The 72,089-nt window shown below is 46.2% G+C and overlaps 1 protein-coding gene across 1 annotated transcript; it reads right to left on the bottom strand.

Moving 5' to 3' along the window:
* Positions 1–13,628: 13,628 nt before the first annotated feature.
* Positions 13,629–71,009, bottom strand: cnga3a (cyclic nucleotide gated channel subunit alpha 3a). Its single transcript, XM_070891611.1, has 6 exons — positions 70,909–71,009; positions 68,088–68,204; positions 67,056–67,235; positions 25,186–25,290; positions 19,918–20,024; positions 13,629–15,034 (listed from the first exon to the last, which is right to left on the bottom strand). The coding sequence occupies exons 1-6, from the start codon at positions 71,007–71,009 to the stop codon at positions 13,629–13,631; spliced, it is 2,016 nt and encodes a 671-aa protein (XP_070747712.1).
* Between the last annotated feature and the right edge of the window lie 1,080 nt (positions 71,010–72,089).

Below are 72,089 nucleotides of genomic sequence, written 5' to 3'. Positions count from 1 at the left end.
TTTCCAGTCCAGTTTTTTAAAGGTAATGCTTCGATAGTTCAGTTCCTTGCCGGCAAAATCCCACCCGGCTGTATCCTGGTCCAGTTCCCACACCAGCTCCAGGTTCCTGCTTGGGTGTGTGGCCATGGCGCGGAATCTCTCCGAGTAGTAATCGCACTGGTTCGTCCCGCGTTGGCCGGCTGCCTGGACCGCTGCCACAAAGCTCCTCACCTTCTCTTCCAGGCGCGTCGCTCTGGTGAGAGCGGCGTGGATCGCCAGCAGAGACGGCCTTTCCTCGCGATCTCTGATGTTCAGGAAAATGTGGAGCGGCGATTGCCGCCTTGACACACTCCGCTTCGGGTCGGTGCTGGTGCCCGTGGGTGGCGGCGATGGTGCTCTGTTTGCGTCGGTCCCGAATTGCTCCGCCTCGCTAAAAATAGCCGACTTCGCTCCAGCAGTTCTGCGTCCCTCCTCACTCGGCTCCAGGTTGGCCCCCGCCACTGTGTGTGGGCGGTGCGGCAACAACGCTGGCGCTGCGGGTGAAATTAACAACGTGGTCGTGTGTGGTCTTCCCGCAGGAAACTGAACCGGCCCATTCTTACCCGGTCCCCCCTCGGTTGCCTTGGGCACAGCTGTCCCCGCCCTGCTGCTGCGCCTGGAGCTGGCGCTGGCGTTCCTTTGCGTTGCGTTGCCTGTCCGAGCGGCTGAGTGAGCCGGGGCAATTTCGCATCTCCCGCGCCGCGCCCTGGCCGAGGGGTTGCTCGAAGTCCCCCGCAGGATGTCGCTCACCGCCGCCTTGCTGCCGTCCGTCACCGTGGTGTTGAAGCTGGAGAAGGCGCTGCACTTGAGCTGTTGGAGCAGATCCCGTCTCCCCAGCAGGCGAGCGTGGGCCAGCTCAGAGCGCCTGAGTTTGGTTCGGAACCGATTGTACAACGCCCTCTGGTCGAGTGTGTAAGCATCCGCCACCTGCCTCTTCAGAGACTCCAAGACGCCGAGTCTCTTCTGCAGCAGCACTTTCTCCTTCCAGTTGATGGATAGAATGGACTTTGACTGCTCCACTTCCCTCACTCCACTCCTCTGTGCCATTCTTTACCAAACGTGTCCCAGTTTAATCCGGTTTCTGTAAAACTCACACCGATTTTCTTCCCAGTGTTCCAATATTCTAAATTCGAGTTCGTCACTGAAACTGTTCCCTGGTATTCTGTACTTCCAGCAAGTGGTCGCATCCCGACAGGAAGATGGTAATTCAATCCCTTTAATGTTATTGCAAGTTCACAACAGCGCACAAGGCTAATCCAATCGCGTTTTGTCGGTTGTTAGGGAGGCAGAATCTCACGTCTCCGCCTGCGAGTATAAACACTTTTTGATATTCTTCAAACCACGAAAGGCGGCGGTGCTCGCTTGAACCCAATATTCTGATGGTCGTTGACACTGAACAAAGTCCCATGCAAATTTGCGAGTTAACAAGTTGGGGAATCATTCCAAGTTAGAGGCACACTCAAAAATTATAAAGTGCAACCAACAAATACTGTCACCAGGCAGCTCTGTGAAATACGATCCCGTTCATGATGTGGTTACGTGGCTGCAGTGTGTACTATCTATAAGATACACTGCGGCAACTTGCCAAGGCTTCTTGGAAAGCACCTGCCAAACCCGCGACCTTTATCACCTAGACTGACAAGGGCAGCAGGGGCATGGGAACACCTCCACCTCCAAGTTCCAAGTTACACACCATCCTGACTTGGAAATATATCGCTATTATTTCATCGTGGCTGGGTCAAAATCCTAGAACTCCCTCCCTAACAAAACTATGGGAGTATCTTCACCACATGGACTGCAGCGGTTCAAGAAGGTGGTTCACCACCCCTTGTCAAGGACAATTAGGGATGGGCAATAAATGCTGCTCTTACCAGCGATACCCACATCCCCAACGAATAATAATTTAAAAGGTCAGCAATGGACAATATCCTGGTTTAGGCGAGTAGCATAGATGCATTTAAGACAAAGCTAAAGTAATGAGGGAGACAGGGTTAGATGAAATGGGATGGGAGGAGGGTCCTATGGATCCACTGGGCCGAATGGCCTGTTTCTGGCTGTAAATTCAATGCAATTCTATGTTTTAAAAAATTCCCTTTTACCACATATGAAAACTTTTAAACAAGTTGCAAGGCAATGTTCTCTTTGTAAAATCCCTTACGCCATTACATTAACTTACAGGGTTAGCAGCTTGTCCAAAGAACTAAAGAATGCAAATTATTTTAGAAATACATTTATTTTCTGTCTAATTCTGGAAATCCATGTTTATAGATCTACGTAGTAAATGTAAAAAAAATGTAACTGACTTGCTAAACCATCGAACCTATCTCTTCATTCTTTCAGTGATCACTGTCTGCCCACTACTTACTGACTCTGCCTGGATAGCCATAGGGTCAGAAAATTGAACATTAGATATATATCTATATGCTGCCTTCTGCCACCAAAGAAAATCTTTAAAAACCTGCAGTGGTGGAAACTTAGTGAGAGTGTATTAAATAATGTAGGGACAGTTCGAAAGACAACGCGCCAGTATGTCTTTCATTTATAAATACGTTTCACAAACAGCATTTGCTCAACATAAACGGCGGATTAACCGCGTATTCAGACAGTCGGTCACAATTTGTGGACGATGGAGCTAATTTTCCGACGTTTTATGACGAGATCCCATTTTTGACTCAAGCTGTTGCAAACCAGTTTTGCTTTCGCTCCACATCTCAAAGGGAGAACGCGAGAGTCTGCAAGGAGCTGGTGGCATCTGATGGTTGGGTTGAGATACGAGAAATCTCATTTCAATATCTTTTGCAAAACCTTCAATAAAGGACTGTTACAAGAAGCCTCTTGGACATTGCGGTTCACCCCGAGTCTCCCCAAATGTTATCAGGAAGCGTCCCTGACTGGCCTTTCTGGTGGATCTCATGGAGGGTTTAGTATCTACTTGCAGCTTCTTCACCGTGCAAGCGTCTCTTCAAAGCCCCCCGTGCATCTTATCATGACCTGGTTCCTCTCTTCTGCGGGAGTTTTATGTTACGAACACATCTTGTCTCCCTTCATCCTCTGATTCAGCCTATCACACACCAGTGCTCCTTTTGACGTCACCTGGCCTCTGTCACTCAGCCTGGCTTTCTCCTCCACCGGTGCAAACTCAACTGCTGCAATAAAAATATATAACCTTATTGGAAATGCACATCAGGTTAGCCAGCATCAGTAATGAGAACAGACAATTTAACGGTTCATCAGTACAGTTCAGCTCTTTTATTTCCGATTTCTAGTCATTTGCAGCACTTTTTATTTGTAAAGCTCCATCTGTTGTTTGCCTTTCTGATCAATACATTACCGTACCAGCAGCATCAACCCCACGTGTCTGTGCAGATCCAAACCCAGTCACAGAAGTAGCACTCATTATCATAGGCAGTCCCTCGGAATCGAGGAAGACTTGCTTCCACTCTTAAAATGAATCCTTGGGTGGCTAAACAATCCAATACGAGAACCACAGTCCCTGTCACAGGTGGGACAGATAGTCATTGAGGGAAAGGGTGGGTGGGACAGATTTGCCACTCGCTCTTTGGGCTGCCTGCGCTTGATTTCTGCATGCTCTCAGCAATGAGACTCGAGGTGCTCAGCGCCTTCCCAGATGCACGTCCTCCACTTAGGGCAATCTTTGGCCAGGGACTCCCAGGTGTCAGTGGGGATGTTGCACTTTTTCAGGGAGGCTTTGAGGGTGTCCCTGTAATGCTTCCTCTGCCCACCTTTGGTTAATTTGCTGTGAAGGAGTTCAGAGTAGAGTGCTTGCTTTGGGAGTCTCGTGTCTGGCATGCGGACGATGTGGCCTGCCCATCGGAGCTGATCAAGTGTGGTCAGTGCTTCAATACTGGGGATGTTGGCCTGGTCGAGGATGCTAATGTTGGTGCGTCTGTCCTCCCAGGGGATTTGTAGGATCTTGCGGGGGCATCGTAGGTGGTATTTCTCCAGCGACTTGAGGTGTCTACTGTACATGGTCCATGTCTCTGAGCCATACAGGAGGGCGGGTATTACTACGGCCCTGTAGACCATGAGCTTGGTGGCAGTTTAAAGGGCCTGATCTTCAAACACTTTTTTCCTCAGGCGGCCGAAGGCTGCACTGGCGCACTGGAGGCAGTGTTGAATCTCATTGTCAATGTAGCACTGAAGTTCCAATGTATAGTATAGTAGTATAGTATTAGGCAGTCCCTCATGTTGAGGATGACCCGCTTCCACATCAATAAGGGATGAGTTCTCAGATGTTTCCTGAACTACATCCTGAAGGGTGGAAGATGCATGTAAAGTAGTGAGCCAACACATAACAAAATAAAGCATCACAGTGAGCCCTGGAACTCACCACAAACTAACTGCTACAGAACATAAGAACATAAGAACATATAAGAACATAAGAATTAGGAACAGGAGTAGGCCATCTAGCCCCTCGAGCCTGCTCCGCCATTCAAAAAGATCATGGCTGATCTGGCCGTGGACTCAGCTCCACTTACCCGCCCGCTCCCCATAACCCTTAATTCACTTATTGGTTAAAAATCTATCTATCTGTGATTTGAATACATTCAATGAGCTAGCCTCAACTGCTTCCTTGGGCAGAGAATTCCACAGATTCACAACCCTCTGGGAGAAGAAATTCCTTCTCAACTCGGTTTTAAATTGGCTCCCCCGTATTTTGAGGCTGTGCCCCCTAGTTCTAGTCTCCCCGACTAGTGGAAACAACCTCTCTGCTCCTATCTTGTCTATCTCTTTCATTATTTTAAATGTTTCTATAAGATCACCCCTCATCCTTCTGTACTCCAACGAGTAAAGACCCAGTCTACTCAATCTATCATCATAAGGTAACCCCCTCATCTCCGGAATCAGCCTAGTGAATCGTCTCTGTACCCCTTCGAAAGCTAGTATATCCTTCCTTAAGTAAGGTGACCAAAACTGCATGCAGTACTCCAGGTGCGGCCTCACCAATACCCTGTACAGTTGCAGCAGGACCTCCCTGCTTTTGTACTCCATCCCTCTTGCAATGAAGGCCAACATTCCATTCGCCTTCCTGATTACCTGCTGTACCTGCAAACTAACTTTTTGGGATTCATGCACAAGGACCCCCAGGTCCCTCTGCACCGCAGCATGTTGTAATTTCTCCCCATTCAAATAATATTCCCTTTTACTGTTTTTTTTTCCAAGGTGGATGACCTCACATTTTCCTACATTTTATTCATCTGCCAAACCTTAGCCCATTCGCTTAACCTATCCAAATCTCTGTGTCCTCTACACAACCCGCTTCCCCACTAATCTTTTTGTCATCTGCAAATGTTGTTACACTACACTCTGTCCCCTCCTCCAGGTCATCTATGTATAATGTAAATAGTTGTGGTCCCAGCACCGATCCCTGTGGCACACCACTAACCACCGATTTCCAACCTGAAAAGGACCCATTTATCCCAACTCTCTGCTTTCTATTAGTCAGCCAATTCTCTATCCATGCTAATACATTTCCTCTGACTCCGCGTACCTTTATCTTCTGCAGTAACCTTTTGTGTGGCACCTTATTGAATGCCTTTTGGAAATCTAAATACACCACATCCATCGGTACACCTCCATCCACCATGCTCGTTTTATCCTCAAAGAATTCCAGTAAATTAGTTAAACATGATTTCCCCTTTATGAATCCATGTTGCGTCTGCTTGATTGCACTATTCCTATCTAGATGTCCCGCTATTTCTTCCTTAATGATAGCTTCAAGCATTTTCCCCACTACAGATGTTAAACTAACCGGCCTATAGTTACCTGCCTTTTGTCTGCCCCCTTTTTTAAACAGAGGCGTTACATTAGCTGCTTTCCAATCCACTGGTACCTCCCCAGAATCCAGAGAATTTTGGTAGATTATAACCAATGCATCTGCTATAACTTCTGCCATCTCTTTTAATATCCTGGGATGCATTTCATCAGGACCAGGGGACTTGTCTACCTTGAGTCCCATTAGCCTGTCCAGCACTACCTCCTTAGTGATAGTGATTGTCTCAAGGTCCTCCCTTCCCACATTCCCACATGCAATTTTTGGCATGGTTTTTGTGTCTTCCACTGTGAAGACCGAAGCAAAATAATTGTTTAAGTTGTCAGCCATTTCCACATTTCCCATTACTAAATCCCCCTTCTCATCTTCTAAAGGACCAACATTTACTTTAGTCACTCTTTTCCTTTTTATATATCGGTAAAAGCTTTTACTATCTGTTTTGCGCAAGTTTACTTTCGTAATCTATCTTTCCTTTCTTTATTGCTTTCTTAGTCATACTTTGCTGTCGTTTAAAATTTTCCCAATCTTCTAGTTTCCCACTAACCTTGGCCACCTTATACACATTGGTTTTTAATTTGATACTCTCCTTTATTTCCTTGGTTATCCACGGCTGGTTATCCCTTCTCTTACCGCCCTTCTTTTTCACTGGAATATATTTTTGTTGCGCACTATGAAAGAGCTCCTTAAAAGTCCTCCACTGTTCCTCCATTGTGCCACCGTTTAGTCTGTGTTCCCAGTCTACTTTAGCTAACTCTCCCCCTCATCCCACTGTAGTCCCCTTTGTTTAAGCATAGTACGCTCATTTGAGACACTACTTCCTCACCCTCAATCTGCATTCCAAATTCAACCATACTGTGATCACTCATTCCGAGAGGATCTTTTACTAGGAGATCGGTTAGTATTCCTGTCTCATTACACAGGACCAGATCTAAGATAGCTTGCTCCCTTGTAGGTTCTGTAACATACCGTTCTAAGAAACAATCCCGTATGCATTCTATGAATTCCTCCTCCAGGCTACCCCGTGCGATTTGATTTGACCAATCGATATGTAGGTTAAAATCCCCCATGATTACTGCCGTTCCTTTTTCACATGCCTCTATTATTCCCTTGATTATTGTCCGCTCCACCATGAAGTTATTATTTGGGGGCCTATAAACTACGCCCACCAGTGACTTTTTCCCCTTACTATCTCTAATCTCCACCCACAATGATTCAACATTTTGTTCATTGGAGCCAACATCACTTTAACCCATGATCTGGTCATTATCCCATTGCAGTTTGTGGGACCTTGTTGTGCACAAATTGGCTGCCACATTTCCGACATCAGAGCAGTAGCTTCACTTCACAAGTACTTAATTGGCGGTAAAGTGCCTCCTGTGGTCATGAATAGCACTATATAAATGCAGGTTCTTATCTTTCCTTCTTTAATAGGAGAAGTAAGAAAGATGGGACTGAAATAATGCAAACCAGTCTGTACCCCATTCCATTGTAATGGGCAAATTCAGCTTGTAGCACCAAATTTCTTCACTACTTGCTGGGCCATTGATCCTCCATTGATTCTATTAATTATATTACAAACAAGGTACACCTAACAGTGACATGTTCACAACACTTGCCAAATTATTTTGTTAACACATTAAATACATAACTAATGATTACTTTTTAATGGGGTAGCCTTGAAATTTAAATAAACAGCATGCTTTTTAATCTATTTTTAAATTAATTGCTCTTTGTTGTGTCAATTATGCAAGCATAAATCATTTTTGTAGATGCTGTGCTGTTGAACTAGAACAATCAAGCGCTAATAAGAAGGTACGTGCTGTGATTTAGAGGGGCTTTCACATTCATACACTTCAGCAATTTATCCAAGTATGATATTTAGTATTTAGGTGAGTCGACGTATTATTCAAACACTTATGGTTGAAGCGAATAATATATATGCATTTAAGGGGAGGCTAGATAAGCATACGAGGTAGAAGAGAATAGAGGGTTATAGACATACAAGCATAGAAACATAGAAAATAGGTGCAGGAGTAGGCCAGTTGGCCCTTCGAGCCTGCATCGCCATTCAATGAGTTCATGGCTGAACATGCAACTTCAGTACCCCATTCCTGCTTTCTCGCCATACCCCTTGATCCCCCTAGTAGTAAGGACTACATCTAACTCCTTTTTGAATATATTTAGTGAATTGGCCTCAACAACTTTCTGTGGTCGAGAATTCCACAGGTTCACCACTCTCTAGGTGAAGAAGTTTCTCCTCATCTTGGTCCTAAATGGCTTACCCCTTATCCTTAGACTGTGACCCCTGGTTCTGGACTTCCCCAACATTGGGAACATTCTTCCTGTATCTAATCTGTCTAAACCCATCAGCATTTTAAACGTTTCTATATGAGATCCCCTCTCATTCTTCTGGACTCCAGTGAATACAAGCCCAGTTGATCCAGTCAATCTTGATATGTCAGTCCCGCCATCCCGGGAATCAGTCTGGTGAACCTTCGCTGCACTCCCTCAATAGCAAGAATGTCCTTCCTCAAGTTAGGAGACCAAAACTGTACACAATACTCCAGGTGTGGCCTCACCAAGGCCCTGTACAACTGTAGTAATACCTCCCTGCCCCTGTACTCAAATCCCCTCGCTATGAAGGCCAACATGCTATTTGCTTTCTTAACCGCCTGCTGTACCTGCATGCCAACCTTCAATGACTGATGTACCATGACACCCAGGTCTCGTTGCACCTCCCCTTTTCCTAATCTGTCACCATTCAGATAATAGTCTGTCTCTCTGTTTTTGCCACCAAAGTGGATAACCTCACTTTTATCCACATTATACTTCATCTGCCATGCATTTGCCCACTCACCTAACCTATCCAAGTCACTCTGCAGCCTCATAGCATCCTCCTCGCAGCTCACACTGCCACCCAACTTAGTGTCATCCGCAAATTTGGAGATACTATATTTAATCCCCTCGTCTAAATCATTAATGTACATTGTAAACAGCTGGGTCCCCAGCACAGAACCTTGCGGTACCGCACTAGTCACTGCCTGCCATTCTGAACAGTACCCATTTACTCCTACTCTTTGCTTCCTGTCTGCCAACCAGTTCTCAACCCACGTCAGCACACTACCCCCAATCCCATGTGCTTTAGCTTTGCACATTAATCTCTTGTGTGGGACCTTGTCGAAAGCCTTCTGAAATTCCAAATACATCACATCAGCTGGTTCTCCCTTGTCCACTCTACTGGAAACATCCTCAAAAAATTCCAGAAGATTTGTCAAGCATGATTTCCCTTTCACAAATCCATGCTGACTTGGACCTATCATGTCACCTCTTTCCAAATGCACCGCTATGACATCCTTAATAATTGATTCCATCATTTTACCCACTACCGATGTCAGGCTGACCGGTCTATAATTCCCTGTTTTCTCTCTCCCTCCTTTTTTAAAAAGTGGGGTTACATTGGCTACCCTCCACTCCATAGGAACTAATCCAGAGTCTATGGAATGTTGGAAAATGACTGTCAATGCATCCACTATTTCCAAGGCACTCCTTAAGAACTCTGGGATGCAGACCATCAGGCCCTGGGGATTTATCATCCTTCAATCCCATCAATTTTCCCCACACAATTTCCCGACTAATAAGGATTCCCCTCAGTTCCTCCTTCTTACTAGACCCTCTGACCCCTTTTATATCCGGAAGGTTGTTTGTGTCCTCCTTAGTGAATACTGAACCAAAGTACTTGTTCAATTGGTCTGCCATTTCTTTGTTCCCCGTTATGACTTCCCCTGATTCTGACTACAGGGAACCTACGTTTGTCTTTACTAACCTTTTTCTCTTTACATATCTATAGAAGCTTTTGCAGTCCATTTTAATGTCCCCTGCAAGCTTCCTCTCGTACTCTATTTTCCCTGCCCTAATCAAACCCTTTGTCCTCCTCTGCTGAGTTCTAAATTTCTCCCTGTCCCCGGGTTCATTGCTATTTCTGGCCAATTTGTATGCCACTTCCTTGGCTTTAATACTATCCCTGATTTCCCTTGATAGCCACGGTTGAGCCACCTTCCCTTTTTTATTTTTACGCCAGACAGGGATGTACAATTGTTGTAATTCATCCATGCGGTCTCTAAATGTCTGCCATTGCCCATCCACTGTCAACTCATTAAGTATCATGCGCCAATCTATCCAAGCCAATTCACGCCTCATACCTTCAAAGTTACCCTTCTTTAAGTTCTGGACCATGGTCTCTGAATTAACTGTTTCATTCTCCATCCTAATGTAGAATTCCACCATATTATGGTCACTCTTCCCCAAGGGGTCTCGCACAACGAGATTGCTAATTAGTCCTCTCTCATTACACAACAACCAGTCTAAGATGGCCTCCCCCCTAGTTGGTTCCTCGACATATTGGTCTAGAAAACCATCCCTTTTGCACTCCAGGAAATCCTCCTCCACCGTATTGCTTCCAGTTTGGTTAGCCCAATCTATATGCATATTAAAGTCACCCATGATAACTGCTGCACCTTTATTGCATGCACCCCTAATTTCCAGTTTGATGCCCTCCACAACATCACTACTACTGTTTGGAGGTCTGTACACAATGCCCACTAATGCTTTTTGTCCTTTGGTGTTCTGCAGCTCTACCCATATAGATTTCACATCATCCAAGCTAATGTCCTTCCTAACTATTGCATTAATCTCCTCTTTAAGCAGCAATGCTACCCCACCTCCTTCTCCTTCCTGAATGTTGAATACCCTTGGATGTTGAGTTCCCAGCCCTGATCATCCTGGAGCCACGTCTCTGTAATCCCAATCATATCATATCTGTTAACATCTATTTGCACAGTTATTTCATCCCCCTTATTACGGATAATCCTTGCATTAAGATACAAAGCCTTCAGGCTTGTTTTTTTAACACCCTTTGTCCTTTTAGAATTATGATGTAGTGTGTCCCTTTTTGTTTCTTGCCTTTGTTTACTCGGCCTTCCACTATTGCTTTTTACCTTTCTACCATCTGCTTCTGACTCCATATTACTTTGCCCTGTCTCGCTGCATAGGTTCCCATCCCCCTGCCATATTAGGTTAAACACTCCCGAACTGCATTAGCAAACGTTACCCCCAGGACATCAGTTATGCTGATAGATTTAGATGAGGAAAGGCGGGATGACGTTCAAGTGGGATGCTGGCATGGACTGGTGGCACCGAATGGCCTGTTTCTGTGCTGTATATCCTATGTAATCCTATGTGAACTATAAACACACAGAAATATAGGTTGTAACAATGGTCTCACCAGAAACTTTAACCTATCTTTCTCTTTCAGATGCTGACTGATATTCTGTTTGTAGGTTCTGTTTGTATTTCAAATTTTCCAGCATTTGCAGTGTTTCTTTTGATCTCAGAAACCTTGTTTTTGAACCACAGTTTGTTTCTGGCAATTGTGCTAGAGAATTGGATAATAGTCACTTGTCAGAGGGAAACAGCAGGAAAGATGGTAAAATGATAAATTAATCTGTGACACATTTTGATATGAACTGTATTTTACTCCAGTATTAAACAGTAACAGAAAAGAATGCCTGACAACATATCTCAATTCAAAACAAAAATTGACAACAGGTTGTAAGACTTCATTTAAGATTACATTTACAACAGTCACAAACAAGATGTGCATTTTATTTAAAAAAATTGAAAGTCATCTTTTAGAAACAAAAAGGAGAAAAACTAACAGCCTCTGGGTAATAAATAAGTTAGATTAGCTCATGTTTACCAATATATAAAAAGGGTGAGATAAAACCATCAGGCCCACCGATGCTCAGCCTATTGGTTAGATGACAGTTTGGTAAACCATCATGATTTAAGCTGGTGAGGTACATAATTGTTAAAATAAAAACATCATAAACCCCAAAGTACAGAGGAGAGAAGCTCATTGGCCCATCCAACTACCTTCTGAATGTTTCCAATGCATTCATCCTCATTGTCCTATCTGGAAGACCATTCCCACTGATGGGTCTGTAGTTACCAGACTTTGTTTAGTCATACATATTGAACCTCCCTTATCCGGAACCCTCGGGACCAGGCCTGTTTTGGATAAGGGATTTTTCCAAATGAGGGGTGGTCACGTTAAATTGGATGGTACAAATATTGAGCAAGGGAATGTCGGGGCTGGCTGGCTTGGGGTTGGGAGTGCGGCAGAGAGATCATGGGGGGGGTGGGTGGGTGGTGGGTGGATCGTGGGGTCAGGCCAGCAATTGCAGGAGTCGGCAGCAAGGAAGGACTTCAAATTGTTCATGTCGGAGTTCTGCACATGCGCCACCTGGTGGCTGGGAATTGTTCTGGATGAGGGGTGGTTCCGGATATGGGCGTTCTGGATAAGGGAGGTACAACCTGTATTTGGAACATTAGCTGGAACAAAACTTGATATTACCAAGAGGCAAACACAGTAGTGCTAGTAATAACTTGATACCAACTTCAACCGCAGCTTGTTGCCATGCTCTCAATGGTGATCCCACAGGAGTTTCCTGACATGGTGGTCAGGGGAACTAAATTGTATTAGTAGGTAAGCATAGATTGGGTGACAGCTTTGCGGAGCTCCTCCGTTCAATCCGCAAATGTGTCCCTGAGCTTCCAGTCACCTGTCACTTTAATTCTCTACTCTATTCCCACTCTGACATTTCCGTTCTCGGTCTCCTACACTGTTCCAACGAAGCTCAATGCAAACTCGAGGAACAGCACCTTATGTTTCGTTTAGGCACTTTTCTGGACTCAACATTGAATTAATCAATTTCAGAGCATAACTGCTACCAATCTTTGGCTCTCTTTCTCCTTCCCCGCTCCCCCCTGCCCCTCCTCCTCCCTCCCCCCCCCCCACCCCCCACCCCAACCCCAAGAGCCTGTTTCTTTCTTTTTTTCTCCTTGCATCTAATGGTAGCTGGTCATTATCCCACCATTCACACCCTATCTTGACTAATGTTTTTCTAACTTCTGACATTACCATTTGAATTTGGCCCATCATCCCTTTTTGTCTCTCCAATCTCTCCTGTCTTCCAACCTATCACAGACCCTCCCTTTGGTTCTTTCTTCCCCTCCGCCTTTCAGTTCTTGTTAAGAATCCGTTCTTTCCTAACATTCTCCAGTTCTGACGAAGGGTCATCCACCCGAAACGTTAACTCGGCTTCCTCTCCACAGATGCTGCCTGACCCGGAGATTTCCAGCATTTTCTGTTTTTATTCCAGATTCCAGCATCTGCAGTATTTTGCTTTTGTATTAGTTGGTAAGCAGCCGTTTCTATGTTTAATGCTTAACACTCACGTGTTACCACACATTCCATCAGCCATATCTACTTGAACTTTAAAGGGAGGTTTTCAAATCCCCTTTAAGGGTAGTTAATGCATGAATTCATTCAAGCTTCAGGCATGGGCTTCAGTGCATATTTATATTATATAATATTTATACAATATATATAATATAATAAGTAAAACTCCAATATATTTAACCTTCAGGAGCACAGATGTTAAAACTTGAACTGTGTATATCCTAGTTCTGTTTCCAGTTTCTTAGTGTTAATTGGTTATAGTATACATATCAGACTTCCGCTCCCTGACATAACCACCCAACAAATACACTTGCAGCTACCTCAAATCATTCGGCACTAAAATGGGTCACAGTTTGTTTTTGAAGGTTAATGACAGATCTACCTCAAACGCTAACTGGTCTTATAATGAGTTATAGCATATAAACTATCCCTATACAGTCCCATACAAAAATAATTTATTTTCTCATCAGTACATCTTAGTATCAAAATAGTAAGAAAAACACATGAAGGCCACCGTCACTGTCTCGCTATTTCTATGTCGGTCGCACTGTCGAGGTCATCCGATAGGTACCCGCTGCCAAAGCGTTTGACTCTGTTTTCCACCTTGGTGAGCCTCTGTTTCAGCTTGAGTTGGGTGGAATTGTAGTCGGCCATGAGCCTGGCGAAGCGAGTCTGCAGACTGTCCAAGGAGGACTCCATTCTCTCCACTTTCTCCTCCAGATCTTTTGGGTCCGCTCCGGCTTTCGCCACCTCCTCGTCTATCAGATTGTCCTTCATCAGAATCTGACGCCCCTTCTCTTCCAAGATTTTTTTTGCATCTGGGTATTCAGTCAGGGCCTCCATCAGGTCCACCTTGGACAAGCAGAAGAGGTCGGAGTAGCCTATGCTCCTGATGTTGGCTGTCCGCCTGTTGCCCGCCTTGCTGCCCTTGATATTCAAGATGCTGATTTCCCCAAAGTAGCTGCCGTCGCTCAGGACCACAAACTGGGTCACCCCATCATCGGCGACCACCGCCAGCTTGCCTTCCTTGATGATGTACATCTCTCGCCCAATGTCCCCCTTCCGGCAAATGTAATCTCCGGGACTGTAGACCTGAGGTTGCAGTTTGAGCACCAACTCGATCAAGAGGCCGGCTTCACAATCTGAGAAGATCCGCACTTTCTTCAGCGTGTCCAGGTGGACGTTGATGGCGATTTCTGCCTTGAGTTTGTCAGGGAGGTTCTTGAGGACCTCCTTCTCGTCCATGCTCTTCTTGTTGATCCACAGGTAGTCGAACCACTTGATGATCCTGGTCTCCAGATCTTTGCTGACTTTACGGAACTGCATGTACTGCTTGATGGAGTCAATCTTGGACTGGAACTCGGCCCGAGAGGCATTCATGTTCGTGATCATGGAGCCTACATTGCCAACGATGGTGGCAAAGATTAGGACTCCCACCAGGAAGTCAATGACCACAAACAGGTACTCCTCGTCCTTGACTGGAGGAGGGGTTTCTCCAATGGTGGTCAGGGTCAAGGTGGACCAGTAAAGGCAGTAGATGTATTTCCTGCTGAGCCGCCCATATTCCGGGTGGGATATATTGGGATAGACCCAGGTGTCAATGCCGAACCCAATCGATTTTGAAATTGCATAATAAATGCAGCCATTCCAGTGGATGATGATGAGGATGTACAAGACAAGATTTCCAATTCGAAATATGTTGGGGTAGTTGGTTCTGGTTTCTGTGCGGTCAAAATATTCAAACATTCGGCTAAAGCGGAAGAGACGGTTAAATCGCACCTCGGGGTAGTTAAATCCCAGCCTAAAGTACGCTAAATCTGTTGGTAAAAGGGAGAGTGTGTCCAATTTAAACTGAGGCATCCTCATGTAGTTCTCTCGCAGTTTCTTTGCATCCTTAACCAGCAACCCTTGTTCAAGAAAACCTAGAGAAAGAAATGTATTGTCAATGAGCCGCACAATGCCCAAAGCTTTAAAGCATAGGTTCTCAAACTAGCAGGTCTGCAAGGTCAACAGCTTTCTGATGTGTTCAATCATTTCTGACTTACTAACAGTTTGGGCTAGAAATTCATTCGCTTAGTGCCACCCACCAGGCCGCTAAGCATTTACCGCCCAAGCGCCGCGCCGTCAGTGCCTCCCGCAAACATCAGTGGAGGTTTAGCGGCGGCGCTAACAGGGAGCGCTGCACCCTCTAGCGCCACCCACTTGGTGACATCACCGAGTGTGCAACGCTCCATCAGCGCCGCGATCACTAACTTCAATGTTTCCGCCTGCCACAGCGCCTGCCACTAATCCCGACAGGGAAAGCAGGCATCCCGCAGAAGCTCCCGGAGTGATATTTCAACGGATGAGCAGGTGGGTCTTCAGAATGGATTTTATTTATATTGCTAATGTAAACAATAGCTCCCTTCCATTTTCTTTCAAAACTTTCGGGTGGTCCAGCTGACCTCTCCTTTAGGCGCTGTGATGCCGGTTCCCTAGCACCAGATCTTCATCTGCGCTGCCGCGATAGCACCCCAGGAATCAGGGTTAGCGCCCTAAGAGGAATGTGGAACGCTTCCCTTAGTGCTCCACTCCCATCTTGAGGCACTAAAAATAGATATCCCGGTTGGAGGTGGTAAACATCGGCCAGTGTTAAAGTTAGCGACCAGGCATTGTCACCGCCTCAAACCGGGCTATACTGCATTTTTAGCCTTTTATTTTTGTTACTATATTCCAATAAAAGAAAGTGTCTTGCAATAAGTTTTGCTAGTGCTGTTGGGGAGAGTTTAAATTAGCTTGGCAGGGGGATGGGAACCTGAGAACAAATTCAATAGGGAAGGAAGTAAGCTAAAATTGGACAGCAACAATTTAGAAAGTGAATCTATAAGACAGAAGAAATAAGTAATAGTCAAGGAGGTCTTCCTGTGTTAAATGGTATATACTTTAATGCAAGGAGTATAGCAAATAAGGTAGATGAGCTAAGAGCACAGGTAGACACTTGGGAGGATGACATTATAGCTATTACAGAGACATGGCTGAAAGAGGGGCAGGTTTGGCAGCTCAATATTCCTGGTTTTAGGATTTTTAGACAAGAGACAGAGGGGGGGTAAAAAGGGGGGGGGGTCATGGTATTGATTAAATAAACTACTACAGTAGTGAGGAGGGATGATATGTTAGAGGGATCATCAAATGAGGCCATATGGGTTGAATTTGAAAATAAAAAAGGGGCGATCACACTGCTGGGCATGTATTATAGACCCCCAAAGAATGGGAGGAAGATAGGGGAGCAAATATGTAGACATATTTCTGTGAAGTCTAAAAACCATAGGGCAGTAATAGTAGGGGATTTTAACTATCCTAATGTTGATTGGGGCAAATACAGTGTGAAAGGTATCGAGGGTGCAGAATTCTTAAAATGCATTCAAAAGAACTTTTTTAGTCAGTACGTAACAAGCCCAACATGGGAGGGGGTGGTTCTGGATTTAGTTTCGGGGAATGAAGCTGGACAGGTGGGGAGGGTATCAGTGGGAGGGCACTTGAGTGCCAGTGACCATAATTCAGTCAGTTTCAAGGTAGTTATGGATAAGGACAAGGATAGACCAGGAAGAAAAGTCCCAAATTGGAAAAAAAATAACTTTGCTAAGTTGAGAAGTGATTTGGCCACATTGGACTGGAAACAGCTACTTGTAGATAAATCAGTGTCGGAACAGTGGGAGGCATTCAAGGAGGATATCTGGAGGGCTCAGGAAAAACATGTGCCCTTAAAGAAAAAGGGAGGGGAATAACAATTCTAGAGCCCCCCTGGATGGCCAGGGACTCAAAGGGGGCGGATAAAGAAAAAAAAGGAAACTTATGTCACAAACCAATGGCTAAATACTGAAGAATCTCTGGCGAAATATAGGAAGTTCAGAGGTGAAATTAAAAAGGATATTAGGAATGCTAAGAGAGAGCATGAAAAATTCTTAGCAAGTAAATTCAAAGAAAACCCAAAGATGTTCCATAAATATATTAAGAGCAAGAGGATAACTAAAAAAAGGGTAGGGCCTATTAGAGACCATGAGTGCAGTCTGTGTGTGGAGGCAGAAGATGTGGGTATGCTTCTTGATGAATACTTTGCGCCTGTTTTCACAAAGGAAAGGGGCAATGTAGATACTGCTTTCGAGGAAGAGTGTGAAATTCTGGACGAAATAGACATAGTGAGAAAGGAGTTATTGGGGGTTTGACAGCTTTGAAAGTGGATAAGTCCCCAGGTCCAGATGAAATGCATTCCAGGCTGTTGAGTGAAGCAAGAGAGGAAATAGCAGAGGGTTTGACCATCATTTCCAGTCCTCTTTGGATTCGGGCATGGTGCCAGAGGACTGGAGGACTGCTAATGCGGCACCCTTATTTAAGAATGGAGAAAGGGATAGGCTGAGTAATTACAGGCTGGTCAGCCTAACCTCCGTGGTGGGAAAATTATTGGAAAAAATCCTGAAGGACAGGCTAAATCTACATTTAGAAAGGCAAGGATTAATTAGGGACAGTCAGCATGGATTTGTTAAGGGAAGATCGTGTTTGACTAAGCTGATTGAATTTTTCGAGGAGGTAACCAGGAGAGTTGATGAGGGTAGTGCATACAATGTAGTGTATATGGACTTTAGCAAAGCTTTTGAGAAGGTCCCACATGGTCGTCTGTCTGGTCATGAAGGTAAAAGCCCATGGGATCCAGGGCAAAGTGGCAAGTTGGATCCAAAATTGGCTTAGAGGTAGGAAGCAAAGGGTAATGGGTGATGGATGTTTTTGTGACTGGAAGGATGTTTCCAGTGGGGTTCTGCAGGGCTCAGTACTGGGTCGCTTGCTTTTTGTGGTATACATCAATGATCTGGATTTGAATATAGGGGGTATGATTAAAAAGTTTGCAGATAAAACTAAAATTGGCTGTGTGATTAATAATGACAAGGAAAGTCATGGACTGCAGGAGGATATCAATCCACTGGTCAGGTGGGCAGAAAAGTGGCAAATGGAATTTAATTCGGAGAAGTATTAGGTAATGCACTTAGGGAGGGCTAATAAGGAAAGGGTATACACTTTAAATGGTAGGCCACTTAGAAGTGTAGATGAACAAAGTGACCTTGGAATGCTTGTCCACAGATCCCTGCTTGCCTTTATTGGTGGCCAAGGCATAGAATACAAGAGCAGGGAGGTTGTGCTTAAATTATATAATACACTGGTTAGGCCACAGCTGGAATACTGCGTGTAGTTCTGGTTGCCGTATTATAGGAAGGACGTGATTGCACTGGAGAGGGTGCAGAGGAGATTTACGAGGATGCTGGCTGGAATGGAGAATCTTAGCTATGAGGACAGATTGGATAGGCTGGGTTTGTTCTCATTGGAACAGAGGAGGCTGAGGGGAGATCTCATTGAGGTGTATAACATTTTGAGGGGCCTGGATGTAGTGGATAGCAAGGGCTTATTTCCCTTGGTGGAGTGGTCAATTACGAGGGGGCATAGGTTTATGGTGGTTGGTGAAAGGTTTAGAGGGATTTGAGGGAAAGCTTCTTCACACAGAGGGTTGTGGGGGTCTGGAACTCACTGCCTGGAGGGGTGGTGGAGGCAGAAACCCTCACCTCATTTAAAAGGTGCTTGTATGTGCACTTGAAGTGCCATAACCTGCAGGATTATGGACGTAGAGCTGGTAAGTGGGATTAGACTGGATAACCTCTTGTTGGCTGGTGCAGACACGATGGTAAGTGGAATCTAATACGGCAAGAGTGACCTCCTGGACTAGTTTTGATCGCCTGGATGGGTCGGAGAGGAATTTTCCAAGATTTTTCCCCCCAGTTGGCCGGGTTTTTAATCTTTTTTTGCCTCTCCCAGGAGATTGTATGGCTCCGGGTGGGGTGGAGTGCAAAATGTTGCGATACATGGGGTATCACAGTTGTGTGGGGCAGACTGTTAGAGCTCTTTACCTTTCCGCCATTGTTAATTGTTCATAGATTTACATGTAACTTACAGGGCTGGTGACCGAGGACTGTGTGGCTCTTTGTCGGCCGGTGCAGACAGGATGGGCCAAAATGGCCTCCTTCTACACTGTAGATTTCTATGTTTCTATATCCACAGCTGAAGTATTGTGTCCAATTCTGGGCACCGCACTTTAGGAAGGATGTGAAAGCTTTAGAGAGGGTGCAGAAAAGATCTACAAGTATGGTTCCAGGGATGAGGGACTTCAGTTACGTGGATAGAGTGGAGAAGCTGGGGTTGTTCTCCTTAGAGCAGAGAATATTGAGATGCGATTTGATAGAGATGTTCAAAATCATGAAGGATCTAGACAGAGCAGATGGAGAGAAACCATTCCCATTGTTGGAAAGGTTGAAAACCAGAGGACACACATGTAAGGCAGAACATCCAAAGGCGACATGAGGAAAAAAATTTTACGCAGCGAGTGGTTAGGATCTGAAATGCACTGCCTGAATGGGTGGTGGAGGCAGACTCAATCACGGCTTTCAAAAGGGAATTGGATAAGTACCTGCAGGAAACCTTTTTGAAGGGCTACTGGGAAAGGGCGGGGGTAGTGGGACTAGCTGAACTGCTCTTGCAGAGAGCCGGCATCGGCTCGATGGGCCAAGTGGCCTCCTATTGTGCTGTAACCATTCTATGATTCTATGACTGCACCTCCAGATGAATGGCTGAGAGCAGCATGGGCAGAAGGCAGGTTAGAAACCCATCCTATCAATCTTGGTATTAGGCAAGCATTCATTGGAACAGGGTGGTTGAAGAGGAGGAGATAATATCTTACAAAAATGGGAAAAGTAAACACGCAGCTCATTAAAAAAATAGGCTTGCTTACCCGTTCGAAATCTTACAATTGAATCCATAATGTAGATTGCATCTGATGTGTAATCCAACACCAGCCACACGGTAAGATATTTTATTTGAAGTTCATCAAAACAAGCTCTAGAATACAAGATGCAAAGTTCAATTTGACAATAAAGATGTGGCATATACACTCTGATAGTTACTGTGATGCAGTGTAGTGTAGTATCAGCCATACCTGGAAGATTGATGTTATGTATAGAATGCAGAACACCAATTGAAAATAACTTTTAACGCTGTTTCTTTTTTTTGAAAGAACTACATTGTAAGAAGCCCAAAGACCAGTTCAATACAATCAATTCAATCTACTTTAAACCCATCTGCCCTGTGGTCAATGACCTACATTTGTCCCGGTTAAGCAATGCCTCGATTTTAAAATTCTCATCCTTGTTTTCAAATCCCTCTAAAACTTCACCTTTCCCTATCTCTGTAATCTCCTCCAGCTCTGAACCCCCCCCCCCCCCGATTTTTCTGCGCTCTGACAATTCTGACCTCTTGAGTGTAACAAGATAATGTATAGCGCCCTCCAGCTAGGAAGTATCGATATAATGTATAGCGCCCTCTAGCTGGGAGGTATAGGGAATTGTATTGAGAGCGAGGGTCTGTGAAGGAATGCCATTTTAAAGCTCCACATGGCTGTCTGAGATCTCCCAAATAAATAGAGTTAAGTTGAACGAAGAGTGTTCAAGAGATTATAAAATACATGGGGTCAGAAGCGGAGACTTCTGATCTTTCAGCGAAATTATCTACAACCGAAATATTGGAACTGTAAGACTTTTTAGAGCCGATCGAAATCAAGGCATTAGTAAAGTAAACTTAAAGTGGTATAAGTTATTGTAGAGCCTCGATTGAAAAAGTATTCCTACAATTACATGGCCACGATATTTTACTATTCGACTTGTTCTAGTCCTCTGGGTATACATGTATGTGACAAACTCAAAGTCCTAAACTGTAGCGAGCTATCATGACCACCACAGTGCCAACTCCCGCGCACATTCCTCTCCCACCTCCATTGCAGGTGACTGGCGATTTGAAAGCCAACTGGAAAAAATTCAAACAGCTGTGAGACTATCACGAATATTGTGGAAAAACCAGATAGAGTTAGGGTGCAACGTTTATCACTGCCATTGGCAGAGATGCCCTAGATATCCACAATAATCTTCCCTACAAATCAGAGGAATACAAGCAGGAAATTAGATTATTTTGAAGCTCTGGGAAGAGCACTGTAAAGGTAAAACCAACATCATCTATGACCGGTACTAGTTTAACAACTGTGTACAAGGGGACAAGCGGTTTGATCGATATCTCATGAAAGTGAGAGAGCTGATATCATCATGTGATTTCGGCAATTTAAGGGGTGATTTCATCAGAGATCGCATTGTCTGAGGAATATCTGATAACACTCTGTGTAAGAGGCTGTTGCAAGAATCAAATCTAACATTCAATAAATGTGTAATGCTCTGTAAAGCTACAGAGGCCACAGTTGCGCAAATTAATTCCATGCAGCTCACTAAAACAGACTCTGAAGATATCAAAGCTGCAGACAGAAACCCCGATCAACAAAGAAAGAATTCACAGACAAAGAGTTCATGAACAATTGCAGATATTGTGGCAAAATACATGAGCTGTCAAAAATTAAATGCCCAGCATATGGGAAGGCCTGCACAAGTTGCGGCAAATTAAATCACTTTTCTCAAAAGTGTAGGCAGAATGGATCGAAGCAGAAGTCTACACATAACCCTAAATATAAGTGCAAGCCAAAAGTTCATGCATTATATGAAGAGAGTTATTATTCTGATTTTGAAGTCATGACTGTAAAGATACTTGGTAAAGTAAATCGCACAATCAAGGACAAAGCTGACAGAAAGTATCCTAACAAGATTATGGCTACCTTCTCCATTAAAGGTCAAATGTTAAAAATGCAAATAGATTGTGGGGCCACATGCAATGTGCTACCTCTTAGATACTTACCAAAATGCTTAAAGATAAAAGAATCTACGACAATACTGTCACTATATGACAACCATGCAACCATTCCAGTGGGAGGGACCTGTAACGTGCCACTGGAAAATACAAAGTACAAGCAAAAGTACATTATGCCCTTTGAGATCATTGAGGGCCAAAGTGCATCACTGATTAGCTCACGCACTGCTCAACAGCTACAACTGATAAAAGTGCAGCATCAGAATATCGCGGTGGTAAATGAATCACGCGAATTGCAAACTACGAACAAGGCAATCATCTCGCTAGTGTCAAAAACTGATGTCAACAATGTGTATCCGGATGTGTTTAAGGGACTTGGACACATGCCAGGGACAGTTCACCTTGAACTTAATGAGTCAGCAACACCAGCTGTAATGACACCCAGTCGGGTGCAAATAGCGATCAAACAAATGCTGAAAGAGGATCGTTTGGAAGATCGACAAATCATCACGAAAGTTGTTGATCTGACGGACTGTACAAAAAACAAATAGAAACATACGAGTATATATCGACCCTCTTTGTCTGAATAATGTCCTGAAACATGGGCACTATCCACTTCCTGTGATCGATGATATCTTGCCACAGATGTCAAATGTAAAGGTCTTCACTAAAGCAGACTGGAAGGAGGGTTACTTGCAATGTGATCTAGAAACAGAGTCCCCCTACCTCACAACTTTCCAGACTCCATGGGGACGATATCGATATAATAGAAGTCCATTTGGCATCAGTCCTGCCCCGGAAATCTTCCAGCAGAAGCTAGACCAGAACCTCAAGTGTCTAGATGGAGTCTACAAGATTGCAGATGATATCTTGATCACTGGACGTGGTGAGACACTTAAACAGGCCAATCACGATCATGATGCAAACTTACGCAAATTCATGCAGAGAAACAAAGAACGAAACATCAAACTTAACTTGGATAAGTTCGAATACCAGAGCTCTCAAGTGAAATACATGGGACACATACTGTCTAGCGATGGACGCAAAGCCGACCCAAGCAAAGTGGTCGCAATCAATAAAATGCAGAAACTGCAAGATGGCACAGATGTACAACAATTTGTTGGCATGACAAAGTACCTCGCAAAATTCTTGCCAGATCTTTCAGACCTCAGTGAGCCTCAGCGATGGCTTACTCATAAAGACACGGTCTGGAAATGGACTGAAGAACAAGACAAAGCGTTTGAAGCTATCAAACAACGCATGACAGATTCTCTGGTGCTCAGGTACTTTAACCACAAATTTGCATCCGAAGGTCAGGAGATGATTCGAGCAAGGGTCTTGGGTTTGTCCTTCTGCAACAGGGACAACCAAGCGCTCACTCCAGCAGAAACATGATACTCTCAAATCGAAAAGGAGCTGCTTGCTCAAGTGTTCAGAATGGAACAAAACCATCAATATGTATATGGTCGCAAGATCACGCTGTGGACAGACCATGAGCCTTTGGCTGCTATACGACGCAAGCAGTTATCTGCAGCACCCAAGTGACTACAACGCCTGCTCATTTGGCTCAACCAATATGACATCGAAATGAAGTATCAACCAAGAAAAGAAATGTACCTTGCAGACACCCTCTTGTGTGCATAGCTCGAAAACATGGAGAGATCACCGACAGAAATTGCAGTGGAATGCATCCACATGGTGGACTTTTGCCCACTCTCCAAACAAGGACTGACTACCATACAACGTGCAACTGCAAGCGAGTCCACACTACAACTGGTCATACAACAAATCACGCCTGAAATGCATGCATACCTCAAAGTTCGACGAACTCACAACACAGGATGGCATAGTCTTCAAAAGCTATCACTGTGTCACTGAGACCCTGAGATCCGACATTCGTTAGCGACTTCAGGCTGTTCACACTGGAGCCGAGAGCACTCTTCGACGTGCCAGAAAATCCATTTACTGGCCAGGACTGAACAGTGACATAAAAGACTATTAAAAGAAAGATGATTTCGGAGTATGAAAGATTGTAGCAATCATTGGAGACTGTGCCATGCAGCTTTCAGCTAGTGGGGAGGAGTCTACTGTATTAATCGGCGATATCGAAACATTGCAGACTGCTACAGAGCTAGTGGCAACTTTGGGATATTGTATCAGAGTACCGTCCAGCGTACTCAACCACAGCCAATTGTTGCATCTCTTGAGAATGCTCAGACTGCTGTCACAGTTGCCTTGGGCTCCAGTATGGAACAGATTCCTCCTCCTTGCCTGGATTGCCAGAGCCATTGATAGTAACTTTGACAAACTCATTACTGCCACCGGGGTCTGCTGATACATAGATCAGTTCACCTGCTGAGGCCATGCTAAAGTTGCAGAGGATGCATGGAACTTGCATGGATGTTGTTACTGTTTCTCAGGACGACAGCATCTCCAGATCCTTTAGCAATCCTCATCCAATGATTGTAAATGTGTGAGAAAGTGGCCAGGCCCTGCTACTGTGCAATTGGTGCAGCCTGTAACTCGGCCATTTCAGGACCCTGCTCACAAAGATTGAGGACCATCTCAATCCTCAGAGCCTCACATGGGCATACAGCAGCCGGGCTTCGGAGACTTCGGGTCCTGGGCCTGCAGGCATACACCTGCGTAAAGGCCCATGGATCCCAGGGAAGCATCCCTGAGATCATGTGGGCAAGGTCCTCCTATCAGAAAGGAAGATCCCAATGCTGTCATTTCTGAACAGAATCCCCTAATGACAAGCAATTGAATCCCCAAATAATTAAAAAGTTTACACAACTCTGATAAAAATAAATGTTCCCATTTTCACATCTCTTTAAAAGTCCCTTTAATTAAGCATTTACAATAAAAAATTAATTTTTTGAAAAATATTTTAAAATATTTTAATCTGGCCCAACATTTACATAAACTAATTTTAAATGTTTGTGGATGATTTTTAATGTTTACATTTTTAATTTAAGATTTATATTAACCCTTTTGCTGGTGACTGCCGGTCCTACGCCTGCTTTTACCAGGAATAAGAGTTTCGTGGCCATTTGCTGGGTAGTCGGTGGGCAAATAGCCCAACTCTCTGGCAGTGAAAGTGATGTTTATTTCCTTTCGGAGGATCAACCTTGACAGATTGCAAGTTCCGGGTTTTTATGCATGCGCAGAGCGTAGAGAAAGCTGGAACCTGCAGGGCCTTTTACAAGGCTTACGATGCGCCATCAGCACCGCAAAATCCACACCAATATGTCGTGACTTAGAAGATGGAAAACAAAGGACCAATCATAATTACTTACTGTGTTAATCTTAAACCTACCTGCACACCAGCATACACCAGTTATACATTATGGGCACGGTGATAATGGACAGCCATCTATAGTAAAGATTTTCTGCAGGGTCAATGACGTACACCTCTTTCTTCCTGGGAACCAAAACAAAATATGTCACAACAGCACAAACTTTTAATCCAGTTAAATTCACTTGGTGGAGTTCTTGCACCATACCCAATGTTTTCCATTTCAGTCCCATTACACAAATTGCTCTGTTGTACTTTTGAAATGACCAACATTTCTAGAAATCAAGAGAAACATTAATGAAATATAAATAAACTCTTCATTTTAAAATATTCCATGTAAAATTGGTGTTAAAGTATTTTCTGATATAAAAATTTGCAACTCATGATAAACTATTTACCTGGTTAATTACAATACACAATTTGCTTATTATTAATTATTAAACTCAACAAAATAGTCTATAAGCCAAGGCACACAAGTTATTAGCCACTACCATTTCACGCAAAGCCTTCAGTCTGCTGGTACTGTTGTCCATGATAATTCAGCTTTATGCACACTATCCCATTCAAAACTGGCAGAACCAAGTTCACATCACACAATTCAACAATAGAAGAACCAACTGTACGTCAATCTACACTCGCCATCTACAAGTTCAAACAGATCAACTAAAAATGTCATCACACTAAACCCATAACTATTAAACTATGGAAACAGCATTCTTCTGAATACATGAGAAATATAACAGAAGCACGATACATTGCCTTCTCCTGTCTCTCGTAAGTATCACAAAGCACTTTGGCTAAGAGTTTCCGCTTTGGGCGCAATCGGGACGCAAATTGCGCTCAAAATTACGCTAGTTTTGCAAAATTGAATTTTTTGCTCAAGTTTCTGTTCAAACTCATTTGCATATCGCCGACCATTTTGGAATGTAATTTTTTTTTAAATTCTGAATTAAAAAATATTCCTTGATATATTTAAGAATGGTAACCTGGTGCAGTTTGATCAATACAGCTGGAAATGGGATTACCACAAAAAAATAAGTGTCTCGTTCATCATCTGTGAGTAACCCGATTGTAAATAATTGAAAATAACTTTTAAAAAACTATGCAGAACCATTCAGTAGTTCCATTGGTGTACAGAAATCAGTTTCTGAGTAAATTGAATACTTTTTAATATTTCGAAGCTTTGAAAAGGTGCCTATTAGTGTCCTTGCACCTAAAAGAAAAACTTAATTTTTATAGCTTTCGCAAAGGCCCACAAATGGCCGCATTAGCAGAAGTTCACCATGGTGATTAATTCTATCTGGGGGTGTGGCCAGTTTTGTGGGAGGGCTGGTTTCCAGCGCAATGTTTTTTTAAACTAATGCAAAAAATGACAGAAACTCGATTTTGTGCTGGACGTAAGTTGCACATCAAATTCCTCAATCTTTTGCACTGATTTGGTTGATTTTGGGCAAATTACGTTGAAAAAGCCAGCGCACCCTAGAGGAAACTCCAGGCCATTTGTGTACAATTAATTACATTGAAGTGCAGTTACTGTTGTAATGTGGATGGACATGGCTGCCATTTTGCACACAGCAAAATCACTCAAAGAGTAACGAGATTAACGATCAGGTAATCTGTCTTTGGTGGTGTTGGTTAAGGGAGTGAAGTTGGCTGGACACCAGAAGAACCCTTCTTCAGAAAGTGCCTGGGGATTTTTTATTTCTACCTGAATGACTGGAAGAGGCAGGAAGGTCCCTAGTTTAGTATCACATCCAAACGATGGTACCTCCAACAATTCTGCATTGGAATGGTGGCATAGATTTATGTGCTTGAGTCCTGGTGTGGAATTGAAACCAGAACAATAGCGATAGCTCATACTTAATACAATGTGATAAATCATTAAAATTAGTTATTATTGTGTTCAGCTGAAGTAAACATAATGGGCTCAATTTTCCCCGGTGATTTGCGCCGGTTTTTTGGTGCGTACCGCTCATTTTGGCCTAACTTTAAAAATCCAGGTTTCCCCAAAGATTGTGCACCAACATAACTCAGTTAGTTGTGTTTGTTTTAGGTTACTTTTTTTTGCATCATAGGGGGTGTAACCTGATGTCTGCGCCAGTTTTTCACAATTATGCAAGTTTGGCCAACTTACATTTTTCCTAGGATGGCGTATGTGACTACTCCCAAAAAACGTAAGAAAAACCAGCGCACATCAAAAAATCGGCGCAGAAAGGCGCCGTTGTTTCTATGCGAAGTTTTGGGAGGGGGTCAAGAAAACATATTGGCCGACTTCCGTCACTGTCCCGTCTGCAGCCGCCGAGGTCCAGCCGGAAATGGTCGTTTTCCGGACGATTCCTCCGGAACCACCCATCTGCCGGCGAGGTTCCGCCTGGCGGGAACCTGGTGTGGACGGGTTCCGCCCACGTCACATTGTCACGCCCGCCCATGCCGGATGTCTGTAAATGGCCATTTTGATGCTTTTTCCTGGCCCCCCCCCCCCATCGCCCTGCTGCCCGCCAGAAGGACCGCTCTGGAAAAGCAAGTCTGAGCTGGGCGGCAGACAGCCAGCACTCGGGTGGGAGGGAGGGAAGGAGAGAGGGAGACAGGGGTGGAGTGCAATGGGGGAGCTCTGGCACATCGGATGGGAGGGAGTGTTGGTGGCCATCACATCACTGCAGCCAGTCGGATTCTGCACCATATCAGTGGGACTGCTGGAAAGAAGTTAGGTCAATGCTTATTGCTGATGGTGATGTTTAAATTGGATGTCATAAAACTGACTGAAATGTCACTGAGCTAATGGAGGCTTTTTTGCTGCACCTTGCAGAAAGTCCTTCATTAAGAAGGCCAATGGTGAAGGGAAAATTATTATGAGTGACTGAAAAGTGTTCAGCATCTCACATTTTGTAAATGCAAGCTGATTCATGAATTGTCTTGCACAATGCACTGCAATGTAACTGATGACCATGTCAGGGGTGGCACTCCTCCATGTTTGGCCTCACAAAAAGAGAGTTGAAGTGCAAGCCTTAAGGTCTGCCCTGCAACTTGGTAAACTAGAGTCATTGAATGGCAGCCTTCCTGCATTCATTGTCATCTTGCGATGGCCTGATGACAGGACCCATTAGACACTGCAGTCAGATGTGGATGGGAAGATATTCCTGAGGAAGCAGATGACCTGAGGGACAGTTGTGTGTTTCGCGCAACGCACCACACATGACGTCCACACATGACGTTAAAATGACACACGCACAAACAGAGGGTCAACAATGTGAGTGTATTTGCAAGTGCACAATGACAAACGTTACATAATATTATCACATGTACATACATTTACACGAGGAAGCAACACCCACCCCTCTACCCAGCATCACCACCTCTCTTCCCTCCCCTTGCAGTGATGCCCAAGTTCCTCTTCCTCCCCATGCCTACACAATGGAGTGGTCCTCCCTTGCCCCCTGCCCCTCACTGCCTCTGGTTGAGGAGGTTGGGCAGGAGGGCAGCATGATGTGTGCAGACGTGTGAGTATCGGTGAGAACGTAGGGGCGAAGGTGCCGGGATCTCCTGCTTCTCCGCATCTGTCTGCCTTGAGGGTGTGGGGTCAAGGGCTTGCAGCACGTGTGCAGAAGCCATCTCCTGCCTTATGGCCTCGACACTTTCTGTTGAACGCTCCAATACTGTGAGGAGGCACTCCAGCCTTTGATTGTGCTGCTGGGTGAATGTGGCGATGCTGCCAGCTATCCCAGCAATGGTCTGCTGCATTTTGCAACCTACCTCCACGCTGGTGCTTGACAACTGCACCATCTGGTTCATTACAGCAAGCCGTGCTGCATCCGCAGGTGGTTGCTCACTGCTGCTGGGTGGTGGGGCCTTGCTTCCCTTTGAGCCACAGCCTTCGCACTTGCTTGAGCTTGCTTCAGTTGAGTCTTTTGGAAACCCCGGATAATCTGAGCCCGACTCTGAGGTTCCGCGGATATTTGGCTGACATGACCGGGGACTGATCTTCTGGGCCCCCTCTGGTCACTCTCAGGCTTGCTTGTTTGTTCTGCACAAAGAAACGTTGCAGCCTTTACCCCCCTTTGCTCATGCCCCCCCGCACCCCCCCCCCCCCCCGACATGCACTCCCCCCCACACACACACACACATCTGGCACATAACCTTTTTGGCCTTTGTGCACACTTTAGCTGCTGCCACCAAATCGTTCCAACATTTGCGGCATTGGTCCACATTGCCCACTGCACTGACCTCTGACCTATGTCCATCCAAAGACGTCAGTATTGGGCTGGTGGAGGCTTGCCACGCCCATCCCAGGTAAGGTCGCTGTACCTGCGCTCTACCCCTGTCACTAGCTCCTCCAACTCCTGCTCATTGAACCACCGAGCTCTGGGCCTGGTTTTGCCAGTCTTCATTGATGCTTTCCACCCACTTATCCCAGATGATGGGAGGAATGACTGCTCAAGAGTCTAGGTATAAATTTGTCACACTGCCTCCTCTGCAACTCAGACTGCCCCCTCTCGAATGCCACCTCTGCTCTCTAACCTCCAACACTCTCCTCTCTCTCCTCTCCCCTCGCAGGTGCAATTAAGTGCTCTCTTTTTATGACCATGAACACTTCTTCAATTGGCCTGCAAGGGCCACAAAAGGACTAGAGGTCCCATCAAAAAAACTACTGTTATGTATGTAATCCTTGGCAACCTGTATCACACCACCACCAGAGGACCTACCTATTGGAGTCCCAAGGGATCCCAGCATCTCTTGGGAGCACTGTATATAATCAGGCCTCCCACACTGTACCTGTACTCTGGAGTCTAATTAAAAGGAGCTAAGGTCACATTTACTTATTGCATACAGTACTCAGTTTCACCCTTTATTATGAGCATAATAACTACAAAAAAACCTGCTGAATTCCTGTACATACACAGTGGAGGCCCTCCGAAAATACCCTCCACCTGCCGCACTCTAATGACGTTTGCCGCTCTCGCCCGCCGACTGATGCCGACTGCTGCTCCCGCCCACACAACGAGGAGAAAATTGGCTCCCGACGGGACCTGGCGGCAGTGGGCGCCAAAACGGACCTCCTGCCCAGACGCCACCGAGAAATGAGCGGCCACTAAAGTCGGCCCCATAAAGATGCATCATCAAACTTAAATTTTTCCAACAGAAACCTCAGAAAATGGAAGTCTAATGCAATTCTTTAAGCTTGGATTTTTTTTTATAGTGCCATGCCACCATCAAACATCTCCAAACGGGGCTCGAGGGTCGGAGCATCGGCCTGCTGAATCAGTCCCTCGCCCGGACACATTCTATGCATCTGGATCGTTCCAGGCCATAACTGGGGATGTGTGCACCATTTTTCAACATACAAAACATATCCGCCTTCGGCAGGTGACTGCTGCACTATATGCCCGGAGGGATGAATACATAACATTCCCCATGACTGCCCAGGCAATGGGTAAAAGGGCTGTGGGCTTCTCCAGGATTGCTGGCTTCCCAAAGGTACAGGACTGCATTGATTGTATCACCTTTGGAGGATTCCGAGATGTACAGGAACAGAGATGTAACGCCTCCACTCCATTAATGTGCAACTTGTGTGTGACAGCATGCATCGCATCATGTCAGTTGATGCACGATACCTTGGGAGCACCCATGAGGCATTCATCCTATGCGAGAGCGCTTTATCTGCCATGTTTCAGCAGCAGCAGCCAGAAGGGCAGAGCTGGCTACTGGGAGACAATGGGTATGGCCTCACCACCTGGCTCATGACGCATAACCCGGACGGAAGCTGACCAGGAATACAATATGTCGCACATCGCATAATAGAGAGGACCATTGGCATCTTGAAACAAAGATTGTCGGTCAGTTCACTGTTATGTGCTGCATGCTGCATAACTTAACCATCATGAGGCAGTAGCAGCTGGTAGTAGAAGACCCACCTGAGGTGAAAATGGCTGACAATGGTGAGGAAGATGCAAATGATGAGGAAGAGGAGGACGAGGACAAGGAAGCCATGCGAACACCTGAACCCGGAGCACGATGGCGGAGGAGGGCGGGCCAGCGTGCCCCTTTAATGATTGCTCGAGCCTTACATAGAAACATACAAAATAGATGCAGGAGTAGGCCATTCGGCCCTTCAAGCCTGCACCACCATTCAATAAGATCATGGCTGATCATTCCATCAGTACCCCTTTCCTGCTTTCTCTCCATACCCCTTGATCCTCTTAGCTGTTAGGGCCATATCTAACTCCCTCTTGAATATATCCAATGAACTGGCATCAACAACTCGCTGCGGCAGGGAATTCCACAGGTTAACAACTCTCTGAGTGAAGATGTTTCTCCTCATCTCAGTCCTAAATGGCCTATCCCTTATCCTAAGACTGTGTCCCCTGGTTCTGGACTTCCCCAACATCGGGAACAATCTACCCGCATCTAACCTGTCCCGTCAGAATCTTGTATGTTTCTATGAGATCCCCTCTCATCCTTCTAAATTTCAATGTATAAAGGCCCAGTTGATCCAGTCTCTCCTCATATGTCAGTCCAGCCATCCCGGGAATCAGTCTGGTGAACCTTCGCTGCACTCCCTCAATAGCACGAACATCCTTCCTCAGATTAGGAGACCAAAACTGAACACAATATTCCAGGTGAGGTCTCACCAAGAGCTCATCCGTGAACGCTTTGCTGCCCAAAGGCTCAGCAACAACTATTTCAAATGGACCATGTTTACTGTTTGGACCTGTTCCGTAATGTTGTGTTGTGTTAATGGAACAAATAATGGAAATGATTCTTGTTTACTTCAAAAAGTTGTGTTAATAATGGAACAAATAATGGAGTAGTGGGTGCCAAAAAAAATATAGGCGGAACTCTGGCAATAGGCCAAAAAACAGCATTGGGGAAAATTGAGCCCAGTATTAGTACCTTTAGGATACCATGGGCCTCTCATTTGTAAAAGAGATTGGCTGGGATTTTCTACATCTACAAACGCCAGCACACAATCAGCTATCCATTGAAGCAAATGGCGAGCACACAAGCAGAAAATCCCCACCATTACATCTCGTTACACACTTGCTTGTAGTTAGCACTAGGATAATGCAAGTACTAGAACATATAACATAAGAACATAAGAATTAGGAACAGGAATAAGCCATCTAGCCCCTCGAGCCTGCTCCGCCAATCAAAAAGATCATGGCTGATCTGGGCGTGGACTCAGCTCCACTTACCCGCCCGCTCCTCATAACCCTCAATTCCCTTATTGGTTAAAAATCTATCTATCTGTGATTTGAATACATTCAACTGCTTCCTTGGGCAGAGAATTCCACAGATTCACAACACTCTGGGAGAAGAAATTCCTTCTCATCTCATTTTAAATTGGCTCCCCCGTATTTTGAGGCTGTGCCCCCTAGTTCTAGTCTCCCCGACCAGTGGAAACAACCTCTCTGCCTCTATCTTGTCTATCCCTTTCATTATTTTCAATGTTTCTATAAGATCAACCCTCATCCTTCTGAACTCCAACGAGTAAAGACCCAGTCTACTCAATCTATCATCATAAGGTAACCCCCTCATCTCCTGAATCAGCCGAGTGAATCGTCTCTGTACCCCCTCCAAGGCTAGTATATCCTTCCTGAAGTAAGGTGACCAAAACTGCACGCAATACTCCAGGTGTGGCCTCACCAATACCCTGTACAGTTGCAGCAGGAGCTCCCTGTTTTTGTACTCCATCCCTCTTGCAATGAAGGCCAACATTCCATGCGCCTTCCTGATTGCCTGCTGCACCTGCAAACTAACTTTTTGGGATTCATGCACAAGGACCCCCAGATCCCTCTGCACCGCAGCATGTTGTAATTTCTCCCCATTCAAATAATATTCCCTTTCACTGTTTTTTTTCCCAAGGTGGATGACCTCATATTTTCCGACATTGTATTCCATCTGCCAAACCTTAGCCCATTCGCTTAACCTATCTAAATCTCTTTGCAGCCTCTCTGTGTCCTCTACACAATCCGCTTTCCCACTAATCGTTGTGTCATCTGCAAATTTTGTTACACTACACCCTGTCCCCTCTTCCAAGTCAGCTACGTATATTGTAAACAGTTATGGTCCCAGCATCGATCCCTGTGGCACACCACTAACGACCGATTTCCAACCTGAAAAGGACCCACTTATCCCGACTCTCTGCTTTCTGTTAGCCAGCCAATTCTCTATCCATGCTAATACATTTCCTCTGACTCCGCGTACCTTTATCTTCTGCAGTAACCTTTTGTGTAGCACCTTATCGAATGCCTTTTGGAAATCTAAATACACCACATCCATCGGTACACCTCTATCCACCATGCTCGTTATATCGTCAAAGAATTCCTGTAAATTAGTTAAACATGATTTCCCCTTCATGAAAACATGTTGCGCCTGCTTGATTGCACTATTCCTATCTAGATGTCCCGTTATTTCTTCCTTAATGATAGCTTCAAGCATTTTCCCCACTACAGATGTTAAACTAACCGGCCTATAGTTACCTGCCTTTTATCTGCCCCCTTTTTTAAACAGAGGCGTTACATTAGCTGCTTTCCAATCGCTGGTACCCCCCCAGAGTCCAGAGAATTTTGGTAGATTATAACGAATGCATCTGTTATAACTTCCGCCTTCTCTTTTAATACCCTGGGATGCATTTCATCAGGACCAGGGGACGTGTCTACCTTGAGTCCCATTAGCCTGTCCAGCACTACCTCCCGAGTGATAGTGATTGTCTCAAGGTCCTCCCTTCCCACATTCCCGTGACCAGCAATTTTTGGCATGGTTTTTGTGTCTTCCACTGTGAAGACCGAAGCAAAATAATTGTTTAAGGTCTCAGCCATTTCCACATTTCCCATTATTAAATCCCCCTTCTCATCTTCTGAGGGACCAACATTTACTTTAGTCACTCTCTTCCATTTTATATATCGGTGAAAGCTTTTACTCTCTGTTTTTATGTTTTGCGCAAGTTTATTTTCGTAATCTATCTTTACTTTCTTTATTGCTTTCTTAGTCATTCTTTGCTGTCGTTTAAAATGTTCCCAATCTTCGAGTTTCCCACTTACCTTGGCCACCTTATACGCATTGGTTTTTAATTTGATACTCTCCTTTATTTCCTTGGTTATCCACGGCTGGTTATCCCTTCTCTTACTGCCCTTCTTTTTCACTGGAACATATTTTTGTTGAGCACTATGAAAGAGCTCCTTAAAAGTCCTCCACTGTTCCTCAATTGTGCCACTGTTTAGTCTGTGTTCCCAGTCTACTTCAGCTAACTCTGCCCTCATCCCACTGTAGTCCCCTTTGTTTAAGCATAGTACGCTCGTTTGAGACACTACTTCCTCACCCTCAATCTGTATTACAAATTCAACCATACTGTGATCACTCATTCCGAGAGGATCTTTTACTAGGAGATTGTTTATTATTCCTGTCTCATTACACAGGAACAGATCTAAGATAGCTTGCTCCCTTGTAGGTTCTGTAACATACTGTTCGAAGAAACAATCCCGTATGCATTCAATGAATTCCTCCTCCAGGCTACCCCGTGCGATTTGATTTGACCAATCGATATGTAGGTTAAAATCCCCCATGATTACTGCCGTTCCTTTTTCACATGCCTCCATTATTCCCTTGATTATTGTCCGCCCCACCGTGAAGTTATTATTTGGGGGCCTATAAACTACGCCCACCAGTGACTTTTTCCCCTTACTATCTCTAATCTCCACCCACAATGATTCAACATTTTGTTCATTAGAGCCAATATCATCTCTCACGACTGCCGTAATATCATCCTTTATTAACAGAGCTACCCCACCTCCTTTCCTTTCTTGTCTATCCTTCCGAATTGTCAGATACCCCTGTATGTTTAATTCCCAGTCTTGGCCACCCTGCAACGACGTTTCTGTAATGGCCACCAAATCATACACATTTGTAATGATTATGCCATCAACTCATTTACTTTATTTCGAATGCTGCGTGCGTTTACGTAGAGTGTTTTAATACTAGTTTTTAAACCATGATTTTTAGTTTTGACCCCTCCTGCAGCCCCTTTATATTCATACATATTGTCCCTTCCTATCACCTTGTGATTTACACTTACCCCAGTGCTACTCTGCTCTGTTGCCTCCTACCTTTTGCATTCTTTCTTGGGGTCCTGTTCATCTGAGCTCTCACCCACTCTAACTAGCTCAGAGCCCTCTCCTGGGTTCCGAATACTCCTCGCGTTGAGGCACCGAGCTTTCAGGCTTGCCTTTTTATTACACTTTGACCCTTTAGAATTTTGCTGTACATTGGCCCTTTTTGTTTTTTGCCTTGGGTTTCTCTGCCCTCCACTTTTCCTCATCTCCTTTCTGTCTTTTGCTTCTGTCTCCATTTTGTTTCACTCTGTCTCCCTACATTGGTTCCCATCCCCCTGCCATATTAGTTTAACTCCTCCCCAACAGCACTGGCAAACACTCCCCCGAGGACATTGGTTCTGGTCCTGCCCAGGTGCAGACTGTCCGGTTTGTACTGGTCCCACCTCCCCCAGAACCGGTTCTAATGCCCCAGGAATTTGAATCCCTCCCTGCTGCACCACTGCTCAAGCCACGTATTCACCTGCGCAATCCTGCGATTCCTGCTCTGACTAGCACATGGCACTGGTAGCAATCCTGAGATTACTACTTTTGAGGTCCTACTTTTTAATTTAGCTCTGAGCTCCTTAAATTCGTCTCGGAGGACCTCATCCCTTTTTTTACCTATATCATTGGTACCAATGTGCACCACGACAACTGGCTGTTCTCCCTCCCTTTTCAGAATGTCCTGCACCCGCTCAGAGACATCCTTGACCCTTGCACCAGGGAGGCAACATATCAACCTGGTGTAAAGTCCTGTCCCCTCAGTACAGATTCACACGAGGCATGTAGTGAAGTCAAGGTCACTCTGGACCTGCACCTTTATTTCACAGCTCTGGAATGCTGCACTTGCCTTGAGACCTATCCTTATATACCTGTCTCTTGCAAGTGCACCCCTGGTGGTAAGGTATGCTGGTGGTTACAGGTCATATCTTATTACAGTCATGTATAGCATGTTGGGATACAGTTATATATAATAATGTAAGATACATGACATCACCCTCCCCCAAGGTCTTATTGTCTTTATAGGTTCAGTCTATCAGGTGGTCTACGCTCTCGCGTGGAGCGTCTGAGTTGTGGTTCAGTTGTTTGCCTTGGTGTCTGTTTTTCTTTGGGTGTGCTTGCTGGTATCTCGTCTGGGCTGTCTGTTTCGATTGGTGTGATTGTTGTTGACTCGCCTGGGCTGTCTGTTGTGATTGCCCTTTCCTCAGGTTGTTCCCTCTGTCTGTCCACCAGGTGTGGTGCGAGTTCCACATTGTAGTTTGCCTCTGGTTCCGCAGTGTTGTTGGTAAATCTGCTTTTGACTTGGTCTACGTGCCTCCGGCAGGTTTTGCCATTGTCCATTTGTACTACCAGTAGCCTGTTTCCTTCCTTGCCCGTTACTGTCCCTGCAAGCCATTTGGGACCCCTGCCATAGTTTAGTACAAACACTTTGTCCCCTATCTCACTCCATCATCCCCTCAAATTTCCGTCATGGTACTCAGTCAGCTTACAGCGCTTTGCCTCAACGATTTCGTGCATGTCTGGGAGGATTAATGAGAGCCTTGTTTTTAAAGACCTTTTCATCAACAGTTGCGCGGGGGGGATCCCAGTCAATGAGTGCGGACGAGATCTGTATGCCAGCAACAGTTGCAGCGTGGGACCTTGGATTTTAAGCATGCCTTGTTTAATGATTTGCACTGCTCTCTCCGCCTGGCCGTTGGAGGCCGGCTTGAACGGTGCCGTCTTGACGTGATTTATCCGTGGTCAATTATAAAATCTTGGAATTCTGCGCTGGTGAAGCACGGACCATTGTCACTGACCAATATGTCAGGGATTCCGTACATTGCAAACATGGTTGCGAGGCACTCCACAGTGGTGGAGGTTGTGCTCGAGTTTAAAATGGTGCATTCGATCCACTTTGAAAATGCATCTACAATACGAGGAACATTTTGCCCATGAATGGGCCCGTATTGTCTACGTGCACCCGCGACCACGGTTTGGTAGGCCAGGGCCAGGAGCTCAGTGGAGCCTCCCTGAGGCATTGCTGAGTTGGGCACAAATGGTGCACCTTCGGATGCAGAGCTCCAAGTCCCCGTCAATACCAGGCCACCAGACGTGGGATCTGGCTATGGCATTCATGAGAACGATCCCCGGGTGCTCGCGGTGGAGCTCCCGGACAAATGCCTCTCTGCCTCGCAGAGGCATGACTACTCGGCTGGCCCACATCAGGCAGTCTGCTTGTAGCTCATGCATGCGCCTGTGAAAGTGTTTTAATTCCTCGGGGCAGGCATCGCGAGCCTCTGCCCAGTCACCGGTTAGGACACATCTTTTTACGAAGGATAACGTGGGGTCGCTGGCCATCCAGGCTCTGATTTGGCGAGCCGTCATGGGCGAACCTGTGGACTCAAAGGCATTGATTGCCATAACTATCTCACAGTCCTGTTCGTCCGACCCTTCCGTGGTCGCCAGCGGTAGCCTGCTGAGCGCGTCGGCACAGTTGTCTGTTCCTGGTCTGTGCCTTATTGTGTAGTCGTAGGACGCCAGCATGAGTGTCCACCGTTGAATTCGCGCCGAGGCGTTGGCGTTTATTGCCTTGCTCTCGGATAGGAGGGACGTGAGGGGCTTGTGGTCGGCTTCTAAAGTGAACTTGGCCCCGAAAAGGTATTGATGCATCTTTTTGACACCATACACGCACGCAAGCGCCTCCTTCTCTACCATTCCGTACCCGCGCTCCGCCCGCGAAAGTGACCTGGAGGCATAAGCTATGGGTTGTAATTTGCCCGCACTATTGACATGTTGCAAAATGCACCCGACCCCATACGCTGACGCATCGCATGTGAGAACTAGCTTTTTACCTGGATCAAAGCAAGTCAAAACACTGTTGGAACACAGAAGGTTGCGTGCCTTATTGAAGGCGCGTTCCTGGGCGTCCCCCCAAAACCAATTGCACCCCTTCCTGAGTAGCACGTGGAGAGGCTCCAGCAGCGTGTTTAAGTTCTGCATTAAGTTCCCAAAGGAATTGAGTAGCCCGAGAAAGGCACGCAGTTCTGAGACATTCCGGGGCCTGGGTGCCAGGCGAATTGCTTCTGTTTTGGACTCTGTTGGGCGGATTCCAACAGCGGCAATCCTTCCCCAAAAATTCAACCTCGGGTGCGAGAAACAGACACTTGGATTTCTTGACTCGTAGGCCAACCAGATCCAACCGCTTTAGTACTTTCTCCAAATTACGGAGATGGGAGTCGGTGTCCCTGCCCGTGATAAGTATTTAATCTTGAAATACAACCGTCCCCAGGATGGACTTGAGCAGACTCTGCATGTTGCACTAGAATATGGCAGCTGCCGACCTGATGCGGAATGGGCATCAATTGTACATGAAAAGGCCCCGATGTGTGTTGATGGTGGTGAGTAGCTTGGATTCCTCGGTCAATTCTTGCGTCATATACGCAGATGTGAGGTCTAGTTTTCAGAAAAGTTTACCTCCAGCCAATGTGGCAAATAAGTCCTCCGCTCTGGGCAGCGGGTACTGGTCCTGTAGGGAGACTCTGTTTATGGTCGATTTGTAGTCCCCACAGATTTGTACAGATCCATCAGGCTTCATGACTGGGATGATGGGACTTGCCCAGTCGCTAAATTCCACAGGTGATATAATGCCTTCCCGCAGAAGCCTGTCTAGTTCGTGTTCAATCTTTTCCCTCATCACATCGGGTATAGCTCTGGCCTTGTGATGTCTAGCATCTGTGTGATGTAGATTTTGACTTTTTTCCCTTTGAAAGTGCCCACACCTGGCTGAAAGAGATGTTCAAATCACTTTATAACTGTTGAGCAGGAGGTCCGTTCCTCTAATGACATGGCATGGACATCATCCCATTTCCAGTTTAGTTTTGCTAGCCAGCTTCTCCCCAGCAGTGCTGGGGGGTCTCCGGGGACAATCCACAGGGGAAGTCGGTTCACTGTCCCTTTGTGTGTGACAGAGAGCATGGCGCTGCCCAGGACTGATACGATTTATTTGGTATAGGTCCTTAGTTTGGTGTCGACCCTTGTGAGTTTTGATCTGTCTCTTTTATGCGGCCACAGTTGTTCAAATTGTTGAGCGCCCATGAGAGATTGACTCGCTCCCGTATCCAGCTCCATGTTGACAGGTATCCTGTTGAGTAGGACCCTCATCATTATAGGAGGCGTCCTGTTGTAGGAGCAGCGGCCATTGATCGTGTTGACCCGCTGTACATCGGTGTCCCGGGTACTGTCCCCACCATCTTCTGGTCCGCTTTCCGACCCATCCGATTTGTATACCAGCCGAGCTGCCGTTTTTTTGCACATGCGGGCCAAATGTCCTGTATATTCGCAGTTCCTGCAAACAGCCTGCTGAAATCGACATCCCCTTGACGAGTGCCCACCCCCACACCTCCAGCACAGATTGCTTGCAAAGAATGAGCTGTGTCTGGCTGATCTCTCTTGAGCTTCTCTCAGTTTGTAGTTGATTGTTCGCATTGTGGGTTGATGAGGTGTGAACGGCCGTTCCTGTGGCCCTTGATGGCTTCTGGCGCCACTGCCTGCAGTCGAGAGCCTGTTCTGCCGGTTTTGTCTGTGTGTGGGGGTAGCAGCTTGTTTAGTGCTGTGAACTTCTTGTTCTGATATTTCGTTAGGTCGTACCTGCATTGTAAATCAACCTCGTTTCTTCTTCCCCTATCAAGAATGTCTGTGCAACCAGTGCTGCTGCCTCTAAGGTCAGGTTCTTGGTCTCTATGAGCTTTTGGAATATGCCTGCGTGCCTATTCCTTCAATGAAAAAGTCTCTCAGCATTTCTCTCCTCAGTTCATCGGAGAACTCACATAAACTAGCCAACCTCTGAAGTTCCGCCACGAAGTCGGGTATGCTCTGGACCACACAGCGTCTGTAGTTATAGAACCTGTGTCTGGCCATGTGTAGGCTGCTCGCTGGCTTCAGGTGGTCTCTTACCAATGTGCTCCATTCTTCAAACGACTTGCTTGCTGGTTTCTCGGGTGCCAGCAGATCCTTCATTAAAGCGTATGTTTTCGAGCCACAGCTGGTCAAGAGATGGGCTCTTCTCTTGTCTGCCTTATCGTCTCCTAACCAGTCTTTGGTTACAAAGCTTTGCTGGAGCCTTTCTATAAAGTCCTCCCAATTGTCTCCCGCATTGTACTTTTCATCTGATCCATTGTTCGCCATTCTGTGGATTCTGTAATCCCATAACTCATCGCCATTGTAAAGTCCTGTCCCCTCAGTACCGATTCACACGAGGCATGTAGTGAAGTCAAGGTCACTCTGGACCTGCACCTTTATTTCACAGCTCTGGAATGCTGCACTTGCCTGAGACCTGTCCTTATATACCTGTCTCTTGCAAGTGCACCCCTGGTGGTAAGGTATGCTGGTGGTTACAGGTCATATCTTATTATAGTCATGTATAGCATGTTAGGATACAGTTGTATATAATAATGTAAGATACATGACACCTGGAGTCTCGGTTGCAACTGCAGAAACGCCTATCTATTCCCCTTACAATTGAATCCCCTATCACTATCGCTCTCCCACTCTTTTTCCTGCCGTCCTGTGCAACAGAGCCAGCCACGGTGCCATGAACTTGGCTGCTGCTGCCCTTCCCTGATGAGTCATCCCCCTCAACAGTACTCAAAGCAGTGTATCTGTTTTGCAGGGGGATGACCGCAGGGGACCCCTGCACTACCTTCCTTGCACTACTCTTCCTGCTGGTCTTCCATTCCCTAGCTGGCTGTGGACCCTTCACCTGCGGCAAGACCAACTCGCTACACGTGCTACTCACATCATTCTCAGCATCGTGGATGCTCCAGAGTGAATCCACCCTCAGCCCCAAATGCGCAACGTGGTCCGTCAGGAGCTGGAGGCGGATACACTTCCCGCACACGTAGTCGTCAGGGACACCGGAAGTGTCCCTGAGTTCCCACATGGTACAGGAGGAGCATATCACATGACCGAGCTTTCCTGCCATGACTTAACCCTTAGATATACTTAATTTGGCGACAACAATGTTAACAGGTTACTTACTGATATAAAAAAGAAAAAGACAACAATGTTGACGGCTTACTTACTGATATAAAAAAGAAAAAGAAAGTGTAATGAAAACATTTCAAGGTATCAATTATGGAGACCAAACCAGGCAGGCTGCTATGTAAAGGAACCTGAATACAAAGAATTTAAGAAAACTTTTGTACCAATGTTCTTCACTTTTATTCTGATTACTTACTCTTCCTTCTTTTTCTCATCTTTTTTTCCTCCTTTTTCTCATCTTTCTTTTCTTCCACCTTGCTGCATGGTGAACATCAGTATTTAACAGCTTATTGCATGTTAACGAGGCTATTACTAAGGATTGTGGGTAAAAAGGACAACACTGGCCGATAAAATAGCCCAATCACAAATAAGGTCCATTTATCCAGACCAGCTACAAACTGAATGTCTTAATACTTTTCTCTTACCTGATGGATAATTGGATAATCACTTACAAATTCACAATTAGCTTTGCATATTGTTTGCTGTGCCTGGCCGAATCCCTCCCTGGTGGCCCAATGGACTGAACTTTAAAAATCGTGCAGGCTCTCCTCTTTAACTGAAGGGGAGAGCCATGGTGACACGCCACCGTGATGACATCATTAGCACTACACTGATGACTGACAGCGGCGGCCACTCCATTCCCCCCCAACTTCCGCCCCTCTAGTGTGCTCACTGTCGCATATCTGCCCCCATTATGACCGACTTCCTGTCCGCCGGAAAAAAAAGCCAAAGAGCGGAATTTCGCACAAAAGACCACCATGACGGTAAAAACACTAGACACGGGGTGTGTGCGCCCCGTTTCCAGCAGTGGGCAATTTCAACCCCTAAGTTTCCTTCCGTAAAGTGAACCAGTTGGGGTTTCACAGCAATCTAACAGCTTTATAACAATGGTCACTTTCATTCACACCAACTTTTTAAAACTGATTTCAAATTCTTAAACTGTCATGCTGGTATTTGAACTCATGTTCTCTGGATTTCAGTCCAGTAACATTGGGCTCAAGTTTCAGCCTCAGTTGCTCCTGATTTTTTGGAGCAACTGGTGTAGAACGGAGTATCTTAGAAATTCAAATTCTCGGCATTTAGTTTGCTCCACTTCTCGTCAGTTAGAACAGTTTCTTTGGAACAGAATTTTTTTTTCAAAACGGGGGAGGAGGAGAAGGGGAAGGGGGGAGGAGGAGAAGGGGAAGGGGGGTGGAGAAGGAGAAGAGGAAGGGAGAAGGAGGAGAAGGGGAAGGGGAGGAGAAGGGGAAGGGGGGGAGAGGAGAAGGGGAAAGGGGGGGAGAAGGGGAAAGAGAAGGGGGGGAGAAGGGGAAGGAGAGGGGGGGAAGGAAAGGAGAAGGGGGGAAAGGAGAAGGGGGGAAAGGAGAAAGGGGGGAAAGGAGAAGGGGGAGGGGAAAGGAGAAGGGTGGGGGGGAAGGAGAAGTGGGAAGGAGAAGTGGGAGGGAGGTTGAACGGGCCGGGCCCGGCCGGGCCCAAGACTTCGGGCAGGGCCCGTCCCCAGCACCAGATTTACAGGTAGGTGGCGTTGGGTCGGGTCGCGTCCGGGGTCCGGGGTCGGGAGCGCGGGTCGGGTTGGGGGGAGCGCGGGTCGGGTGGGGGGAGTGCGGGTCGGGGGGGCGGAGGGAGGTCAGTTCGGTTTGGGTCGGGGTGGGGGGGGAGGGAGGGAGGGAGAGGGAGGTCAGGTCGGGTGGTGGGGGGGGGGGGAGCGCGGGTCAGGTCCAGTCCGGGGAATCGGGTCCGGTCCGGTCCGGGGGCGGGCGAGCGGGAGTCGGGTCGGTGTCGGGGTCGGGTCCGGTCCGGGGGCGGGGAGCAGGAGTCGAGTCAGGTTGGGAGGAAGCAGGAGCTGGGTGTGGGAGGAGCCTTATGCACACAGCCCCAGTGAGGCCATTCAGCCAGGGCTAGGGGCTGCGTGCTTCGGGCCACTCTCAGACAGTTTTGGGCGCCTGGAGCTACTGCACATGTGCGCCCACTGTAGCGCGCATGTGCAGAGGTCCCGGCACTGTTTTCAGTGCAGGGACCTGGCTCCGCCCCCTACAGCTCGTGCTGCGCCGCGCCGGGCTCAAGAGGACCTGCAGGGAGCCGGAGAATCTGTAAGTTTTTTTTAGGCGCACTTTGTGGCGCGAAAAACGGGCGTCCAGGTCGGGGCTGCGCCGTTCTAGACGCGGCCTGAAATTTGGGCCCATTATCACTACACTCCCGTACCCTCTACAATCGCCTATCTTGTCCTTGAGTTAGGGTGTGCCTCCTGCTGCTGAACACAAAGCAGTACTGCCAATTGAATTTGTGAAGATATCCACTCAACTGAAGGAGAACACTTGAAAGAGAAAGAACTCACGGGGAAGGGGAATAATGAAATGAAATATTCTCATATCAAGGAGCTTTGAAGTGTGCTAGCAACAAAATGGGTGCTGCCTGAGCAGAACTGATTTGCAGAGAGTCATATGTTGCTCAGAGCCACTTATCTCCGTTGGGAAAATATGTTGCTTCCCAGTTAGACTAAGATGGCCAGATGCAGCATGCAAGATGTTTCAGTCCAGCCGGCCAATCACAGAAAATGATAGTGCTTATGTGGCCCAAACTCATCTCTGTGGCTGCTGAAAAAGGATCCCATTGTAACCAAAGTGGAAGGGCCAAAAACAATATTCTGATAGCATAATTGGCCACAACAATCATTTTATCATTACAAGTTATCTACTGGCATATCAACAAATGTAGAAGAAGCAATACTAAAGAGACATGGTTGTTGGACAATAATCAAACTATTCCTAGTTCGGTTAGAAAATCTAACAATATAATTTAAAATGAAGTACCATATTTTAGTGTGGGTTTTAGCTGATGTGTGTAAAAACACAGTTAGTTGATTGTAAGGAAACCTAAAAATCAGCTGATTGTATAGCCAGTTGTGCAATCTACAAGTCATGTCTAAACGTTATGATTCACATAAACTACAGAACTTATCAATGAAAGGATAGTGAGGTGGAATTTGGGAGCATCTTAGGTAGGGAATTCTAAAGGAATATAATTTTGCATTGACAAAATGCAAATTTTATATATTACACTGTATTTTTCAGACTCATTCTGTGATTCTATAACACAGTTGCCACAAACAGCATTATACCAATAACGTGATAACTACAACTTAATACTGTATAGTAACTAAACTCTACAACAACCAAGATTGCATTTAGAGTAAAAACAACTGCAAGACAGCCTTGTTATTTTCTCATCTTGTTATCACGTTATTTATATTATCTACTTCAATTCATTTGTTTTGTCATGTTAATTTATAATAAGAAATGAGGAGGATTAAGATGCATTGAATTGTTCATTTTAGTTTTGAACGGTCTTGCTTTATGTTCTTCCTTGTGTTTTGTTGTAATGACTTTACATCTTGTATGCCATCCTTGCTAATTAAGAAAGACCCTTTCTCAGCTGCTTTAACCTCTGCGACCCCGCCTGGAGGCATATGTTTGACTGCATAATTGTGTGGTGAACGAAAGTGGGCAAATTATTTTCATTACATCTCGATGAACGAACTCCCTGGGAGATCTCGTCATTTAATCTGCAATACTGCCTATTAAGATGTTAATTTAGATGATATACACAGGGAGGTCTGCTCTCAAAAACAAGGCTGCAGAGAGTGACATGCATTTCTGTACCTTATCCTTTCTCCTTATTTTATGCATTTTAGTCATTTGCTTCAGGCTTTCCATTCCTTCAAATTATGGACAATTCCAATTTCAAACAAAAACAAAACAATTCTTTTATGTTCAAGTAAAATGTTTTTCTAAAATTGACCACTACAATGGTTTCCATCTAGACTGAGGTGGTAATACATACTTTGTAACATCTTAATATGGGAGCAAAAAATGTCTTGATTTAGATTCAAAGTATCCAAAATCAAACACCAGGGTTTCTGATTATGATTTATTTGATTAATGCACAAATATAAGCCATTTAATCCGATAATTCAATCTTCTTATGTACAGCTAATTTAAATTGCTAGAGGATATGATCCAGCTTTGATAATCCACAAATTGAATCCAAGTGTAACATTTCAAAGGAGCATATTAATTCATTCCTCCTTTATTCAAACATAAAGTATCTTGGCATATTAATATAGAAACATAGAAAATAGGTGCAGGAGTAGGCTATTTGGCCCTTCGAGCCTGCATCGCCATTCAATAAGATCATGGCTCATCATTCCCTCAGTACCCCTTTCCTGAACGTATCTTCCATTGCTTAGCCTGGAGCAGGAGGAGGGAGTTCGGCTACAGTGGGTACACTTGTCCTCACAGCCAACCAAGTCCAGATGAATGGTAACACCCTCGCTGCGTATTAACAAGGGGCCTTAACAAATTCAGGAAAACCCATTGCATCTTTACAGATCGCTTGTAACTGACCAGATCTTGATTAACCCGATGGCGACAATACATACAAGACCGTAAGCACTGCCAAGCATCAGCCAGTAACGGGGGACCCCCTGACTTGGGGGACCCGCTGAAACCATGCGCAGGGACGCTGGAGAAATTAAAACCCCTGAAGAGGCTGCCACATAGAGACCCGGGGGTGGGGGGGTATCACTTTTACCAAACTCGCCAGGCAGGAATTGCCACGGGATGGGATGGGACGCCAGTATTATCCCACTCCCGATACTGACTCCGGGGCTGTAAAAAATATTAATTGTGCATTTGTCAGGATCAACGGAACTACTACGGGCTATTGAATATTATTAGCGGGAGTGGTTAGATTCTCTAGTGGGAGTAGAATTAAATCTATCTAAGTCGCTTACTCTTCATCTTTGTTGTTGCAGATGTTTACATTGAAATGTGCCAAAGACCACTGGCTGTCGCATTTCAAATACAATTGTGTCACAAAACACGAACTTGCCTTGGCACTGAAGTAATGCCATTAATACCGCAATAAGCATTTCATTCACATAGTCTGAATTAATTTTCTACACTTTAGCTCCCAACTGCTTTGAAGGTGTGCACAGGGATAGAAAATCATTATATCATCAATGACATTTAATTTAAAAAACTACAATAAAAATGATAACAGCTAACTTTGAGCAGGAAATCATGAACAGCATATTCTCCTAATATCTCTCCATTATTGTAACAGTGTCCCTTTAATTGTTCTTACATTTAAAGTATCCTGAAATGCAATCACATTCTGTTAACACTTTGAATATGGTGAATAATGAACCTAATTAGAAAGGAATGAAAATAGAGAATGCTGAAAATCTCAGTGGGTCAGGCAGCATCTGTGGAGAGAAAAACAGAGTTAACGTTTCGGGTCGACAACCCTTCGTCAGAATTGCTGAATGTTCGAAAAGAGCATATTCTTAAGCACTGAAAGAGGGAGGGGAAGAAAGAACAAAAGGAAAGGTCTGTGATAGGGTGGAAGGCAGGAGAGATTAGAAACAAATGGGATGATTGGCCAAATTGAAATGGTAATGATAGAGGTTAGAAAAAGGTTAATCTGGATAGGGTGTGAATGGTGTAGTAATGACCAGCTGCCATTATAGACAAAGAGAAAAAAAAAAGGAAGAAAGAAGAAAAAATATATAAGATTGGTGGGCGGGGGGAAGAAAGAGGGAGCCAAAGATGGCCAGAGGTTATACTCTGAAATTGTTGAACTCGATGTTGAGTTCAGAAGAGTGTAAAGTGCCTAAACGAAAGATGAGGTGCTGTTCCTTGAGCTTGCGTTGAGCTTCATTGGAACAGTGGAGGACTGTATCAGTGCCATTTCCTGCTCTCGCCCTGAACTTGAAAATTCCATTCACTTTGCATTCAATTTCCACCCAACCCTCACCTTCACTTGGTCTATCTCCGACTCTTCCCTTCCCTCCCTCAACTTCTCTGTCTCCATCTCTGGGGATAGACTTTCGACCAGTATCACTTATAAGCCCACTGACTCCCACAGCTACCTAGACTATACTTCCTTGCACTCCGCATCCTGTAAGGACTCCATTCCATTCTCCCAGTTTCTCTGTCTCCGTCGCATCTGCTCTGACGATGCCACCTTCCACACTAGTGCCTCTGACATGTCTTCCCTTTTCCTCAATCGAGGATAACCCTCCACCGTGGTTAACATGGCCCTCGACCGTGTCTATTCTATTTCCCACACCTCTGCTCTCTTTCCCCTCCCTCTCAGAACCATGACAGGGTGCCCCTTGTCCTCACCTTCCACCCCACCAGCCTTCACATTCAACAGATCATCCTCCGCCATTTCCGCCACCTCCAGCGTGATCCCACCACCAATCATATCTTCCCTTCCCCTCCTCTCTCCACTCCCTCCGCGACACCCTGGTGCATTCCTCAGTCACCCCCAGCACCCCCTCCCCTTCCCATGGCACCTTTCTGTGCAAGCGCAGGTGATGCAACACCTGCCCTTTTACCTCCTCCCTTCCCACCATCCAGGGCCCCAAATACTCCTTCCAGGTAAAACAGCAATTTACTTGTACTTCTTTCAATTTAGTATATTGTATTCGCTGTTCATGATGTGGTCTCCTCTACATTGGGGAGAGCAAGCATAGATTGGGTGACTGCTTTGCGGAGCACCTCCGTTCAATCCGTAAGTGTGACCCCAAGCTTCCGGTCGCCTGTCACTTTCATTCTTCACTCCATTCCCACTCTGATATCTCCATCTTCGGACTCCTCCACTGTCCCAATGAAGCTCAATGCAAACTCGAGGAACAGCACCTCATCTTTTGTTTAGGCACTTTACAGCCTTCTGGACTTAACCGAGTTCAACAATTTCAGAGCATAACCTCTGGCTATCTTTGGCTCCCTTTCCCTCCCCTGCACCACTCCCCACCTGCCATATTATGTTTTTTTCTTCTTTCTTCTCTATTTTTTTCTCTTTGTATATAATGGTAGCTGGTCATTACTCCGCCATTCACACCCTATCCAGATTAACCTTTTTCTAACCTCTATCATTACCAGTTCAATTCGGCCCATCATCTCTTTTGTTTCTCTAATCTCTCCTGCCTTCCACCCTATCACGGACATTCACTTTTGTTCTTTCTTCCCCTCCCCCTTTCAGTGCTTAAGAATTGTGACCATCTTCAAAAAAGAGGACAAGTCCAACTGCGGCAACTATAGAGGAATCTCCCTGCTGTCAGCGACTGGGAAAGTCATTGTAAGAATCCTCCTCAACCATCTTCTCCCTGTGGCTGAACAGTTCCTCCCAGAGTCATAATGCAGATTCCATCTACTAAGGGTAAAACAGACATGATCTTCACCACGCGACAACTACAAGAGAAATGCAGGGAACAAACCAACCCTTGTAGATGGCCTTCTTTAACCTCACAAGGGCCTTTGACACCATCAACCACGAGGGACTATGAGCATCCACCTCCGTTTCGGCTGCCCCCAAGGTTTGTCACCATTCTCCACAATGACATGCAAGCCGCGATCCTGACTAACCGATCCACCACATACCCAATCCACGTCCGGACCGGGGTCAAGCAGGGCTGTGTCATCGCAGCAATGCTCTTCTCGATCTTCCTCATTGCAATGCTCCATCTCACTATCAACAAGCTGGAGTAGAACTAAGCTATGGAACCAATGGGAACCTGGTCAACCTTCATCGCCTTCAGGCTAGATCCAAGGTCGTCCCATCCTTTGTCATCGAACTACAGTACACGGATGACGCTTGCGTCTGCGCACATTCAGAGGCTGAACTCCAAGCCATCGTCAATATTTTCACCGAGGCGTACGAAAGCATGGGCCTTTCACTAAACATCCTTAAGACAAAGTTCCTCCACCAACCTCACCCCACCACACAGCACTGCCCCCTGGTCATCAAGATCCACGGCGTGGCCTTGGACAATGTGAACCATTTTCCATACCTCAGTAACCTACTATCAGCAAGGGCAGACATCGACAATGAGGTCCAACACTGCCTCCAGTGTGCCAGAGCAGACTTTGGTCACCTGAGGAAGAGAGTGTTTGAAGACCAGGACATCAAATCTGGCACCAAGTTTATGGTCTACAGGGCAGTTGTAATACCCACCTTTCTATATGGCTCAGGGACATGGACTATATAGAGTAGACACCTCAAAGCACTGGAGAAGTACCAACAGTGCTGTCTCCGCAAGATCTTGCAACTCCACTGAGAGGATAGATGCACCAACGTCAGTGTTCTTGATCAGGCCAACATTCCCCAGCATCTAAGCACTGACCACGCTCGACCAGCTCTGTTGGGCGGGCCACATCATCTGCATGCCCGACATGAGACTCCCAAAGCAAGCGCTCTACTCGGATCTCCTACACGGCAAGCGAGCCCCAGGTGGGCAGAGGAAATGCTTCAAGGACAACCTCAAAGCCTCCTTGATAAAGAGCAACATCCCCACCGGCGCCTGGGAATCCCTGGCCCAAGACCACCCTAAATGGAGGAAGAGCATCCAGGAGGGCGCTGAGCACCTTGAGTCTCGTCGCCGAGAGCATGCAGAAAAAAAGCGCAGACAGTGGAAGGAGCGTGCGGCAAAGCAGACTCCCCGCCCACCCTTTCCTTCAACCACTGCCCATTCCATCTGTGACAGAGACTGTAATTCCCGTATTGGACGGTACAGCCACCTGAGAACTCACTTTTAGAATGGAAGCAAGTCTTCCTCGATTTCGAGGGATTGCCTATGACGATGATGAGATTGAAAACGGCAGTATCCTGGGTAAACCAGCAGCAATAAATCCCAGAAATTTATCGTAACTCAGTCTACCCATGATTAGCTTATGAATAAATAGCAGTGCACAGGCTATAGTTGTCATGTATGAAGAAAGAGTCAGACTGGGTACTGTGAGCTCAAAGTAAAGTGTGACCTTAGTCTTTTATTGCAGGTCTCCAGAGTGACTCTCCAACCTGTGAGGCCTCCTTAAGTACCTGTGCTCCCAAGGAATTATGGGATCCCTTGGGTCTCCAGGTGATGAGCCCTCTGGTGGCTGTGCAGGGTATATACAAGTTTACATATATAACAACACCCACCCCCACCCCACCACCCCCCCACCACGACTCACCCAGCACCCCACCCCACCCCACCCCCCCCCAACCCCCCCACCATTACCCACCCAGCACCCCACCCACACCCCACCCCCCACCCTCTACCACCCCCCCATCACCACCCACCCAGCACCCCCCCACCCCACCACCACTCACCCAGCACCCCCCCCCCCCCAACCACCCCACCTCCAACATCCCCCGGCGTGTTCAGGTCGACCAGACCTACTGCAGGCTGCCCACCACTTCACCTGGTCACTCAACCAGAAAACACCAGGACTGGTTTGATGAGAATGATCAGGCGATCCAAGAGTTAATAGATCGCGAGTGCACAGCATTTCTGAGCCTTAAATAACAACCCAATGCGGGAGCAGCAAAATAGCATTACAAACAGCTCAAGGCTGAGGTCCAACAAAAAACCCTGGACCTAAAGAACTGGTGGTGGATGAAGAAAGCACAGGAGATACAGCAGCTGGCCGACAACCATGATGTGCGAAGATTCTTCATCGCAGTCAAGACCATCTACGGGCCCAACAACCAAGACCCCACCCCACTGCTGGCCAAGAACGGGGAAATACTCATCAAGGACACCGAGGCAGTCAGGGCCCACTGGAAGGAGCACTTCGAAGATCTCCTCAATCGAGACTCGGCCTTTGACTCAAGTGTTCTTGACTCCATCCCGCAGCATGCTACCCGCCACCACCTCTGTGAGACCCCAACACTGTACAAGGTAGAAAAAGCCATAAGATGTGTATGGCGGAGAGGCACTGCTGGCGTGAATACATAACCTCATCTCTCTCATCTGGAGGGAGGAGAGCATGCCGGGAGATCTCAGAGATGCAGTAATCGTGACCATCTTTAAAAAAGGGGACAAGTCCGACTGTGGCAACTACAGAGGAATCTCCCTGCTATCAGCCACTGGGAAAGTTGTCGCTAGAGTCCTCCTCAACAGTCTTCTCCCTGTGGCCGAGGAGCTTCTCCCGGAGTCACAGTGCAGATTTCGCCCCTACAGGGCACAACGGACATGATTTTTGCAGCGCGACAGCTACAGGAAAAATGTAGGGAACAGCGCCAGCCCTTATACATGGCCTTCTTCGACCTTACAAAGGCCTTTGACACTGTCAACCGCGAGAGTCTATGGAGTGTCCTCCTCCATTTCGGATGCCCCCAAAAGTTCATCACCATCCTCCGCCTACTCCACGACGACATGCAGGCCGTGATCCTTACCAACGGATCCATTACAGACCCAATCCACATCTGGACCAGGGGCAAATAGGGCTGTGTCATTGCCCCAACCCTCTTCTCAATCTTTCTCGCCGCCATGCTCCACTTCACAGTCAACAAGCTCCCTGCTGGAGTGGAAATAAACTACAGAATCAGTGGGAACCTGTTCAACCTGCGCCGTCTCCAGGCCAGGTCCAATACCACCCCAACCTCTGTCATCGAGCTACAGTCCGCGGACGACGCCTGCGTCTGCGCACATACAGAGGCTGCACTAGAGGACATAGTCGACGTATTTACAGAGGCATGGGCCTTACACTAAACATCCGTAAGACAGGTCCTCCACCAGCCTGTCCTCATAGCACCGCACTGCCCCCTCAGTCATCAAGATCCACGGCGCGACCCTGCACACTTCCCATATCTCAGGAGCCTCCTATCAACAACAGTAGGCATCAGCGACGAGATCCAACACCGCCTCCAGTGCACCAGTGCAGCCTTCAGTCGCCTGAGGAAAAAAAAATGTTTGAAGACCAGGCCCTCAAAACTGCCACCAAGCTCATGGTCTATAGGTCTGTTGTAATACCTGCCCTCCTGTATGGCTCAGAGACATGGACCATGTACAGTAGACATCTCAAGTTGCTGGAGAAATATCACCGACGGTGTCTCCGCAAGATCCTGCAAATCCCCTGGGAGGACAGGCGCACCAACATCAGCATCCTCATTCAGGCAAACATCCCCAGCATTGAAGCACTGACCACACTCCATCAGCTCCGCTGGGCAGGCCACATAGTTTGCATGCCAAACACGAGACTCCCAAAGCAAGTGCTCTGCTTGGAGCTCCTTCTTGGCAAATGGGCCAAAGGTGACCAGCGGAAACGCTACAAGGACACTCCAAAGCCTCCCTGATAAAATGCAACATCCCCACTGACACCTGGGAGACCCTGGCCCAAGACCGCCCTAAGTGGAGGAAGTGTATCCAAGAGCATGCAAAATCAAGCGCAGACAGTGGAAAGAGCATAAGACAAACCAGTCACACCCACTCCTTCCCCCAACAACTATCTGTCCCACCTGTGACAGAGTCAGTGGCTCTCGTATTGGACTGTTCAACCATCAAAGAACTCACTTTAGGAGTGGAAGCAAGTCTTCCTCGATTCCGAGGGATCGCCTATGATGATGATGATGATGATGGTATGCACTTTGTTGAAGCCACCTGCTCTCTACCTGTTCATGTAGATCAGGGTGAACTAACGAAAGCCTTGTCTTAAGTGCCCTTTTCATGAGCAGTTCAGCAGGTGGGATCCCAGTGAGCGAGTGGGGTCTCGTGCGGTAGCTAAGCAGGACTCGGGATAGATAAGTCTGCAGTGAGCCTTCCGTTACCCTCTTCAAGCCCTGCTTGATGGTTTGCGCTGCTCTCTCTGCCTGACCATTGGATGCTGGTTTAAATAGGGCAGATGTGACATGTTTGATCCCATTGCGGGTCATGAATTCTTTGAACTCAGCACTGCTAAAACATGGCCCGTTGTTGCTCACAAGGACATCGGGCAGGCCGTGCATGGCAAACATGGCCCGCAGGCTTTCAGTGGTGGCAGTGGACGTGCTTGCCGACATTATCTCACATTCAATCCATTTGGAGTACGCATCTACAACCACAAGGAACATTTTACCCAAGAACGGGCCTGCATAGTCGATATGGACCCTAGACCACGATTTGGAGGGCCAAGACCATAAACTTCGTGCGCCTCCCTGGGTGCATTGCTTACTTGCGAGCATGCGTTACATCTGTGAATACAGGACTCTAAGTCCGCATCGATACCGGGCCACCACACGTGGGATCTGGCTATCGCTTTCCTCATTACGATGCCTGGGTGGGTACTGTGGAGGTCACTGTTGAGGATATCTCTGCCCTTCTTGGGGACCACTACCCGATTGCCCCACAGAAGGCAGTCTGCTTGTACAGACTTTTCATCTTTACGCCGCTGGAATGGCTTTATCTCTTCCTGCATTTCCACTGAGATACTGGACCAGCTCCCGTGAAGCACACGGTTTTTTACAGTAAGGGGCCCTGGCTCGTCGGGCTGTGATGGGTGATTGCTCACTCGCAAATGCTTCCATAACCATGACTAAATCTGTGGGCTGTGCCATTTCCACCACCGTGGTGGGCAATGGCAGCCTACTGAGAGCATCGGCACAGTTTTCTGTGCCTGGCCTGTGGCGGATGGCGTAGTTGTATGCGGACAACGTGAGCGCCCAGCTCTGGATACGGGCCGATGCATTAGTATTTATCCCCTTACTCTCGGAAAACAGGGATATGAGTGGCTTATGGTCAGTTTCCAATTCAAATTTTGGCCCAAACAGGTATTGATGCATTTTCTTTACCCCATAGACACATGCGAACACTTCTTTTTCAATCATGCTGTAGGCTCTCTTGGCCTTAGACAGACTCCTGGATGCATTAGCAACCGGTTGCAATTTCCCAAATTCATTAGCTTGTTGCAATACACACCCGACGCCGTACGACGACGCATCACATGCTAGTACCAAACGCTTACATGGATCATACAACACAAGAAATTTGTTTGAGCATAACATTTTTCTGGCTTTTACAAAGTCATTTTCTTGGCTTTTGCCCCATACCCATTCGTCCCCTTTATGCAGTAAGGCGTGCAGTGGTTCTAACAGTGTGCTGAGACCCGGTAAGAAGTTACTGAAGTAGTTCAGGAGTCCCAGCTCCGTCACATTCTGTGGCCTCGGTGCGTTCTCGATTGCCTCTGTCTTTGAATCGGTGGGCCTGATGCCGTCCACCGCGATCCTCCTCCCCAGGAACTCCACTTCAGGCACCAAGAAAACGCACTTCGAGGTTTTAACCTGAGCCCCACGCAGTTGAGTCGACTAAGAACCTCCTCCAGATTCTGAAAATGCTCGACTGTGTCGCGACCTGTAAAGAAGATGTCGTCCTGGAAGACCACCGTGCGCGGGACCGACTTCAGTAAGCTTTCATGTTTCTCTGGAAAATCGCCACGGCTGATCGAATTCCAAATGGGCATGTATTATAAATGAAGAGACCTTTGTGTGTGTTGATGCAGGTGAGGCCCTTCGATGATTCTTCTAGCTCCTGCGCATGTAGGTTGAGGTCAAGTCCAGTTTCGTGAACGTCTTTCCTCCCACCAGCGTAGCAAAGAGGTCATGGTAGTGGGTATTGATCCTGCAGAGAGAAACGATTAATAGTTACTTTGTAATCACCACAGATTCTGACGGTGCCATCTCCCTTGAGGATTGAATTTGATCGGTGAAATGATGCCTTCTCGTTGCAGCCGGTCTAGCTCGATCTCTACCCTTTCTCTCATCATGTACAGTACTGCTCTCGCCTTGTGATGAATGGGTCACGCCCCCGGAATTAGGTAGATCTGCAATTTTGCTCCTTAGAATTTCCCGACGCCTGGTTCGAACAGCAAAGGGAACCTGTTTAAGACCTGGGCACACGAAGTGTCGTCAGCGGGCGAGAGCGCTCGGACGTCATCCCAGTTCTAGCATTTCTTACCCAGCCAGCTCCTGCCGAGCAGCGTGGGACCATCGCCCGGTACCACCCAGAGTGGTAGCTTGTGCACCGCTCCATCGTAGGAGACCTTTTCAGTAGCACTGCTGATTACAGGAATCAGTTCCTTTGTGCAAGTTCTTAGTTTTGTGTGAATGGGAGTCAAGACTGGCCTTAAGGCCTTACTGCACCACAATTTTTCGAAAGTCTTTTTGCTCATGATGGTCTGGCTCGCGCCCGTGTCCAGCTCCATTGAAACTGGGAGTCCATTTAGTTCAACATTCAGCAATATCGGGGGACACTTTGTGGTAAATGTGTGTACCCCATATACTTCTGTCTCCTCGGTCTGAGGCTCTGGTTCATCGTGATCCGCCGTGGATCTGTCCTCCTCTGCAACATGGTGGTTTGTAGGATTAACAGGATTTGAAGCTTGCCTGCACATACGTTGGAGGTGTCGCATTGTTCCACAGCCCTTGCAAATGTACCCTTTGAAGCGGCATGAATGGAAACGATGATCACCCCCGCAGCGCCAACAAGGTGTTAATGGCCTTGTATTCATCACCCTTGATAGTGGACTCTGAGACATCTGCGGACGTGCAGCTGCAGGCATGTGGGGCCTGCCCTGTACGATGCGATTTGAAAACAACATCACTTTGTTCACAGTACTTGCAACAGCACTCGTGTGCTGAGAGATTTGCTTAGTATTGTCACTGGTGGCAATGAACGCCTGGGCTATCGCTATGGCCTTACTCAAGGTTGGGGTCTCTACAGTCAAAAGTTTGCGAATTATCATTTCGTGGCTGTTGCCAAGCACAAAAAAGTCTCTGAGCATGTGCTCCAAATGTCCTTCAAATTCGCAATGTCCTGCAAGGCGTCTTAGCTCGGCGACATAACTCGCCACTTCCTGGTCTTAAGACCGTTTGTAGGTGTAGAACCAGTACCTCACCATCAGAACGCTTTCCTTTGGGTTCAAATGCTCCCGGACCAGTGTGCACAAATCGTCGTACGATTTCTCTATGGGTTTCGCTGGAGCAAGCAGATTTTTCGTGAGGCCATACGTTGGTGCCCCGCAGACGGTGAGGAGAATCGTCCTTCGTTTGGCAGCGTTCGCGTCTCCTTCCAGCTCGTTGGCCATGAAGTATTGGTCGAGTCGCTCCACGAAGTTTTCCCAATCATCTCCCTCCGAGAATTTCTCCAGGATGCCCATTGTTCTCTGCATCTTTGGGTTCGTTATCTGTATCTCGTCACCAGTTGTTATGTATGAAGAAAGAGTCTGACTGGATACTGTGAGCCCAAAGTAAAATGTGACCATAGTCTTTTATTGCAGGACACCAGAGTGCCTCTCCAACCTGTGAGGCCTCCTTAAGTACCTGTGCTCCCAAGGGGATGAGCCCTCTGGTGGCTGTACAGGGTATATACAAGTTTACATATATAACAATAGTGATATAGACATGTCTGTCAAGCAGGAGACGACCATGGGGTATGAATTCTTTGGCACCTGGTTTTGAGCACAAAGGCAGTGATGCTTCCTCAATGGGTTCCTCAACTGGTAGGCCGGATGTCGGCCCCAAAGTTGGCCTCAATAATATTACTTGGCCAGCTGCCGATAAGTCGCGACTCCACAGACTGCTCGCCCATTTGAAGAAATGAATTTTGGGCCGATTGCCTCTCTGGCAGCGATCCAAAGTTAAGTCCCAAGGGTGGGGCAGGGTGGCGGGCAGGGTTATTTTTTTTTTAATTATTCGTTCATGGGATGCTGGCAAGGCTAGCATTTATTGCCCATCCCTAATTGCCCCCGAGAAGATGGTGGTGAGCCGCCTTCTTGAACCACTGCACTCTGTGTGGTGAAGGTGCTCTCAAAGTGCTCGGTTGTAGCGGTTTGGCACAACTGAGCGGCCTGCTTGGCCATTTCAGAAGGTAATTAAGGGTCAACCACATTGCTGTGGGTCTGGAGTCACAGAAAGGCCCAGACCGGGTAAGGACATTCGTGAACCAGATGGGTTTTTCCGACAGTTTCATGGTCACCATTACTGATATTAACTTTTTCTTGCAGATTTATTTAATTAATTTAATTTAAATTCACCAGCTGCCATGGTGGGATTTGAACTCAGGGCTCTAGATTATTAGTCCAGGCCTCTGGATTACTATCCAGTAACATGCTTGACAAATCTTCTGAAATTTTTTGAGGATGTAACTAGTAGAGTGGACAAGGGAGAACCAGTGGATGTGGTGTATTTGTACTTTCAAAAGGCATTTGACAAGGTCCCACACAAGAGATTGGTATTGGGGATAATGTATTGACGTGGATAGAGAATTGGTTGGCAGACAAGAAGCAGAGAGTCGGGATAAACGGGTCCTTTTCGGAATGGGAGGCAGTGACGAGTGGAGTGCCACAGGGCTCAGTGCTGGGACCCCAGCTCTTTACGTTATACATTAGTGATTTGGATGAAGGAATTGAATGTAATATCTCCAGTTTGCAGTTGACACTAAACTGGGTGGTGGTGTGAGCTGTGAGGAGGATGCTAAGAGGCTGCAGGGTGATTTGGACAGGTTGGGTGAGTGGGCAAATGCATGTCAGATCCAGTATAATACGGATAAATGTGAGGTTATCCACTTTGATGGCAGAAACACGAGGGCAGAATATTATTTGAATGGTGGCAGATTAGGAAAAGGGGAGGAGCAACGAGACCTGAGTGTCATGGTACATCAGTCATTGAAAGTTGGCATGCAGGTGCAGCAGGCGGTGAAGAAGGCAAATGGCATGTTGGCCTTCATAGCTAGGGGATTTGAGTATAGGAGCAGGGAGATCTTACTGCAATTGTACAGCGCCTTGGTGAGGCCTCACCTGGAATATTGTGTTCAGTTTTGGTCTCCTAATCTGAGGAAGGATGTTCTTGTTATTGAGGGAGTGCAGCGAAGGTTCACCAGACTGATTCCAGGGCTGGCTGGACTGACATATGAGGAGAGACTGGATCAACTGGGCCTTTATACACTGGAGTTTAGAAGGATGAGAGGGGATCTCATAGAAACGTATAAGGTTCTGACGGGACAGGACAGGTTAAATGCGGGAAGAATGTTCCCGATGTTGGGGAAGTCCAGAACCAGGGGACACAGTCTTAGAATAAGGGGCAGGCCATTTAGGACTGAGATGAGGAGGAACTTCTTCACTCAGAGTTGTTAACCTGTGGAATTCCCTACCGCAGAGAGTCGTTGATGCCAGTTCATTGGATATATTCAAGAGGGAGTTAGATATAGCCCTTACGGCTAAAGGGATCAAGGGGTATGGAGAGAAAGCGGGAAAGGGGTACTGAGGTGAATGATCAGCCATGATCATATTGAATGGTGGTGCAGGCTCGAAGGGCCGAATGGCCTACTCCTGCACCTATTTTCTATGTTTCTATAAACCATTATGCTACCGTACCCCAATGGTGTGTGTGGAGTCAGGGGGAGCACATTTGTTTTGAATTTTTTAAAAACACTTACCTTTTGGTCCCTGTTGCCTAGTGACCGCTTAAGAATCCCGCATGGAGCAGGTCAGGCTCTGATCTGCGACATTGAATATAGGCCAAGGGGCCTTAAACAGACGGGATTCCTCCTTATTTACATATGTAAGGGGACTCACGCCTGAAAAATCGCATGGCCCAATAGTGGTTTGGATGTCTTTCAGGCATCCTTTGGGTGCAAGGCATTAGTCCCTGAAATTGGCCCTCGTTCTACCCATTTTACACCCATAAACCGGGTGCAATGATGTCCAATTTCTACGCCTATTGGTCTATTTAGCTTGCCTATCCAATTATTCCTATTGTTTTCTGTAATATATTCCCTGCAGCATTTTAATAAGCGTAGATTAGAAATTTTGATCGATATTTGAATGGTTAACCCTTTCAAGCTCCATTTCTGAATGTACTATTTTTACACAGCGTTAATCCATGGGAATATATTATACAGGTTGGAACTCCCTTATCCGGACCCCCCGGAACCTGGTCTGCTCTGGATAAGGGATTTTTCTGAACGAGGGGTCTTGTGTTAAATTGGATGGTACAGGTACTGAGCAAGAAGATATCGGGGCTGGCTGGCTTGGGTCTGGGAGTGCGGCAGAGAGATCATGGGGGGGGGAGTGGTGGATCACGGGGTCAGGCCAGTGATTGCGGGAATGGGCAGCGAGAAAGGACTTCAATTTGTTCATGTCGGAGTTCTGCGCATGCGCTACCTGGTGGCCGGGAATGGTTCTGGATGAGGGGTGGTACCGGATAGGGAGTTCTGGATAAGAGAGGTTCAACCTGTATATCAATACGTATAACCTTTGTAAAATCCATATTAAATAAGCAAATCCATCATTTATCCATATTGTTTAATCCAGTGAAATGATTGGATTTTAGATCGATTGATATTTCTCTAAACATTATGCATTCTCCCCATCCCATAAATAATGGGGTTGTAATGTCCTTACTCAATACTGCAAATCAACACGAGGCACATTCTGCAGACAAGGTCACTCTGTGACCTGAACCTTTATTCACAGGACCAAGAAGTGATGACCTTGCGTGGGACCTCCCTTTATATACCTGGATGACCAGTTGAGGAGTGTCTCCCACAAGTTTACCCCCTGTGGTCAAGGTGTGCATTTCTTAGGTGTATACAGTAGGCAGTGTTGTTATGAACATGCCATTGATGATTAGCACATCAACATCTTTGTTGGATACGACAGACTACCAATAATAATAATTTGAAGGTTACAGTTACATGAAGGTTACATACATGACATCACCTCCCCCCCAACGCCTTATGGGGTCAAAGATTAAAGTCTTTCAGGTGGTCGACGCTCTTTCGTGGAGCGCCGCAGTTAGGGCTCTGGTTGTTGAGCCTTGGCATGCGTCTCTGTCACCTGTGGTGATTCCCATCTTGTCCGGGCTGGCCGCAGGGACTGTGCATGCTGCTGAATGTTCTTGTTGCTCGTTCACTGGCAGTGGTGTGGGCAACATCTCATGATCTTCCTCAGGTTCCTCAGTATCCATGCTGAACCTTTTTTTTACTTGATCCACGCAAGGTCATCACTTCTTGGTCCTGTGAATAAAGGTTCAGGTCACAGAGTGACCTTGTCTGCAGAATGTGCCTCGTGTTGATTTGCAGTATTGAGTAAGGACATTACAACCCCATTATTTATGGGATGGGGAGAATGCATAATGTTTAGAGAAATATCAATCGATCTAAAATCCAATATGCTTGCGGCATATCTGTCCATTGTTAAGTCTGACCACTATGACCCTATTCCCCTCTTTGCTAATTACAGTACCCTCAAGCCACTTGGGCCCCAAAACGTGATTAAGAACAAATACAGGGTCATCGATTTCTATACATCTCCCCTTTGAGTTATGGTCATGGCACTCATTTTGGGACTGGCGCTTGCCCTCAACAATCTCTGACAGGACAGGATGAATGAGGGACAGCCGAGTTTTAAGTATACCTTTCATGAGTAATTCCGTGGACGGGACTCCCGTGAGTGAATACGGTGACCGATAGGCCAGCAGGAGGCGCGATAGGCGGCATTGAAGTGAGGGTCCTTGAATCCGGAGCATGCTCTGTTTTATGATTTGGATCGCACGTTCCGCCTGGCCATTGGAAGCCGGCTTGAATGGTGCCGTCCTGACATGTTTGATGCCATTACCCGACATGAACTCCCGGAATTCATAGCTAATGAAACACGGGCCGTTGTCGCTAACAAGGATGTCCGGCAAGCCGTGGGTCGCAAAGACCGCATGCAGACTCTCCACGGTGGTGGATGTCGTGCACGAATTCAATATGATGCACTCGATCCATTTCGAGTACGCATCAACAACAATGAGGAACATCTTTCCCATGAACGGGCCCGCGTAGTCTACGTGAATACGTGACCATGGCCTGGTGGGCCAGGGACATGGGCTGAGTGGGGCCTCCCTGGGGGCATTGCCCAGCTGGGCACACGTCGTGCACCTGCGAACACAGTGTTCCAGGTCTGAGTCAATTCCCGGCCACCATACATGTGACTGGGCAATGACTTCCATTAGCACGATGCCTGGGTGCTCGCTGTGGAGTTCCCTGATGAATTCTTCCCTTCCCTTCTGGGGCATGGCTTAGATGGAGAGCTCATCCATATCTGTGAAACGGTCTGACCTCCTCAGGGCATGCTCCGTGTGCGGGCGCCCAATCCCCAATCAGGACACATTTCTTAATTAAGGATAGGAGGGGATCTCTGTTGGTCCAGATTTTGATCTGGCGGGCTGTGATGGGGGAGCCTGAGCTGTCAAAGGGTTCAACGGCCATGACCATCTCAGCGCTTTGCTCCGCTGCCCCCTCAGTGGTGGCCAGTGGAAGCCTACTGAGAGCATCAGCGCAATTTTCGGTGCCTGGCCAGTGCGGTATGGTGTAGTCATATGCAGCCAGCGTGAGAGCCCATCGCTGTATGCGAGCTAACGCATGGGCATTGACAGCTTTGCTGTCTGACAACAGGGATGTTAACGGCTTGTGGTCCGTTTCTAACTCGAACCTTCTACAAAAAAGGTACTGGTGCGTCTTTTTCACCCCGTAGACACATGCGAGTGCTTCCTTTTCAACCATCCCATACCCCCGTTCTGCTTGGGAGAGCGACCTAGAGGCATAAGTTGGAGTTGGCCCTCAGCATTACTCTGCTGCAACATGCACCCAACCCCATAGGATGATGTATCACATGTCAAAACCAATTTCTTACACAGGTTGTACAGAGTCAACAGCTTTTTAGAACAAAGCAGGTTCCACGCCCGATTGAAGGCCCGTTCCTGACAGTCCCCCCCAAAACCAATCGCAACCCTTACGCAGGAGCACGTGTAGCGGCTCCAACAATGTGCTTAAGTTTGGCAGAAAGTTCCCGAAATAGTTCAAGAGTCCCAGAAATGAACGCAACTCCAATGTGTTGCCGGGCCTGGGCACACGACGAATCGCCTCAGTTTTGGATTCGGTAGGCCGGATCCCGTCTGCGGCAACCCTCCTGCCCAAAAACTCGATCACTGGGGCCAAAAACACACACTTGAACTTTTTTAGTCGCAGGCCTACCTGGTCCAGTCGGCATAGCACCTCCTCCAGGTTGTGGAGGTGTTCCTCGGTGTCTCGACCCATGATAAGGATGTCGTCCTGAAATATGATTGTTCCGGGATGGATTTGAGCAGGCTTTACATGTTCCTTTGAAAGATAGCGGCTGCTGATCGAATGCCAAATGGACACCTGTTGTAGACAAACAGCCCCTTGTGTGTGGTGATGGTGGTCAGTAGCTTGGATTCTTCGGCCAGTTCCTGGGTCATGTAGGCCGAAGTGAGGTCCAACTTGGTGAGCAGCTTGCTGCCTGCCAGCATGGCAAAAAGATCCTCCGTTCTTGGAAGCGGGTATTGGTCTTGTAGTGACACTCGGTTGATAGTGGCCTTGTAGTCGCCACAGATCCTGACCGAGCTATCCGTTTTTAGGACAGGGGCTTGCCCAGTCGCTGAATTCAACAGGCGAAATTATGCCCTCTCTTAGCAACCTGTCCAACTCACTCTCAATTTTCTCCTGCATCACATACGGCACAGCTCTGGCTTTGTGGTGCACTGGTCTGGCGTCCGGGGTAATGCGTATCACTACTTTGGTACCTTTGAAAGTCCAGACACCAGGTTGAAATAGTGACTCAAATTTCTGCAGGACCTGTGAGCATGAACTTCGCTCCACAGATGAAATGGTGTGCACATCCCCCCATTTCCAGTTCATCTTGGCTAGCCAGCTCCTCCCCAAAAGCGCGGGACCATTTCCCGGGACGATCCAGAGTGGCAGCCGGTTCTCTGATCCATTATGTGTGACCACCAACATTGCACTGCCTAGCACTGGGATGATCTCTTTGGTGTAAGTCCGTAATTGCGTGTCAATGTGTTCTAGTTTGGGTTTGCTAGTTCTGAGTGGCCATAGTTTCTCGAATTGTTGGACACTCATAAGTGACTAGCTGGCTCCTATATCCAGCTCCATGCATACCGGGATGCCGTTTAATAGGACTTTCATCATCATTGGTGGCGTTTTGGTATATGAGCTGTGGATGTTTGCCACATGAACCCGCTGAGCTTCAACGTCCATTGCTTTGTCCCAAGCATCAATCTGCCTTGCAGACCCCTCTTCTGGTTCATCTGCTTCGCTGCGGGCTTCCTGCACATTCTGGCTAAATGTCCACTGAAGTTACAATTTCTACAGATAAATTGTTGAAACCTACAGGTTTTTGCAGCATGTCTGCCCCCGCACCTCCAGCATGAGCTGAGATCATTGTGAACAAAAGGGTTGTTACCAGGCATTCCTCTCTGATTGTCTCTTTGATTACTCTTGAGCACTCTGTTAATGGGTGTCAATGGCCCCATCCCGGGACGCATTGTCCGCCGTGATGGCGTAAATGTCCGTTCAACCTGCCATTGTCTCTGTTATGGTGTCGAATTGCCCTTGCCTGCCTACAGGGTTCTGAGTCGCGTTTACAATGTTAACTCCCTGATCCATCGCCATGTTGGAAGCAGAGTTGCGTGCATATATTGGTTTCCTCCTCCCCCGCCATGAAGGTCAGAGCCGTCAACGCCGCCGCTTCCGAGGTCAAGTCCTTGGTCTCAATTAGGTTTCTGAAAATCCTGGCATGACCAATGCCCTCAATAATGAAATCCCTTAACATCTCCCCCCTGAACTTACAGAGGATGGCCAAGCGCCGAAGGTCCGCAACGAATGCTCTGTCTGTCCTGACGCCGGTGTGTATAGAATCGGTGTCGGGCCATGTGTATACTGCTCGCCAGTTTGAGGTGCTCACCGATCAGTTTGCTGAGCTCTTCAAAGGTTTTGTCCGCCGGCTTCTCGGGTGCGAGCAGGTCTTTCAGCGCGTACGTCTTAGGTCCACAGCTGGTCAGTAGATGCGCCCTTCGCTTGTCAGCCGCTGCATCTCCCAGCCAGACCTTCATGACAAAGCTCTTCTGGAGCCTCTCAACGAAATCGTCCCAGTCCTCACCAACACAATACCGTTCCTCTGTGCTACCGGTGGCCATTCTCGTGAGTCGTTGATTCCCGTTTCTCATCGCCAAATGTAATGCCCTTACACACTACTATAAATTCACATGAGGCACATTCTGCAGACAAGGTCACTCTGTGACCTGAACCTTTATTCACAGGACCAAGAAGTGATGACCCTGCGTGGGACCTTCCTTTATATACCTGGATGACAAGGTGAGGAGTGTCTCCCACAAGTTTACCCCCTGTGGTCAAGCTGTGCATTTCTTAGGTGTATACAGTATGCAGTGTTGTTATGAAGATTACAGTTACATGAAGGTTACATACATGACAGGCGTCACAGGAGGCAGAGAGATTACTGATCCAGTCTTGATTTAAAGCTCGCACTCTGCTCCAGCATACCCAAAGCTGATCAGCAGGGGGCGCTCATGGCCTTTCAAAGAGAGGCAGCAGCAAGAGCATGTCTTCCTGAAAAGGATGCCACAAATCAGTCTCTTTCCCTCATTTTCTTATATATTTTTTTCCGTTCTTTACTTTGGAGGTGATCCCAGTTTTCAATAAACGCAAAGCAGTCCATTCATGCCGGAGCAAAGCAGATTTCCAAGATGTTGCAGAGTATTTGGCATCTACTGCAACACGCTTCAGTCTCAATAAATGTCCACTTGATCCGAACACAATTCTCATCGGAGTATAATATCAATGATTTTCATTCACTTCTGCTAAATAGACCTTCTGTGATCCAAGGGTAATCCTGTTCCAATTGCACAGTTGCTTGACAGATCAGCAATACGTTTTTAGGGATAAGGATTCAGCTGCACTAATAAAGGACGAGCGAGGATTGATTAATAACTCCGCCGGGGATGCAGCAGGTTCTGACTAGGATTAATGCGGTGAAACAGAAGATTACTCATTCGTCTTCCTTGTTGTTGCAATTGTTGACTTTGAAATTTGTCAGGAAACCATAGCGGCAGCATTTTAGAATATAAGGACATGATAAAAAAATGCAACCACTTGAAATTGCCAGTTATGTAGTGGCAATTCAGAATTTGACACCGGTAGCTTTGACTTCAATACTGTTGTACAGCAGGCAGACAGTAAAGTAAAACTTTTAATCTGCACACCTGCAAGCCAGTAAAACCTGCCAATTGCTCTTTCCTACTGAGAACATAAGAACATAAGGAATAAGAGCAGGAGTAGGCCATAAGGCCCCTCGAGCCTGCTCCACCATTTAATATCATGACTGATCCGATCATGGACTCAGGTCCACTTCCCTGCCCGCTCCCCATAATCCCTTATCTCCTTATCATTTAAGAAACTGTCTATTTCTGTCTTAAATTTATTTAATGTCCCAGCTTCCACAACTCTCTGAGGCAGCGAATTCCACAAATTAACAAAGCTTTGAGAGAAGAAATTTCTCCTCATCTCAGTTTTAGCACTTAGCTATTAGGCATATTTTCCAAAAGTGCACCAATAGTAGGTAGCTGTACGGTTCATGATCTACATTTCTAAACCATTATTTTTAAATACAGGTGTGAATTTAACTGTTACAATAAATTTAGGAATGCAGGAAATTTTAGGACATGACCATTCGGCCCAGCAAACATACCCTTTTTTGGCAGATTTCAAATCCATTTTCTGCTCTCACAGATATCAAACAATTCTTTCTATCTCCAGAAACATATCTGGTTGCCTCTTGATTCCCACTTCTACTATTTGCTTCAGTAGTCTTCCTTGGTAACTCATTCCATATATCCATTACCCTTAGTGTGAAATAGTTCTGCCTGAATTCCCTTATTTGCTTCTAACTTTCTAAATTGATGTTATGTCTCCTAGCTTTTTAACCCCTTGCCAGTGTGAAAGGTTGGAAAATTGTGGGGAACGTGCTCATGATTTCCTGATAGGTGCAGCTCCCTACTAGTGACGCACATTTTGAAAACCACCATTAATATGCCAAAAAGCTAAAAAGCAAGAAAGAGCAGTCAGCATGTTTTACTGGTTTGTGAATGTACAGATTCATAACTGTGTTGAGTTATTAATCGTCGTTCTCGGTTAACATATTCCATGATTGGGGCATTATGGGGCTGTGGGTGCTGAGTCTCTGAATATATTTAAGGCTGAGATAGATAGACTTTTGCAGTCTAGGGGAATCAAGGGATATGGAGATCGGGTGGGAAAGTGGAGTTGAGGTCGATGATCAGCCATAAACTTATTGAATGATGGAGCAGGCTCAAAGAGCCAGAAGGCCTACTCCTGCTCCTATTTCTTATGTTCTTATGATTATGCTGACTTCTGATGGCATGATCTGAGCCTAGAAATTAGTGTTGGTAAGATTAGCAGTCAGATACTAACATGATTGTATGACATTGGCCTTTTTACAGATGCAGCAATGACATACGCCTTTGGCCGTGAATATCATCGACAGCTCTAGGCCTTGAGCTCAATGTTTGGCATCCGTGAGGGGCAGATTGAGAGCAACTGTCCCAGTTGTACTATATGTTTTCAGTCAACCAGCATAGAAATCATTAGTTCTGACATTCATGCCAACGTTTTTAATTAGAGTTTTATTTCTTATAGTTAAACACTGGCAACAGTAGGTGGGCTGAACTGGCTGTAGCAAATGCCACAAAATGGGAAATAAACAACCCAATAAGCAGTATGAAATATGAACAAACATGCTGGAAATACACAGCAAGTCAGGCAAGAAGAATCAATAAGCAGTATGGTTGCAGGATGTGGCATGGGTCACGCCAGGTTAGACTCAAATACATTCCAAACTGCTGACAGCATGAAGACCAGCCATGCAATTGGGCTGTTATACCTTGGCACCAATCTGGAATACATCAGTAAGCTCTATCTAGAGAATGCATTTTAGCCAACGCTAGTCCATAATTAAGGTCAGTACTGGAGAACAGACTGGCTTTCAAATACTTCATTTGGTTTGAAAACCACACTGGATTCGTGAGAACCTTTAGAGTCACCTTAACCAACCTTCCATAAGAGCTGCCGTGCTGGGGAGTGGAACTTACTTTTTACTCCTGCCTTGATGCCCCAGGTTGCCAACAGTGGACTGGGTGTTGCTCTCCCGACTTGACACATCCTTCATCTCAGGTCCGCGAAAGCGTTCCAAGAAAGAATCCGGTCTCTGGTCTTCATTGTGCACATGCTGAATTGTCCAGTCCCTCAGCAGGAGGATGAAATGAGATAACCTAGAGAAAGAGTTTGCGAGGTTACACATGCAGGGCAAAGTGTTTACACCCAGCTGTTGACATCACTGAACTCTCCAATGGCCCTTTCATCTCAATGCATTGCATTATACTAAATAGTACTTGGTTTAATATTTGTCTGTTACTTTAAAGAGGGCACGGTGTCAAGTACAAAGCATATATAATGTAAGATAAAAATAAAAACAGAAAGTGCTGGAAATACTCGGCGGGTCAGGCAGCATCTGTGGAGAGAGAAACAGAGTTAACATTTCCGGTCGATAACCCTTTGTCAGAACTTGAAAAAGTTAGAGATGTAACAGATTTTTAAGCACATTTAGTGGTAGGGAAAGGGGAGAGGGTAAGAAAGAATAAAAGGGAAGGTCTGTGATCGGATGGAAGGCAGGAGAGATTAAATGACAAAAGGTATGATGGTGCGAGGCAAAAGGAGATGGTAATGGGACAAGTTAAGAATCAAAAGATGAGTCTAGATGAGGTGTAAATGGGAATAGCAGAATTCCCATTTATAAATGTAGGATGTTATGTTAGGTAGGTTAGGCAGATATTATGGAGTTTTGCTTGATTATCAATGGCAAAGCCTTCAGCTTTAATATATTGCATTACAAATTATAGCAAACCATATTGAAAAGTAAAGGATGAGGAAAAAGAAATTTGGTAGTTAAAAATTTGAATTAATCGTATATATTAATTTTAGAAACAGAAATGACAGCACATAAGGAAACCATTTGGACATCCTTCATTATGCTGATTTAGGCCTCCCTCAAAGGCTGGCTTTATACAATCCCATTGAACCTGCTTTTTTTTAACCAGAGCAGTTTGTAGAGATGGTGTCACTACCTGGCTAGAGCTCCTCTGCCTGTGAAAGAACTGCGGCGAGATTCAGGCTGTCCTTTGGTCTCGACGGAGAGCACTCCCTGCAGCTCGGAGGATGTGTCCTCACACAACGAGTGAGTCCTGAGCAGCAAGCAATCAGAAATAAGGAGCATGGATTAGGGAATCATTCTCAAATTCAACGTACAACTGACACATTTTTCTCAGCTACCAGACCATCTTTCTTCGATGAAAAGTGAAATTTTTTAAAAAACAGTCGCAAATTGTGTTTGTTACGTTAGAAATGCCTCAAATGTCACACTGAGGTCGAAACAATCAATGAAATGGTAGGTTCGTTCACTTTTGGGTTCTTACTGACTGGATCCGCCAGTCCATGAAAAGCAGTACGGATTGTTTACAACTGAATTGTTAAGGCTGACAGGAAATTTAGCTGCTTCAATTACAGCAGTTTTTGTGCATTAGTATCTTGTCACACACATATACACATATACAAAGGCAAGAATTGCTCGTGAGAATACAAAGGCAAATAACAAAAGAAGATTCTGGGTATTTGGAATTGTCATGAGGAAAGGTTGAGGCAGTTAGCTTTGGAAAGGAGAAGACTTTGAATTTTCAAGCTTACAAAGGAAATTTGTAGGTAGAATGTCGGTTTCCATGGAAGGATAAACTAGATAGGCTGAATGGCCTGCCTTGGTATTATGGTTATAATATTTGTGAAGTGACAACGCTGATCCACGTCAAATTGTTCATCGTGGCAATGAGCTCAAATGCCAGAGAACATAAGATAAAAATGAGGGAATTAGGAGTATAAATGAAGTCAGGCAGATCATTTTCACCCACATGTTGAGAGACTTATGGAATAAGTTACCAGTGACAGCTAATAAAAGCAGTTTCAAGAGACAATTGGAGGATGTGTTTCTGGAGCGAGAAGAGGTATGCTGACGAGATGGCGGGACAAGTTCATTGGGCCTAAGGGCCCTTTCCTGTAACCAAAGATCCTTAATCTTTAAAGTTTAAAAGAGCAAAGGAAAGCCCTAGAACTCTTGAACAATAAAACATGCTGAATTAATATTGTTAGTTTTGGCAACCAACGAACAATTTATTGTTGGAGCTGCATTTTAACATGGACATTTTCCTGTTGGCTAACAATACAACCACTGACAGCAATGCAGTTCCATTTGGTGGGAGTGAGGCACTTCCATTCTAAGAACCTTGGCTTAATTGTCATTGGAATTCCAATATCCTTAGTAGCCAACGTTGCTGGTTCTAGCCAATCGAGCTGATGGATGGAGTATTCAACCTCATGTGGGAGGAGGAATTGCGAGGGAGTCTGATGACATGGGGCAACATTGGCAAGTGTTGTGGAAACATTCATGTCCAGAGATCATCCCAGCTGAAGGAGAAAGATTGTGAATATAACTCTAAAAATTAAGACAGAAATAAGCCAATGCCTTGCCTGCTGGCAGTAAATCCAGGCACTAGAAACTCTACTACCAAAAATTTTCCGTAGGACTTTCATCACGCAGCAGGTGACAGAGATGCAAGCTTCTCTGTGCCTTTTTAGAAGTCTTCTTACTTAGCACTAGTTCAAATCTAATGTAACATATCACAATAGTGTCTAGTTCATTTCAGCAATACGCAACATTGGAGCACAGACTTGCAATTACCGCCTTGTGACAGAAGAAAGCTCATACGTCTTTCCCAGAACAGCTCCGCAGGTCGGGGCTTCAAAAAGAGCTAAAGCATGCCACTGCAGCTTCCAGCGCGAGCTGACACAAATGTGCGACAGCTTCAAGGTGAGCGACTGGGTGATGTCATCAGGCTCGAGGTCGTCGTTTGGAGCGTGGGCAAGAACATCGGCGGGGCCCAGGTACAGCAGAGGAGTGGGAAGGTCGTGGCGGATTTGCGACGAGTGATCGGAGCGGAGGAGTGATGAGGGATCGTGGCTGAGATTTGGTGGGTGATCGTGGCGACGGTGTGGCGAGTGTTTTTGTGGCGGAGGAGCGGTGAAGAATCGTGACGGAGGTGCGGTGAATATTTGTGGCGGAGGAGCGGCGAGAAACCGTGGCGGAGGTGCGGCGAATGAGGGTACGGGGCCCAGAAGAGCCAAGGGCCCAAGGGCAGCCCTGTGATATGTGCGCGCACTAGGTCCGTGCAGCAGAGCAGATCTCCAGTCATCCTGGTTAACCCTTGCCACTGGATAAAGGCCTAGATCTGTCAAGCCTGTGTGGTGGCTGATGTGCAACGGTCACCACACAGTAAAAAAATCCACGCACAGGCATCTTCCATCCCCTCAACTGGAATTCAGGACTGGAACATCGGGTCCTTCATTGAAACATCTGTGAACTCACGTGGAAGCAAGTCACCCTCGTTTGAGGGACCGCCTATGAATATAAGAATAGCTAAAAGTAGCTACCATATGTCTCCAAAACCATTACAAACATCTTTCTGCAGTCACATAGACTTGACTTTCTAATTTACTTCCCTTCCACTCTTGGAAAAATAAAGCCGATTTGCGTGTAAAGCCATAAGTTATATTGGACCAGCTGAAGAAATTCTAATAAAGGTTATTTTGTATTGTGCATGGTCTTGATACTTAAAAAATATATTTACTTGATGCTAGCAGTCATTTGGATTTCAGGGAACTTCTTTGTATTCTTCCAAACAAGGAAACCAAATGAGAAAATCCTGAGTGGAGTCAGAGTTAACGGTTATGTTACCTGGCATTTTCCCATTGTATACATTTAGCTGTGGCATTTTCCCATTGTTTACATTTGGCTGTGGCATGAATAGGCTGAACAATGGAGGTGCAAAATGTTTAATGTACCTGCTGCTACCATTTTCTATCCTCTCCAGCTCATCGTCATTATTCCTGACCGAGAGTCTGTGAACGGCTGGATATGACTGCTGGGTGCTAATTGTAGCCATCTCTTACAGCACAAGTTTCATCTGCACCTGGTAAAAAAGATGGAGGAATCATCAGATCAACGCAATTCTGTGACTGTCACAACAGGAACTGACATTTTTAAGTAGGATCGTCGGAATTTTCCGCACAGAAGGAGGCCATTCGGCCCATCGTGTCTGCGCCGGCCGAAAAAGAGCTATCCAGCCTAATCCCACTTTCCAGCTCTTGGTCCGTAGCCTTGTAGGTTACGGCACTTCAAGTGCATTCAAGTACATTTTAAATGTAATGAGCATTTCTGCCTCTACCACCCTTTCAGGCAGTGAGTTCCAGACCCCCACCACCCTCTGGATGAAAAAAGTTCTCCTCAACTTCCCTCTAATCCTTTGACCAATTACTTTAAATCTATGCCCTTTGGTTATTGATCTCTCTGCTAGGGGAAATAGGCCCTTCCTAACCACTTTATCTCAGACCCTCATAATTTTATACACCTCAATCAAGTCCCCCCTCAGCCTCCTCTGTTCCAAAGAAAACAACCCCAGCCTATCCAATCTTTCTTCGTACCTAAAATTCTCCAGTCCTGGCAACATACTCGTAAATCTCCTCTGCACCCTCTCTAGTGCAATCCCATCTTTCCTGTAATGTGGTAACCAGAACTGCACACAGTACTCCAGCTGTGGCCTAACTAGAGTTTTATACAGTTCAACCATAACATCCCTGCTCTTGTATTCGATGCCTCGGCTATTAAAGGCAAGTATCCCGTATGCCTTCTTAACCACCTTATCTATCTGTCCTGCTACCTTCAGGGATCTGTGGACATGCACTCCAAGGTCCCTTTGTTCCTCTACACTTCTCAGTGTCCTACCAGTTAATGTGTATTCCCTTACCTTGTTAGCCCTCTCCACTTTGCTTGAAGAGAGTCAGTTACAAAATTGGACTGTTAAACATGGCACCAGTGTAGATTTCAAATTGCAGACTTATTTTGTAGCATATAAACAATGATCCAAAAAAAGATATTTTCCAATGTTTGTTCCTATCCCTCTCCAGGGATGCCTCAATTTCAGGATGAAGGAGCAGACAGGCAACCTGCTCAAAGGCTGGTGGTG

This window comes from Pristiophorus japonicus, chromosome 10, assembly GCF_044704955.1.
Source record: "Pristiophorus japonicus isolate sPriJap1 chromosome 10, sPriJap1.hap1, whole genome shotgun sequence".
NCBI lineage: Eukaryota > Metazoa > Chordata > Chondrichthyes > Pristiophoridae > Pristiophorus > Pristiophorus japonicus.
This window is presented reverse-complemented; position numbering and strand designations above follow the sequence as displayed.

Bases quoted from the DNA above. Each gene is read 5' to 3' on its own strand.
- cnga3a (XM_070891611.1), bottom strand. From the start codon at position 71,009: ATGGCTACAATTAGCACCCAGCAGTCATATCCAGCCGTTCACAGACTC. The intron at 68,205-70,908 runs GTACATTAAACA...CTTGCTGCTCAG, and splicing joins ATAGAAAATGGTAGCAGCAG to GACTCACTCGTTGTGTGAGG. The intron at 15,035-19,917 runs GTAAGCAAGCCT...TTCTTTCTCTAG, and splicing joins AATTGTAAGATTTCGAACGG to GTTTTCTTGAACAAGGGTTG.